The sequence below is a fragment of the Somniosus microcephalus genome, chromosome 4 (genome assembly GCF_052327205.1).
Source record: "Somniosus microcephalus isolate GS21.2 chromosome 4, FLI_Smic_1.0, whole genome shotgun sequence".
In the NCBI taxonomy this organism is placed as follows: Eukaryota; Metazoa; Chordata; class Chondrichthyes; order Squaliformes; family Somniosidae; genus Somniosus; species Somniosus microcephalus.
In genome coordinates, this window is record NC_140990.1 from 97697370 (window position 1) to 97768618 (window position 71249).

The following is a 71249-nucleotide window of genomic DNA, read 5'->3' on the forward strand; positions in this document are numbered from 1 at the left end:
GTCAATGGTAGGTTCATAGGAGACCTCCTAGGAAGATCGACCTACTGCTCACCTCTTGGCTGCAGCACAGTAGACTATATGATTACAGACTTGGACCCATCCTCTTTCAGAGCATTCACAGTCAAACCACAAACAACACTGTCAGATCACAGCCAAATTACTATGTTTCTCAAAAAGACAGAAACAAACAACATAGAAACACAACCCAGTAAACTGTACAACACCAAAAAATCGTACAGATGGGCCAAAAACGACACGGAAAAATACCAGAAAACAATTAGCAATGCATCAACTCAAGCTCTCTTAGACACCTTTCTGGATAACATATACACTCACAATAAAGAAGGCGTAAACCGGGCAGTTAGTAAACTAAACAATATTTTTGATAATTTGGCAACAAATGCAAACTTGAAAGCTCGCAAGAACAAACCCAAAACAAAAAACTATGAAAAATGGTTTGACCATGATTGCCATAACATGAGGAAAAAACTTAGAAAACTATCAAACCAAAAACACAGACATCCAGAAAACGAGGAATTACGCCTTACTTATTGTCAGACGCTAACACAATACAGAAACACACTCAGGACCAAAAAAGAGCAATTTATTAAGAATACACTCAGCTCCATGGAGGAATCCATTGAGTCGAATTGTTTCTGGGACAACTTGAAAACACTACACAAAAAACAACACGACGATTTGTCCATTCAAAATGGGGACACATGGGTAAACCACTTTGAAAAATTATACCAGAAAAACACACTAAGACCAGAGCAACACCAAATACGCAAAAAACTGGAAAAGCTTGAAATGGCCATAAAAGATAACCAAAACCCGCTAGACGCCATAATAACAGAAAAAGAACTTCTTGAAAAACTCAAGGACCTGCGACCAGGAAAAGCTTGCGGGACAGACGGCATACTAAACGAGATGATTAAACACGCAGACGACAAACTGAAACTGGCTATCCTAAAACTCTTCAACTTGGTTCTGAGTGTCGGTTATTTCCCTGACATCTGGAACAAAGGACTCATAACACCCATATACAAAAGTGGGGACAAAATCGACCCAAACAACTATCGAGGCATCTGTGTAAACAGTAACCTGGGGAAGGTATTCTGTAGCATCATAAACAAAAGACTTATAAACTTCCTTGAAGAGCACAATGTCTTGAGTAAAAGCCAAATTGGATTCCTGCCAAACTATAGAACATCCGATCATATCTTCACCCTACAGACCCTAATTGACAAACACGTTCACCATAACAAAAGCAAAATCTACGCATGCTTTGTAGATTTCCAGAAGGCTTTCGACTCCATCTGGCATGACGGTTTATTCCTGAAACTTATCGAAAGCGGGGTAGGAGGTAAAACATATGATGTAATTAAATCAATGTATACAAACAATAAATGTGCAGTTAAAATTGGAGACAAACAAACAAAATACTTCCCACAGGGGCGGGGTGTGACGCAGGGCTCGCCAATCTCACCGACACTCTTTAATATTTACATTAATGGATTGGCAAAACTACTTGAACAATCTACAGCACCCGGCCTCACCCTATATGAATCCAAGGTTAAATTCCTCCTCTATGCCGACGACCTGGTTCTGCTGTCACCAACTAAGGAGGGTCTACAGCAGAACCTGGACCTGCTGGAGTCGTACTGCCAGACTTGGGCCCTGACAATAAATCCCCAAAAAACCAAAGTCCTTGTGTTCCAGCAAAGATCCAAACAACATGGACCCACAATAAATTTCACAGTAGGAACAACCAAAATTGAACAAACCACTCACTACACATACTTGGGCTTAAAAATCAGTTCTACGGGAAACTTCAAACTGGCTGTGAATGAACTGAAAGAGAAAGCAAGAAGGGCTTTCTATGCCATCAAAAAATCAATCCAAATAGAAATCCCAATTAGCATTTGGCTCAAAATTTTCAAATCAGCAATTGAACCAATTGCACTCTATGGCAGTGAGGTCTGGGGACCACTAACACAACAAGATTTTGCAAAATGGGACAAACACCCAATTGAGATCCTACATGCGGAATTCTGTAAAAGTATCCTCCGGACTCAAAGGAAAACAGTAAACAACGCATGCAGGGCGGAACTAGGCCAATACCCATTAATAATCACTATCCAAAAAAGAGCCACCAAATTTTGGAATCACCTACAAATGAGCAACCCCCAATGCTATCACTACGACGCCCTGAAATGCCAAGAGCTGACCATAAAGAAGAATACCCTCAGTCAACTAGTCCTGGGACTCAATAAAGTAACTAATAACAATACTAACAATAACCAGTCCCAGGACAGTGACAGGGTAACACAAAGAATTCGACCCAACACAATCGTCGCTAAGCAAAAGGAAAAATATCTGTCATATTGGGCAGAAACAACAAAAACCCAAAGCAAACTCAATTGCTACTTGGCCCTAAACAGACAATACAACATAGCTGATTACCTGACCATGGTAAAGGATAACAAACTGAGAAGAACCTTGACAAGGTACAGACTTAGCGAACATAGCCTAGCGATCGAAAAAGGCAGACACAGGCAGACCAGGCTGCCAAGAGAAGACAGGATATGCTCTCACTGCAGTCAGGGAGTAGTTGAGACAGAGATGCACTTCCTCACAGCCTGTGGAAAATATCAGGGCATCAGAGAGAATTTCTATCAAAAATTCTCACAAATATGCCCTGAATTCAAAAATCTGACTGACAACCAAAAACTCCCATTCCTACTGGGGGAGGAGAGAAGCTGTGTAACACTGGCGGCACACTATGTTACAGCTTGCCATGAACAGAGGGACAACCAGTAAACTAAGACAAGAGTATATATAAACAAGGCGAAAATATATTTATAAACTCAGGGATATACCTGTTTATACACTGTATGAATGGAACCGCGTTTATGTGTTCAACCATAAATGTATTTTGATGCTTTGGCAACATAAGATGTACCTTATCATGCCAATAAAGCGATTTGTATTGTATTATTGATAGCGGCTGCTCTAAGACAGCAACCGGCACGATTTCCGGCGCCGCCTCCATACAATCCAGCAGGTCTAGCGGCACCACAGCCAGTTGTACCCCTACCAGGGGCATAGTCTGAACCTCCACCCCCACCCGCAGATGAACCCGTAATTGAACCTCCTCCTCCAGCAGAGGCACTCGGAGCAGGAGCTGCTGCACTGCCTGGTAGTAATGTACAGGACCTACCCTCACGTAACGGACCTACAACTAGGTCACAAACACAACCTGACACTACTACCCATCAACTTCCTCGAGTCATGATAGGAGAGGTGGCAGTGTTAAAACCATGGTCCCCAGCGGAAGCTAGAGCTATGATAGCCGAGGCACCAGACCCCTTAAAGAAGCCCACTGCCTTTCATAATTGACTAGAACAAATATGTACCATTTACAGCCCTCTTCCTGGGGATGTGCTAATGCTGCTAAAATGTGCGTATGGGTCCTCATGGTCGACCCTAAGGGACGGATTTGCTGTTCCCCCGGGAGAAAATGGAGATTGGCAACAAGATGATGTACAACTGGACCAGGGAAATGAGTCTTTTGCTCACTGGTTAGAACATAGAGGTAAAGAGGCTATAATGAGAGGAGACAAGAAGCATAGTGACATAGGAGAAGTTACTCGATGTCTGCAAAGAAAGGAGGAGACAATTCCTGATTTTGTAGCTCGATTTAAAAGCAAGTGGGAGGAACATGCGGGAGCTCCGTTAGCAGACAATGGACCTTTGGCAGTACAAACACTGCTAAACTGCATGTTACCCTTTCAAGCTCAAGCCTTTAAAAATGATTAATCTAAATTGGCAGACTCAGCCCTGGGTGGACGTAGTTACTGCTCTGGTAAATATGGATAGGGAAGGACTCTTTACTCAGTCGAAAGAGCAAAAGCCAAAAACAGCGGGACAATATTTCCAACAGAATAGAAGAGGATTTGCAGGAAGAGGAGGTTATGGTAGAGGCAGAGGAAGGGGAAGAGGACAATGGCCAGTGAGAGATAGATCACAGGATGAATGTAGGAACTGTGGGAAAAGAGGACATTGGGCTAGAGATTGCCGATGCCCCCCAAGGCCACAGCAGGGATACGCCCAACAAGGAGGGTATCCAGCTCCAGGGGCAGAAGGAACTTCCTTTTCTTTCAGTAACCCTAATCCATCCGCATAGGGGTGCCACGGAGAAGCGGTGGTACAGGCGGTTGTGATCAGATTGTCCAAATCCATGAGAGAACAGCCTATGGCTACAGTTAAAATAGGAAATAGCCATTTGGACCTTCTGGTCGATACCGGTGCAACAATGTCCTCTGTACCCCCCTCCGTGGGTATACCCGCCAGTCAATTTAACGTTGTAAGCATGGGAGTAGCCGGTATCCCTATGTTAGAACCCCTCTCCAAACCTACCGAAATTCAAGTGCACGGGCAATCCGTCACAGACACCCTCATAATTTCTCAGACCGCCCCTCTCCCTATGTTGGGAAGACAGGCTTTATGTAAATTGGGAGCAGTTATATACTGCACTCGAGACGGCATGTTCATGGAACTGCCTCAAATACAAACTCATCAGCTAATGAATTTAATGATTGAGGAAAAGCAAGTAGAAGGAGCCCCCATTTTGTACTGCGGGCAGCTGAATAGCAATCCTTATGGCCAATTGGTAAAAAATGTATACCAAGCCTTGCAGGAATTGAAAGATCCTCAGGGGCAGTATTTACAATATCTAATTGAAACCAGTAGAGAAAAGAAACGGACCCATTGTACGGCATGGTACACGCATAAAGAAACACCCAATTATCAAGAATTGGTTTGCTCATACCTAAACCAGCCAGAATTGCTGCAGATTTCACCTTATTTATTCTTTGGAGATAAAGGCCTGGGAATGTTGGTTCACCTTACACACGAACAAAAAGAAAGATTTAGGATGCATCACACATCCGAACCCCACCTGACTATAGCAGTCAGAGCCCCGGCTAAGGCGAAGGAAGTGGGGGAGATGATAAAAAGAATACAACACCACAAGCCAGTCTATTCCATCACGTTGCCAATTCAAGCTGGAAAGGTGGAGATAGAATTCTTTAATGAAACAGAGGGAAAAATTCGCTGGTTAAGAAAAGAATGGGATACTATTTTTGAAAGACAGCAGCCCCCTAAGGAAAATCCGCAATTGTTACCATGGGCATTGACTAAAGTACCTTCTGAATTATGGGCAAAGCACAAGAATCATGTGGGAAAGGTGCATTCGGCACCTGAACATAGGGCCCAGCTACAGAAGAATGCTGTTTTGCCCTGTCTAAAGCAGTACCGCCTGGCCCCAGAGGCCGAGGAAGGAATAGCAGCGGTAATACATTCTTTACTGCAGCAAGGGGTTTTAGTCAAAACACAGAGCCCCTGCAATACTCCTATTTTGCCCATCCCGAAAGTAGGAAGACCAAATGACTGGCGTTTTGTGCAAGATCTCCGGGCGATCAATAAAATAGTCATTCCCATTGCTCCCTTGGTGCCAGATACCAACATCATCCTCTCCTCTATACCAGCTGATGCAACTACCTTTTCGGTTATCGATTTGTGTTCTGCTTTCTTCTCCATACCACTGCATAAGGACAGTCAATATCTGTTTGCCTTTACTTATAAAAATCAGCAATATACCTGGACCAGGTTGCCCCAGGGGTATACTGAAAGTCCTGCGGTGTATGCGGCAGCGGTTAAAAATGACTTGGAGGAATGTCAGTTATCGGATCAGTCCACCTTAATCCAGTACGCAGATGACCTTTTAGTTGCCTCCCGAACGGGGCCAGACTGCCAAGAAGATACTATAAAATTGCTCCAGCATCTGGCTAGCAGGGGACACAGGGTGTCCTCCGAGAAGTTGCAGTTTTGCCAAACATCCGTCCAGTATTTGGGTTTTCAGTTGGAGTATGGACAGCGAAGATTGGGACTGGAAAGAATAAGAGCAGTGGATAAAGTGCTGATCCCGCGAACAAAGAAGGACATTTTGTCATTTCTGGGAATGGTGGGTTATTGTAGACAATGGATATATGACTACAGAGAAATGGATGCGGTCTTATGATCAGCTACGCTGCAGACAGAGCCCCCCATAGTCGAATGGACGCCAGAACGAGATAAGGTATTCAGTGATCTTAAAAAAGCTATGGTCAGTGCTCCCGCGTTAGGACTACCTAAGTATAATAAGCCTTTTCAGTTATACGTCAATGAAAGAGAAGGCTTTGCAACAGGAGTACTGGCACAAGAACATGGGGGAGGAAAAAGGCCTGTAGCATATTACTCTGTAGCCTTACCAGCCGTAGTGAGAGGCATGCCAGCCTGCTTACGAGCCGTTGCTGCAACCGCCACAATAGTGGAAAAATCCATCCCTATTGTGCTTGATCACCCTTGTGTGGTAATTGTTCCCCACGCAGTGCTGCTATTATTAAATTCGGCAGCTACTCAGCACTTTACGGCGGCAAGAAGGACTGGGTATGAGGTAATCCTCTTGTCACACTCTAATTATACCTACCAGCGATCACCAGCTGTCAACCCGGCGACCTTCGTGCCAATACCAACAGAACATCCAGGTGAACCAGAACACGACTGCTTGTTAACTGTTGAAGCCACCACTACACCCAGGCCAGATTTGCTAAGTGATCCTATTGATAATCCTGACTTGATCCTCTTCACGGATGGTTCTTCGCATCGACCCAGTGATGATCAACTATTAGCAGGTTATGCGGTGGTGACTCCTCATGAATTATTGGAAGCTTATGCGTTGCCACCTGGCACATCTGCACAAGCAGCTGAACTATATGCATTAACCAGAGCCTGTATTTTGGCTAAAGATCAAAGCGTCAATATCTATACTGACTCCCATTATGCATTTGGGGTAGTGCATGATTTTGGACAATTATGGAAAAACAGAGGTTTTATTACATCCTCAGGAAAATCTATTAAGCATGCGCAAATGGTGTTAAATTTGTTGGAGGCTATTCAGTTGCCAAGTAAAATTGCAGTACTAAAATGTGAGGCCCACACCATGGCAGGTGATGAAGTCTCGTGTGGAAATAGGTTTGCTGATAGTGCGGCTGAAGAGGTCGCACTGAGGCAGGCCCCACAGCTTCGAGCCGCCAAAAATACCGTTAGTAACTTTCCTCCAGAACTTCCTAGTAGCATTGATGCTGATCTACTACGACAGGCCCAAAGTCAGGCAACAGTCCAAGAAAAACGTACTTGGAGTAAGGCAGGTTGCTATCAAGATCATGATATATGGATGCACCCTGATGGCCGAGTGGTTTGCCCACGAAGCTTGTTTTTGCCCCTGTCTCGCCTGGCACATGGACAGGCTCACATGGGCAAAGGAGGGATGGCACATGCATTGTCCCAACAATGGTATGCACCAGGAATAACGGTAACAATTGAAAAAGTTGCCAGAACGTGTTTAGTATGTCAGCAGAACAATAGAGGGAAATCACCCGCAAATTTTGATCACCTACCCCAACCAGAGCTGCCCTTTGAGAATCTACAGATAGATTTTGTACATATGCCCGCAGTAAAAGGATTTAAGTACATACTGGTAATAGTAGATATGTTCTCCAGATGGGTAGAGGCATATCCCACTAGGAGGGATGATGCCAGAACAGTAGTAAGCATTCTGCTAAAAGAAATAATACCTAGATTTGGAATACCTATGGGAATAAACAGTGACAGAGGAACTCATTTCACCAGCAAACTGATAAAAAACTTAACTGAAGCCCTTGGATTTCAATGGAAATTGCACATACCTTACCAGCCACAATCCTCAGGAATAGTGGAAAGAGTGAATGGGGAAATCAAGGCCGCCCTAACCAAAGTATGCCAGCAAAATGGGTTGCAATGGTCAGATGCCGTGCCAGTAGTAATGTATGCCCTGAGAAATCAGAAAAATAGAAACACAGGTCTGACACCACATGAGATCTTGATGGGCCGGCCTATGACAACAGGCACACGCCCACCCATGACTCCAGAGAAGGTGGCATTAATTTGGAATGATGAAAAATCATTAAAATATGCTCAGGCCATGTGTGAAACAGCAGGAAGAATACATGAGAAAGTGAGACAGGCCCAGGCGCGCCCCACAGAAGGAAACATGCACCCCTTTAAACCCGGAGATCAAGTTTATGTGAAAGCGCTAAATAAAGAATCTTTTTCTCCTAGGTGGAAAGGACCATATTTGGTGCTGCTTACAACTCGAACAGCTCTCAAATTGAAAGAAAAACCTGATTGGGTACACGCTACAAGGTGCAAGTTGCATCATCCGGAGGAAACACCGGAGGTGGAGTATAAACATACTGCACCAGACACCGCTTCAGAAACGGGAAAAGATCCGTGCCCACCATAATTTGGCACTCCATTGAAGGACTGATTACTTTCGGATTGCTATATATGTTTATATTTAATGCTGTATAACAATAATTAGGATAATTTAAAGATTTCTAGGATAAATCAGGAAATATGTTAAACCAGGTAATAATAATCGGCCTATGTGTAATAAGGACAGTCGCCTGGACCATCCTGCCTACTGAAAAAACAGAATGGGCAGGCCAGTTAGGATGGAAGGCGAAAGACAGTAACCAATCGCAGGGAACTTACACTTGTAACAATGGCACCATTTGTGTAATTGCTAATTGGACGATTAACTGCGAAGCCTGTGGGATGTTCGAAATGAAATCTGGGATGGATAAAATAGTATTTAGCTAAGGATCTAATATAACTCTAAGTATAAAATGGGAAAAAGGAGTGAACATAAGTTGTAGGATAGAGAATGACACTGACATACTAAACAATTACACTAAATTATGGAAATGGTATAAAAATGACACAAGAACCGGAGACATGGAACAACCGATATATTTGAAAGACGGTCAGGCGCACGGATGCGTGAATGCAACTCTTATAGAAGGAAGACCTCACTGGTATGGGGAAACATTCTTTGCAAAGAAAACGAAACAGATAGAAAGTCCTATGGACCATTTGCAAAGATTGCATTCTACCTGTACCCCAGTCTTGATCTCCCCATATACTCTAAATTTGACAGTACAGGTACAATATGAGGATAAAAAAGATACTGGATGTAATATTACTAATATACAAGCCAAATTGAATAAGAGAGTTAGGATCGGGAAAAGGAGAAGGGACTTAGCAACGGTCTTGGGAGGAGTAGGAACTGGTATGGGAGCCCTTAATGCAATAGATATTGAAACATTGCAGAATAAAATACAGCAAGTAGGAGGGCTGACAGGAGATGCTATAAAATTAAGAAATGCTTGGGACAATGGACTGACAGCAGCGATGGTAACACAGTGGATATCAGATACAATGAGTTGGAAGCAAGTAAATAAGGTAGAAAAGGAACAAGAGAATGTTGCAAAGGGACAAGAGAAAGTCAATAATCATACTCAATGTATGTTTAAAGAAATTACCAAGCAGTCACTGAGGGCTGAGCTAGAGCGAATCGCTATGTCAGGACATGCTCCTAGTTGGATGAGAATTTTCGGATTTGAAGGAAATAATCTAGAAGTAAAACTTGATCGAAGATATACTAAATGTGACCTTAAGGGATGTAATTTTACAATGAAAGTGGTAAATGTGACAAAAGCCAAAACCTGGTGTCAGTTCTTGGTATTGCCCCAACTGTTTGGAGAAAACTTTTGGTATCCCGAATTTCATGGTAAATGGATAGATCAGGGGAATAAGACCCACGATGCCTCGGATTGCCAAGATTGGCCGTTTGGAAAAGTATGCCCATTGCATACCCCTATATATGAACCTTGCTCATTGCAACATAGTAGAGGTACATGCATTTGGAATTTGAAACCTTGTAATGATACTACCTTGCATGAGATAGGCCAGAACTATCTGTGTATTAGCAGTGCCTGGCCTATATATGTAGACGGGATTTTGAAAAGGCCCCCTTTAAACACTTGCATAAAAGATGTTTATACTGTGTTTGACCCACATACCAACAAGACATATCAGTTGGGAAAATGGGCTACGGTAATGCAAAGAAGAACTGTATTGGGGATAGAAAATGCCCCCCTACAGTTAATTTGGCTAATCTGACGAAATTTTTGAAAAACAATGAAAAGACAGCAGAAGCCTTAGCGAAAAGAGGAAGAGATCTGCACCATTTAAAAGCAGTGATGGATTATGATGAGCAAGGTTTGATTCAAATAGCTACGCAAATAACAGATTTGACGGTACACCACTGGTGGGATGTGTTTAAAGGATGGTCACCTAAAGCATCCGCAGTGCTGGAATTGTTTGTTCACCCGATGGTTATATTTTGTGTAGTGACAGGACTTTTATTTATATTAATTTGTATAATGTGGATAAGAGTGAGATATCTGCTAGCGCAAACAGTAGAATCAGTAGCATCTGTAAAAAGAGCTACGAAAGTACTAGAGAGAAAGGAAAGAAAAAGAACAAACCAGGATGACTATGATGAAGAAGATTGTCTAAAAATGCATCCTTTCCCAAAGGGATATTATCCTCCCTATGAAAACGAACTGAATACAATGCCGTAAAGCAGTGTTGATCAGTAAAGATCAACAAGGAGGGAATTGTGGGAGAAAACATATTAAACATTAAGGCATGCTGGGATACTTGACCACTTTACTAATTGAACAAAGGACACTAAACTAGTTAAAACTAAAAGAACTGCTGACTGCCATAATGAAGTCAAGCTGACCTTTTGGCTTAGGACATCTGGTGATAAAATGTGAACATGTTAATCTGTTTCTTGAGAACAATGGAACCTATGAAACCTTATGTTGAAATGTAATGTAAGCTAATCACCTGAAGTTGTTTACCTTGCTGTATAACTATGAGCGCTGTACATTAGTAATTTAGAGTGCTGGTGGGCAGTAGGGACTGCTGCAGACTCTCCGTGATATCACGTAATAAATTCCTAAAGCGAACCTCGAAGTCTCCGTCTGATAATTAATTTCCTCCACACAAAGTGTTCATTGTCATTTTCGCCCGTAACCAGGATGTCGTCCAAATAACACTGGGTCCCTGGGATCCCTTGCAGGATTTGTTCCATTGCCCTCTGCCACATAGCCGGGGCCGATGCTACCCCAAATACCAGTCGATTGTACTGTAAAGGCCTTTGTGAGTGTTTATCGTGAGGTATTTCCTAGATGCTTCTTCCACCTCCATTTGTAGATACGCTTGAGCCAGGTCAATCTTTGTAAAATGTTTCCTTCCAGACAGTGAGGCGAAAATATCTTCTATCCGCGGAAGCGGATACTGTACTGTGTGCAGGACTGGGTTCACAGTCACCTTGAAGTCCCCACAGATGCGAACCTTCCTTGGCTCCCCAGGCGTGCTGCTCAATGCTTTCTTCATTACAGGAACGATGGGTGTGGCCCACTCGCTCCAGTCCACCTTAGACAGCACCCCCGAACGCTCCAGACTCTCCAGTTCAGCTTCCACAGCTGGGCATATTGCGTATGGCACCGGTCTGGCCTTGAAAAATTTTGGGGTTGCGTTATCCTCAATCTTTATGTTTGCCTTTACTCCTTTTAGAGTCCCAAGTCCTTGTTGGAACACCTCTTCCGCGGCAGATAGAATTTGTGACAGACGTCCAGGTGCGACGTCATCATCTTTTTTGTCAGTCACAGTTAGTGCCAGAATGGAATGCCAATCCAATTGTAGTCTTCGGATCCATTCACGTCCCAATAATGGTGGTCCTCCATCTTGTAGTATATACATGTATAGTTTCTGTGTTTCATTTCTGTTATATTCAACTGGCACCCTTATTTTTCCTCTGGGGTAGACCTTTTGCCCCGTGTATATCTTCAATACAATGGATGTGTCCTTTAAGGGTATGTGTGAGAATAGCTGCTCATAGTCTCGTCGATTCATGACAGTTAGGGCTGATCCTGTGTCCAATTCCATCTTCACTGGGGACCCTGCTATCATGAGGGTGACCCAAATGGTTCGGTGATCTTCTTTCGTGATCACGTTGTGTAACTTTTAACAACTTAGTCGCCTGCTCCCGGAGTCCTTATCACTCTCCTGATCTTCTGAACTACTATCTGTCAGTTTCTTTACTTTCCTGTACTGTTCCTTAGTAGTTCTTGTCGTGTTGGTCTTCTTTCCCGACCTGCAGACTCTTGCTATATGTCCCATTTTCCCGCATTGCCTGCATATTTTGTCTTTAAACCAGCAGTCCTTCTGCTCATGGGTTGTTCTGCCGCAGCGATAGCACTTTTCGGCTCCATACGCCATTTCGTTAGCGCTGTATTCTTGTGGTTTCTGTTGTATTTCCGCAGCTCCCCGTGCTGCTGCTTCGTAGGATACTGCCACGCTGAAAGCCTGTTCTAGCGTCAGGTCCTTTTTTGAAAGTAGTCGTTTCTGGGTTCCTTCACTCTGGAGTCCGCAGACAAACTTATCCCGTAAGGTGTCTGCCAGTCCTGCTCCGAACTGGCAGTGCTTCGATAACTTGCGTAGTTCCGTAAGATAGTCAGCATTGCTCTCATCTTTGTGCTGGTTTCTTTTATGAAACTTGAATCTTTCTGCTATCAGCATTGGTGTAGGGCTTAGGTGTTCCTGTAAGATATGAACAATCTCCTCAAAACTTTTCTCCATTGGTTTAGCTGGGGTAATTAAATTCCGCAATAGGCCGTACGTACTCGCACCCATCAGATTTAATAATACCGACGCCCTCTTTCCATCAGCCACCTCATTTGCCTTGCAGTACACTTCAATTCTTTCCACATACGTGGTCCAGTCTTCTACCTCGTTGTCGAAAGCAGTGATACTGCCACTTTTCGGCATCTTGGGCGATTTAAAATGGCGCCTCCCGCGCTTTTGCTTCTTCCCCAATGGAATAAAATGGCGCCTCCCGTGCTTTTGCTTCTTCCCCAACGGGATAAAATGGCGCCTCCCGTGCTTTTGCTTCTTCCCCTTACTGCCACGCTGCTCCTAGCGTTCTACGGGGTAATGGCGGCGACCCGCAGCTTCGGCGCGTCTCGCTTTCCTTCCCCCCCGTTTAGTTTCTCTCCGCTGTCGTGTTCTCGAGCACCGACCGCGCCCTGTGCGCTCCACCCTCTCTCTCTTGTTTTCTTTTCCCGGCGACGCTGCGCGGCCCGATTTGTAGAGCCGCTCGATCGAGCTTGAGCCCGCCGCAGTCCGGAAGGGTCAGCGCGCTACCTGCTACCAGCACGATTCGCTGGAACCACAGTCTCTCCCGCAATTCTCCAAACACCGATGGATTCTTTGGGCGGTTGCCCTCGGTCGACGCCCGTTGCTCAGACTACGACCTTCCAGGACCTTCCTTTCAGGCGAGATCCCCGTGAGATGATGCCACACTACAGGTGAGTTCGAACTTACTCGTCGCCACTGTAAAGTCCGCGCCTCAATAATACACGGACTTCGGGAGAACAGTTTAACAGGTACTTTACTGAACAAGAGGCAGCTTGAAACTGAAACTACAGAAGCCTGCTAGGGCCTTTTATACAGGGGTGGTCACTGCCGGTACTGCAGTCTAAGACCAGTTATTCCCTTAAAGGTACATACACAACAACAGGCACCTTCTCCATCTCGGCCTGTGTCAATGCCTACTGCTGTGGAAGCCAGCGATGACCGCCGGTATCCTGTCAGAGAGCGGCGGACTCCAAGACGCTTGGATCTGTAGGCTTAGTGACTTACCCACAAGAATGGGGCAGAATAAACCCCAGGGTAAAGTCAGGGTTTGAGGCAGTCTACCTCTACCCTAGGTTCATTGAGTGCATTGAAAGTAACTTACCTGTTGAGGAATAATGTGGACCTTCCATTTAAGAGGGCAGGAAATGTTATGTATTGTGTGTTCTCCTCCCACCTGTGGTGGCGCTGTCACAGCAGATAAAGGGTTGGGTGTTCTCGGTTAAGTTTAGCTTTCTTTGTTCGGATATTTCCAGAACTTCCTTTCCTTCCAATAAAGCACTTCATCTTCGAATCTCTGAGTTCTGAGTCCTAAATTGTGTCTAGGTAGAAAGGTACCGACACAACAGTGTATATCAGAGCGTTACAGTGAGGGGTGTGGGGTATATCAGAGAGTGTTACAGTGAGGAGTGTGGGGTATATCAGAGTGTCTTACAGACAGGGGTGTGGGGTATATCAGAGAGTGTTACAGTGAGGAGTATGGGGTATATCAGAGTGTTACAGTGAGGGGTGTGGGGTATATCCGAGTGTTACAGTGAGGGGTGTGGGATATATCAGAGTGTTACAGTGAGGGGTGTGAAGTATATCAGAGTGTTACAGTGAGGGGTCTGGGGTATATCAGAGTGTTACAGTGAGGGGTGTGGGGTATATCAGTGTTACAGTGAGGGGTGTGGGGTATATCAGAGTGTTACAGTGAGGTGTGTGGGGTATATCAGAGTGTTACAGTGAGGGGTGTGGGGTATATCAGAGTGTTACTGTGAGGGGTGTGGGATATATCAGTGTGTTACAGTGAGGGGTGTGGGGTATATCAGAGTGTTACAGTGAGGGGTGTGGGGTATATCAATGTTACAGTGAGGGGTGTGGGGGATTTCACTGTGTTACAGTGAGGGGTGTGGGGTATATCAGAGTGTTACAGTGAGGGATGTGGGGTATATCAGAGTGTTACAGTAAGGAATGTTGATTATATCAGAGAATGTTACAGTGAGGGGTGTGGGGTATATTAGAGTGATACAGTGAGGGGTGTGGGGTATATCAGAGTGTGTTACAATGAGGGTTGTGGGGTATATCAGAGAGTTACAGTGAGATGTGCGGGGTATATCAGTGTTACAGTGAGGGGTGTGGGGTATATCAGAGTGTTACAGTGAGGGGCAAGAGGTATATCAGAGTGTTACAGTGAGATGTGTGGGGTAAATCAGTGTAACAGTGACGGGTGTGTGGTATATCAGTGTGTTACAGTGAGGGGTGTGGGGTATATCAGTGTTACAGTGAGGGGTGTGGGGTATATCAGAGTGTTACAGTGAGGGGTGTGGGATATATCAGTGTGTTACAGTGAGGGGTGTGGGGTATATCAGAGAGTGTTACAGTGGGGTGTGTGGATATATCAGAGTGTTGCAGTGAGATGTGTGGGGAATATCAGTGTTACAGTGAGGGGTGTGGGGCATAGCAGAGTGTTACAGTGAGGGGTTTGGGGTATATCAGTGTGTTACAGTGAGGAGTGTGGGGTATATCAGAGAGTGTTACAGTGGGGTGTGTGGGGTATATCAGAGTGTTACTGTGAGGGGTGTGGGGTATATCAGAGTGTGTTACAGTGAGGGGTGTGGGGTATATCAGAGAGTGTTACAATGAGGGTTGTGGGGTATATCAGAGTGTTACAGTGAGGGGTGTGGGGTATATCAGAGTGTTACAGTGAGGGGTGTGGGGTATATCAGACAGTGTTACAGTGAGGGGTGTGGGGTATATCAGTGTGTTACAGTGAGGGGTGTGGGGTATATCAGAGGGTTACAGTGAGATGTGTGGGGAATATCAGTGTTACAGTGAGGGGTATGTGGTATATCTGTTACAGCGAGGGGTGTGGGGTATATCAGACTGTTACAGTGAGGGGTGTGGGGTATATCAATGTGTTACAGTGAGGGGTGTGGGGTAAATCAGAGTGTGTTACAGTGAGGGGTGTGGGGTATATCAGTGTGTTACAGTGAGGGGTGTGGGGTATACCAGGGGGTTACAGTGAGGGGTGTGGGGTATATCAGAGTGTTACAGTGAAGGGTGTGGAGTATACCAGGGTGTTACAGTGAGGGGTGTGGGGTATATAAATGTGTTACAGTGAGGGGTGTGGGGTATATCAGAGTGTTACAGTGAGGGGTGTGCGGTATATCAGAGAGTGTTACAGTGAGGGGTGTGGGGTATATCAGAGAGTGTTACAGTGGGGGGTGTGGATATATCAGAGTGTTACAGTGAGATGTGTGGGGTATATCAGTGTTACAGTGAGGGGTGTGGGGCATACCAGAGTGTTACAGTGAGGAGTGTGGGGTATATCAGTGTGTTACAGTGAGGAGTGTGGGGTATATCAGAGTGTTACAGTGAGGGGTGTGGGGTATATCAGTGAGTGTTACAGTGAGGGGTGTGGGGTATATCAGAGAGTGTTACAGTGAGGGGTGTGGGGTATATCAGGGTGTTACAGTGAGGGGTGTGGAGTATATCAGAGTGTTACAGTGAGGGGTGTGGGGTGTGGGGTATATCAGTGTGTTGAAGTGAGTGGTGTGGGGTATATTAGTGTTACAGTGAGGGGTGTGGCGTATATCAGAGTGTTACAGTGAGGTGTGTGGTGTATATTAGTGTTACAGTGAGGGGTGTGGGCTATGTCAGAGAGTGTTACAGTGAGGGGTGTGGGGTATATCAGAGAGTGTTACGGTGAGGGGTGTGGAGTATATCAGATTGTTACAGTGAGGTGTGTGCTGTATATTAGTGTTACAGTGAGATGTGTGGGGTATATCAGTGTTACAGTGAGGGGTGTGGGGCATACCAGAGTGTTACAGTGAGGAGTGTGGGGTATATCAGTGTGTTACAGTGAGGAGTGTGGGGTATATCAGAGTGTTACAGTGAGGGGTGTGGGGTATATCAGTGAGTGTTACAGTGAGGGGTGTGGGGTATATCAGAGAGTGTTACAGTGGGGGGTGTGGATATATCAGAGTGTTACAGTGAGATGTGTGGGGTATATCAGTGTTACAGTGAGGGGTGTGGGGCATACCAGAGTGTTACAGTGAGGAGTGTGGGGTATATCAGTGTGTTACAGTGAGGAGTGTGGGGTGTATCAGTGTGTTACAGTGAGGGGTGTGGGGTATATCAGAGAGTGATACAGTGAGGGGTGTGGAGTATATCAGAGTGTTACAGTGAGGGGTGTGGGGTGACAACCAAAAACTCCCATTCCTACTGGGGGAGGAGAGAAGCTGTGTAACACTGACGGCACACTATGTTACAGCTTGCCATGAACAGAGGGACAACCAGTAAACTAAGACAAGAGTATATATAAACAAGGTGAAAATATATTTATAAACTCAGGGATATACCTGTTTATACACTGTATGAATGGAACCGCGTTTATGTGTTCAACCATAAATGTATTTTGATGCTTTGGCAACATAAGATGTACCTTATCATGCCAATAAAGCGATTTGTATTGTATTGTATTGTATTGGGTGTGGGGTATATCAGAGAGTGTTACAGTGAGGAGTGTAGGGTATATCAGAGAGTGTTACAGTGAGGGGTGTGGTGTATATTAGTGTTGCAGTGAGTGATGTGGGGTATATCAGAGAGTGTTACAGTGAGGGTTGTGGGGTATATAAGAGAGTGTTACAGTGAGGGGTGTGGGGTATATCAGAGTGTGTTACAGTGAGGGGTGTGGTGTATATCAGAGTGTTACAGTGAGGGGTGTGGGGTATATCAGAGGGTGTTACAGTGAGGGGTGTGGGGTATATCAGAGTGTGTTACAGACAGGGGTGTGGGGTATAACAGAGATTGTTACAGTAAGGAGTGTGGAGTATATCAGAGTGTTACAGTGAGGGGTGTGGGGTATATAAGAGTGTTACAATGAGGGATGTGGGGTATATCAGAGTGTTACAGTGAGTGGTGTGGGGTATATCATAGTGTTACAGTGAGGGGTGTGGGGTATGTCAGAGAGTGTTACAGTGAGGGGTGTGGTGTATATCAGAGTGTTACAGTGAGGGGTGTGGGGTATATCAGGGTGTTACAGTGAGGGGTGTGGGGTATATCAGGGTGTTGCAGTGAGGGGTGTGGGGTATATCAGAGTGTTACAGTGAGGGGTGTGGGGTATATCAGGGTGTTACAGTGAGGGGTGTGGGGTATATCAGGGTGTTGCAGTGAGGGGTGTGGGGTATATCAGGGTGTTGCAGTGAGGGGTGTGGGGTATATCAGAGTGTTACAGTGAGGGGTGTGGGGTATCTCAGAGTGTTATATTGAGGGGTGTGGGGTAGATCAGAGAGCGTTACAGTGAGGGGTGTGGGGTATATCAGAGTGTTATAGTGAGGTGTGTGGTGTATATTAGTGTTGCAGTGAGGGATGTGGGGTATATCAGAGAGTGTTACAGTGAGGGGTGTGGTATATAAGAGAGTGTTACAGTGAGGGGTGTGGAGTATATCAGATTGTTACAGTGAGGTGTGTGGTGTATATTAGTGTTACAGTGAGGGGTGTGGGGTATGTCAGAGAGTGTTACAGTGAGGGGTGTGGGGTATATCAGAGTGTTACATTGAGGGGTGTGGGGTATATCAGAGAGTGTTACAGTGAGGGGTGTGGAGTATATCAGAGAGTGTTACAGTGAGGGGTGTGGGGTATATCATAGTGTAACAGTGAGGGGTGTGGGGTATATCAGAGAGTGTTACAGTGAGGGGTGTGGGGTATATCAGAGTGTTACAGTGAGGGGTGTGGGGTATATCAGAGTGTTACAGTGAGGGGTGTGGGGTATATCAGAGAGTGTTACAGTGAGGGGTGTGGAGTATATCAGAGAGTGTTACAGTGAGGGGTATGGGGTATATCATAGTGTAACAGTGAGGGGTGTGGGGTATATCAGAGTGTTACCCTGAGGGGTTTGGGGTATATCAGAGAGTGTTACAGTGAGGGGTGTGGGCTATATCAGAGTGTTACAGTGAGGGGTGTGGGGTATATCAGAGAGTGTTACAGTGAGGGGTGTGGGCTATATCAGAGTGTTACAGTGAGGTGTGTGGGGTATATCAGAGTGTGTTACAGTGAGGGGTGTGGTGTATATCAGAGTGTTACAGTGAGTGATGTGGGGTATATCAGAGAGTGTTACAGTGAGGGTTGTGGGGTATATAAGAGAGTGTTACAGTGAGGGGTGTGGGGTATATCAGAGTGTGTTACAGTGAGGGGTGTGGTGTATATCAGAGTGTTACAGTGAGGGGTGTGGGGTATATCAGAGGGTGTTACAGTGAGGGGTGTGGGGTATATCAGAGTGTGTTACAGACAGGGGTGTGGGGTATAACAGAGATTGTTACAGTAAGGAGTGTGGAGTATATCAGAGTGTTACAGTGAGGGGTGTGGGGTATATCAGATTGTTACAGTGAGGTGGGTGGTGTATATTAGTGTTACAGTGAGGGGTGTGGGGTATATAAGAGAGTGTTACAGTGAGGGGTGTGGGGTATATAAGAGAGTGTTACAGTGAGGGGTGTGGGGTATATCCGAGTGTTACAGTAAGGGGTGTGGGGTATATCAGAGTGTGTTACAGTGAGGGGTGTGGGGTATATCAGAGAGTGTTACAGTGAGGGGTGTGGGGTATATCCGAGTGTTACAGTGAGGGGTGTGGGGTATGTCAGAGAGTGTTACAGTGAGGGGTGTGGGGTATATCAGGGTGTTACAGTGAGGGGTGTGGGATATATCAGTGTTACAGTGAGGAGTGTGGTTATATCAGAGTGTTACAGTGAGGGGTGTGGGGTATATATGGGTGTTACAGTGAGGGGTGTGGGATATATCGGTGTTACAGTGAGGAGTGTGGTTATATCAGAGTGTTACAGTGAGGGGTGTGGGCTATATCAGAGAGTGTTACAGTGAGGGGTGTGGGATATATCAGTGTTACAGTGAGGGGTGTGGGGTATATCAGAGAGTGTTACAGTGAGGGGTGTGGGGTATGTCAGAGTGTTACAGTGGGGGGTGTGGGGTATATCAGAGAGTGTTACAGTGAGGCCTGTGGGGTATATCAGAGAGTGTTACAGTGGGGGGTGTGGGGTGTATCAGAGTGTTACAGTGAGGGGTGTGGGGTATATCAGTGTGTTACAGTGAAGGGTGTGGGGTAAATCAGAGAGTGTTACAGTGAGGGGTGTGGGGTATATCAGTGTGTTACAGTGAAGGGTGTGGGGTAAATCAGAGAGTGTTACAGTGAGGGGTGTGGGGTATATCAGTGTTACAATGAGGGGTGTGGTGTAAATCAGAGTGTTACAGTGAGCAATGTTCTCTCAGTCTTCCGTGTCTAACCCTTATTAATTGACGGCATATCCCAAAAACATATTTGTTGACTGTAGGTAGTTTGAGGTCTCTGGATAGTTACTCAACCAGATGGTTCACTCAGTAACCCCTCCTCCCAGCGTCCTGTGTTACTGACTGTAGGTGAGTTCGAGTTGAGAGAGTGACGAACTCTCGAAACGCGACATTATCTGTGGAATGCCCTCAGGTTGTGCGTGAGAGAGTGTGGAATGTGGCGGGACCTATTTATAGATGTTGGTCACAGCTAACTCTCAGTGTGCTGGTGAGATTCAGCTGTGCCTGGCCTGTCTGCTTCGTACCTGGGACCTGGGGCGAGGTGGTGTCCAGGTTTCCCTCCTTTCTCCCAGTGGGGTCTCACCTTTCGCTGCGAGGTGGGTGGGGAGGGAAGGGGAAGGGAAGGAGTCATTCTCGGCCCCTCCTCCCTTCGCCCCACCATTGGCAGCTCGCCAGATGCCCCAAACGGCGCAGCCCAATCCTCCCCAAACCGTTCTTACTCACCAAAGCAGGAAAGGGGCAGCTTAGCCACATTACCTCACAGATGAACAGTGCCCACACCGGTCACCCCTTTCATGGCACCAAGAGGTCAAATCCAGTACCACACACTGACCTTTCACCCTCTGGGACCTGGGGTCAAAGCAGGTCCCAGAAAGAGGGGGATGAAGGTGTCCTCTCTCTGATGGGAGACCAGGTGGGGCAGGGGCGGGGCAGTGGGTCAGACAAGCTAAATGGGACTGTTTAGAGACAGCTTTACTCTGTACAACCAGCACCAAGACCGCCTACTTCCACCTTCCTAACATCGCCCGTCTCCGCCCTTGCCTCAGCTCATCTGCTGCTGAATCCCTCATCCATGCCTTTGTTACCCCCAGACTCGACTATTCCAATGCTCTCCTGGCCGGCCTCCCACCTTCCACCCTCCATAAACTCGAGCTCATCCAAAACTCTGCTGCCCGTGTCCTAACTCGCACCAAGTCCTGTTCACCCATCACCCCCGTGCTCGCTGACCGACATTGGCTCCCGATCTGGCAACACCTCGATGTTAAAATTCTCATCCTCGTGTTCAAATCCCTCCATGGCCTCGCTCCTCCCTATCGCTGTAACCTCCTCCAGCCCGACAACCCTCAAAGTATCTGCGCTGCTCCAAACCTGACCTCTTGAGCATCCCCAATTTTAATCGCTCCACCATTGGAGGCCGTGCTTTCAGTTGCCTGGGCCCTAAGCTCTGGAATTCCCTCCCTAAACCTCTCCGCCTCTCTCCCATCCTTTAAGACATAAGAACATGAGAACATAAGAGGTAGGAGCAGGAGTCGGCCATTTGGCCCCTCGAGCCTGCTCCGCCATTCAATAAGATCATGGCTGATCTGAGCTTGGCCTCAACTCCACTTCCCTGCCCCGCTCCCCGTAACCCTTGACTCCCTTATCGTTCAAAACTCTGTCAATCTCCACCTTAACTATATTCAATGACCCGGCCTCCACAGCTCTCTGGGGAAGAGAATTCCAAAGATTCACAACTGTAAGCGAGGAAAATCTGGATGGTAAAACAGAACTAACAGACTTAGGTGTTACCCAGATCAATAGTTTATTACGAGTGCACATGGGAGAACCACCTCAGCCAACCCCAGCTGGAGGCTCCGTTCTCAGAGGAAAAGTGACAATACAGCTTAGTTTATACAGTTTATTAGACAACACCCACTTATTACTAATGGGGTGTATACATGGGAATATTGATACTTCAATGGTTTACATGGTTAATCAATCAACTACTAAGCCTGTCCTTCCAACTCGAGTACCCCCTGAATACATCAGTAAAAAGCTTATGGGCTGCAAAGGCATCATTCTAACTTCGCATTCATGAGCATATCTCTTATTCTTGTTATCAAAATAGGGAGGCAGGCATCTTCAGCACGACATGGCCTTGCTGAACAAAGCCCTCGTCAAAAAGGGCCAGCTGACTATTCTCCAAGACCTGTCTGCAAAGGTCTCATCAATGTGCCTTTGTGCCTTATCTCTTTCAAGAGGCCTCCTCCAAACCTGTCCTCGGAGTAATTTACGAGCGGAGCTTCGGAATGTCCTTGGTCATCTACTTGTTAGTTTAAAAAGAGTTAATATAGCCAAGTATCCCATGGTGCTTTGCGTTTCGTCTTCCAGCTAACAAGACTAAATGGTACCTTTCAGACAGTTTTATACCGGTCGAATATTGAGGACCCCTTTATATCCCTTAAACCAAATTTTATCCTAACAACGACCCCCTGACAGAAGAAATTCCTCCTCATTTCCCATTTAAATGGGTGCCCCATTATTCTGAAATTATGCCCCCTAGTTCTAGATTCCCATTAAAACCTACCTCTTTGACCAGGCTGTTGCTCACCTGTCCTAATATCTCCTTATGTGGCTCGGTGCAAATTTTGTTTGATAATCGCTCCTCTGAAGCGCCTTGAGCCGTTTTACTACGTTAAAGGCGCCATATAAATACAAGTTGTTGTTGTTAGGTGTGAAACCACAGGCACGCTTTACGATGAGTGATTTCCCTCTCGCCCAGACGCTGAGGAGGGGGAGAATCTCCGGGAAGGTCTGGGTACGCTAACTGGTGTCGGGGGATGGGTGACAAAGCGGGCAATGATTGGCTATTCTGTCCATCTCCAAATCCTTTCCCCCGGGGAGTTCAGCCGCAGAGCTTTGGTCAATAGGTTCCAACCGAATACTCCTAGCGACATCGAATCGTCATTCCGTGAACTTTGAACACGACACACGTGAAGCCGGTCTATTTATAGTCAGTGTATTTACGTGACAGCAGAGCAGCAGTGAATGGAAACTTCGGTAAACAAACCAGACGACAAACAATCCAGGGCAGGTACAGCACGGGTTAGATACACAGTAAAGCTCCCTCTTCACTGTCCCATCAAACACTCCCAGGGCAGGTACAGCACGGGTTAGATACAGAGTAATGCTCCCTCTACACTGTCCCATCAAACACTCCCAGGGCAGGTACAGCACGGGTTAGATACAGAGTAAAGCTCCCTCTACACTGTCCCATCAAACACTCCCAGGGCAGGTACAGCATGGGTTAGATACAGAGTAAAGCTCCCTCTACACTGTCCCCTCACACACTCCCAGGGCAGGTACAGCATGGGTTAGATACAGAGTAAAGCTCCCTCTACACTGTCCCAACAAACACTCCCAGGGCAGGTACAGCACTGGTTAGATACAGAGTAAAGCTCCCTCTACACTGTCCCATCAAACACTCCCAGGACAGGTACAGCACGGGTTAGATACACAGTAAAGCTCCCTCTACACTGTCCCATCAAACACTCCCAGGGCAGGTACAGCACGGGTTAGATACAGAGTAAAGCTCCCTCTACACTGTCCCATCAATCACTCCCAGGGCAGGTACAGCACGGGTTAGATACACAGTAAAGCTCCCTCTACACTGTCCCATCAAACACTCCCAGGGCAGGTACAGCACGGGTTAGATACAGAGTAAAGCTCCCTCTACACTGTCCCATCAAACACTCCCAGGGCAGGTACAGCACGGGTTAGATACAGAGTAAGGCTCCCTCTACACTGTCCCATCAAACACTCCCAGGGCAGGTACGGCACGGGTTAGATACAGAGTAAAGCTCCCTCTACACTGTCCCATCAAACACTCCCAGGGCAGGTACAGCACGGGTTAGATACAGAGTAAGGCTCCCTCTACACTGTCCCATCAAACACTCCCAGGGCAGGTACAGCACGGGTTAGATACAGAGTAAAGCTCCCTCTACACTGTCCCATCAAACACTCCCAGGGCAGGTACAGCACGGGTTAGATACAGAGTAAAGCTTCCTCTACACTGTCCCATCAAACACTCCCAGGGCAGGTACAGCATGGGTTAGATACAGAGTAAAGCTCTCTCTACACTGTCCCATCAAACACTCCCAGGGCAGGTACAGCACGGGTTAGATACAGAGTAAAGCTCTCTCTACACTGTCCCATCAAACACTCCCAGGGCAGGTACAGCACGGGTTAGATACAGAGTAAGGCTCCCTCTACACTGTCCCATCAAACACTCCCAGGGCAGGTACAGCACGGGTTAGATACAGAGTAAAGCTCCCTCTACACTGTCCCATCAAACACTCCCAGGGCAGGTACAGCACGGGTTAGATACAGAGTAAAGCTTCCTCTACACTGTCCCATCAAACACTCCCAGGGCAGGTACAGCATGGGTTAGATACAGAGTAAAGCTCTCTCTACACTGTCCCATCAAACACTCCCAGGGCAGGTACAGCACGGGTTAGATACAGAGTAAAGCTCTCTCTACACTGTCCCATCAAACACTCCCAGGGCAGGTACAGCACGGGTTAGATACAGAGTAAAGCTCTCTCTACACTGTCCCATCAAACACTCCCAGGGCAGGTACAGCACGGGTTAGATACAGAGTAAAGCTCTCTCTACACTGTCCCATCAAACATTCCCAGAGCAGGTACAGCACGGGTTAGATACAGAGTAAAGCTCCCTCTACACTGTCCCATCAATCACTCCCAGGGCAGGTACAGCACGGGTTAGATACACAGTAAAGCTCCCTCTACACTGTCCCATCAAACACTCCCAGGGCAGGTACAGCACGGGTTAGATACAGGGTAAAGCTCCCTCTACACTGCCCCATCAAACACTCCCAGGGCAGGTACAGCACGGGTTGGATATAGAGTAAAGCGCCCTCTACACTGCCCCATCAAACACTCCCAGGGCAGGTACAGCATGGGTTAGATACAGAGTAAAGCTCCCTCTACACTGTCCCATCAAACACTCCCAGGGCAGGTACAGCATGGGTTAGATACAGAGTAAAGCTCCCTCTACACTGTCCCATCAAACATTCCCAGGGCAGGTTCAGCACGGGTTAGATACAGAGTAAGAACATAAGAACATAAGAAATAAGAGCAGGAGTAGGCCAATCGGCCCCTCGAGCCTGCTCCAGCATTCAATAAGATTATGGCTGATCTGATCCTAACCTCAAATCTACTATCACTCTCCATCCCACCTGAACCCATGTGATCTCCTGGGAGAGGCGAAAAACCAGATAAAAAACCCAATGGCCAATTTGGGAGAAAAAAAATCTGGGAAATTCCTCTCCGACCCATCTAGGCGATCGAAACTCGTCCAGGAGATCACTCTGTCCCTATATTTTCTACAGTACTTACCTTCTGTAAAAGGTGATCTCCACCCCAGCCAGGAACAGGAATAAAACCATCTCCTGAAATCTAACACAGAATTAGAACACAAGAAGTAGGAGCAGAACCAGGCTACACGGCCCCTGGGCCCACTCCACTACCCACAGGGCCATGACCGTTCCGAACCTAGACTCATGTCCAATTTCCTGCCCGCTCCCCGTAACCCTTAATTCCCTTTACTTCTAGGAAACTATCTATTTCTGTTTTAAATTTATTTAATGATGCAGCTTCCACAGCTTTCTGGGGCAGCAAATTCCACAGACCTACCACCCTCTGAGTGAAGACGTTTCTCCTCATCTCAGTTTTGAAAGAGCAGCCCCTTATTCTAAGATTATGCCCCCTAGTTCTAGTCTCACCTGTAGTGTATGTAACCTGTACCACCTTAAGAGGATACCTTAAGGTGATGGACTACTTTTTGATGGCTCCTGTACATTGTAGTACCGGTGGTGACCACACCGGTATATAAACCCTGCAGAGCAAAGGGTATCCCAGTTCAGCCCTGACCCTCAATCACTAAAGACCTGTTTAATTATTTCTGTAGTCTGTGTCCTGTTATTCAGCATAACTACATTTGAAAACACAGACTCAACATCACCCATCAGTGGAAACATCCTCACCACATCCACCCGATCAAGCCCCTTCACAATCTTATATGTTTCAATAAGATCGCCTCTTATTCTTCTGAACTCCAATGAGTAGAGTCCCAATCTACTCAACCTCTCCTCATATGTCCACCCCCTCATCCCCGGGATTAACCGAGTGAACCTTCTTTGTACTGACTCGAGAGCAAGTATGTCTTTTCTTAAGTATGGACACCAAAACTGTATGCAGTATTCCAGGTGCAGTCTCACCAATACCTTGTACAACTCTCTCTACACTGTCCCATCAAACACTCCCAGGGCAGATACAACATGGGTTAGATACAGAGTAAAGCTCCCTCTACACTGTCCCATCAAACACTCCCAGGGCAGATACAACATGGGTTAGATACTGAGTAAATCTCCCTCTACACTGTCCCATCAAACACTCCCAGGGCAGATACAACATGGGTTAGATACTGAGTAAAGCTCCCTCTACACTGTCCCATCAAACACTCCCAGGGCAGGTACAGCATGGGTTAGATACAGAGTAAAGCTCCCTCTACACTGTCCCATCAAACACTCCCAGGGCAGATACAACATGGGTTAGATACTGAGTAAAGCTCCCTCTACACTGTCCCATCAAACACTCCCAGGGCAGATACAGCACGGGTTACATACAGAGTAAAGCTCCCTCTACACTGTCCCATCAAACACTTCCAGGGCAGGTACAGCACGGGTTAGATACAGAGTAAAGCTCCCCCTACACTGTCCCATCAAACACTCCCAGGGCAGGTACAGCACAGGTTAGATACAGAGTAAAGCTCCCCCTACACTGTCCCATCAAACACTCCCAGGGCAGGTACAGCACGGGTTAGATACAGAGTAAAGCTCCCTCTACACTGTCCCATCAAACACTCCCAGGGCAGGTACAGCACGGGTTAGATACAGAGTAAAGCTCCCTCTACACCGTCCCATCAAACACTCCCAGGGCAGGTACAGCACGGGTTAGATACAGAGTAAAGCTCCCCCTACACTGTCCCATCAAACACTCCCTGGGCAGGTTCAGCACGGGTTAGATACAGAGTAAAGCTACCTCTACACTGTCCCATCAAACACTCCCAGGGCAGGTACAGCACGGGTTAGATACAGAGTAAAGCTACCTCTACACTGTCCCATCAAACACTCCCAGGGCAGGTACAGCATGGGTTAGATACAGAGTAAATCTCCCTCTACACTGTCCCATCAAACACTGCCAGGGCAGGTACAGCACGGGTTAGATACAGAGTAAAGCTCCCTCTACACTGTCCCATCAAACACTCCCAGGGCAGGTACAGCACGGGTTAGATACAGGGTAAAGCTCCCTCTACACTGTCCCATCAAACACACCCAGGGCAGGTACAGCACGGGTTAGATACAGAGTAAAGCTACCTCTACACTGTCCCATCAAACACTCCCAGGGCAGGTACAGCATGGGTTAGATACAGAGTAAAGCTCCCTCTACACTGTCCCATCAAACACTCCCAGGGCAGGTACAGCACGGGTTAGATACAGAGTAAAGCTCCCTCTACACTGTCCCATCAAACACTCCCAGGGCAGGTTCAGCACGGGTTAGATACAGAGTAAGAACATAAGAACATAAGAAATAGGAGCAGGAGTAGGCCAATCGGCCCCTCGAGCCTGCTCCACCATTCAATAAGATTATGGCTGATCTGATCCTAACCTCAAATCTACTATCACTCTCCATCCCACCCGAACCCATGTGATCTCCTGGGAGAGGCGAAAAACCAGATAAAAAACCCAATGGCCAATTTGGGAGAAAAAAAATCTGGGAAATTCCTCTCCGACCCATCTAGGTGATCGAAACTCGTCCAGGAGATCACTGTCCCTATATTTTCTACAGTACTTACCTTCTGTAAAAGGTGATCTCCACCCCAGCCAGGAACAGGAATAAAACCATCTCCTGAAATGTAACACAGAATTAGAACACAGCAGGAGCATAACCAGGCTACACGGCCCCTGGGCCCACTCCACTACCCACAGGGCCATGACCGTTCCAAACCGAGACTCATGTCCAATTTCCTGCCCGCTCCCCGTAACCCTTAATTCCCTTTACTTCTAGGAAACAATCTATTTCTGTTTTAAATTTATTTAATGATGTAGCTTCCGCAGCTTTCTGGGGCAGCAAATTCCACAGACCTACTACCCTCTGAGTGAAGAAGTTTCTCCTCATCTCAGTTTTGAAAGAGCAGCCCCTTATTCTAAGATTATGCCCCCTAGTTCTAGTCTCACCCATCAGTGGAAACATCCTCACCACATCCACCCGATCAAGCCCCTTCACAATCTTATATGTTTCAATAAGATCGCCTCTCATTCTTCTGAACTCCAATGAGTAGAGTCCCAATCTACTCAACCTCTCCTCATAAGTCAGCCCCCTCATCTCCGGAATCAACCGAGTGAACCTTCTTTGTACTGACTCGAGAGCAAGTATGTCTTTTCTTAAGTATGGACACCAAAACTGTATGCAGTATTCCAGGTGTGGTCTCACCAATACCTTGTACAACTCTCTCTACACTGTCCCATCAAACACTCCCAGGGCAGATACAGCATGGGTAAGATACAGAGTAAAGCTCCCTCTACACTGTCCCATCAAACACTCCCAGGGCAGATACAGCACGGGTTAGATACAGAGTAAAGCTCCCTCTACACTGTTCCATCCAACACTCCCTGGGCAGGTTAGATACAGAGTAAAGCTCCCTCTACATTGTCCCATCAAACACTCCCAGGGCAGGTACAGCACGGCTTAGATACAGAGTAAAGCTCCCTCTACACTGTCCCACCAAACACTCCCAGGGCAGGTGCAGCACAGGTTAGATACAGAGTAAAGCTCTCTCCATACTGTCCCATCAAACACTCCCAGGGCAGGTACGGCACGGGTTAGATACAGAGTAAAGCTCCCTCTACACTGTCCCACCAAACACTCCCAGGGCAGGTACAGCACAGGTTAGATACAGAGTAAAGCTCCCTCTACACTGTCCCATCAAACACTCCCAGGGCAGGTACAGCACGGGTTAGATACAGAGTAAAGCTCCCTCTACACTGCCCCACCAAACACTCCCAGGGCAGGTTCAGCACGGGTTAGATACAGAGTAAAGCTCCCTCTACAGTGTCCCATCAAACACTCCCAGGGCAGGTACAGCACGGGTTAGATACAGAGTAAAGCTCCCTCTACACTGTCCCATCAAACACTCCCAGGGCAGGTACAGCACGGGTTAGATACAGAGTAAAGCTCCCTCTACACTGTCCCATCAAACACTCCCAGGGCAGGTACAGCACGGGTTAGATACAGAGTAAAGCTCCCTCTACACTGTCCCATTAAACACTCCCAGGGCAGGTACAGCACGGGTTAGATACAGAGTAAAGCTCCCTCCACACTGTCCCGTCAAACGCTCGCAGGGCAGGTACAGCATGGGTTAGATACAGAGTAAAGCTCCCTCTACACTGTCCCATCAAACACTCCCAGGGCAGGTACAGCACGGGTTAGATACAGAGTAAAGCTCCCTCCACACTGTCCCGTCAAACGCTCGCAGGGCAGGTACAGCATGGGTTAGATACAGAGTAAAGCTCCCTCTACACTGTCCCATCAAACACTCCCAGGGCAGGTACAGCACGGGTTAGATACAGAGTAAAGCTTCCTCTACACTGTCCCATCAAACACTCCCAGGGCAGGTACAGCACGGGTTAGATACAGAGTAAAGCTCCCTCTACACTGTCCCATCAAACACTCCCAGGGCAGGAACAGCACGGGTTAGATACAGAGTAAAGCTCCCTCTACACTGTCCCATCAAACACTCCCAGGGCAGGTACAGCACGGGTTAGATACAGAGTAAAGCTCCCACTACACTGTCCCATCAAACACTCCCAGGGCAGGTGCAGCATGGGTTAGATACAGAGTAAAGCTCCCTCTACACTGTCCCATCAAACACTCCCAGGGCAGGTACAGCACGGGTTAGTTGCAGAGTAAAGCTCCCTCTACACTGTCCCATCAAACACTCCCAGGGCAGGTACAGCACGGGTTAGATACAGAGTAAAGCTCCCTCTACACTGTCCCATCAAACACTCCCAGGGCAGGTACAGCACGGGTTAGATACAGAGTAAAGCTCCCTCTACACTGTCCCATCAAACACTCCCAGGGCAGGTACAGCACGGGTTAGATAAAATGACCACAATTTGCATTTCCAGAGTGCCTGAGGACAGGTTCACACGGTGACAGAGTGAGCGCAGGGTAAGTGTCCATCCGCAGGGGCGGGAGAGAAACTCCCAGGGGGAGAGTGTCAGCTGGTACCGGGGGCAAGCAGACATTCAGATGGTGAGGAGAGGAATCTGGAGGAGGGAATGAGGGAGCCTTGTGGCGGAAGCGGGGGATTGGGGCAGGGGGGGCAGGGAGGGAATGGTGTTGGGACGATATGGTGAGGCGGGGGTGGGGATATGGTGAGGTGGGGGTGGGGATATGGTGAGGTGTGGGTGGGGATATGGTGAGGGGGGGTGGGGACATGGTGAGGTGGGGGTGGGGTAAGGTGAGGTGTGGGTGGGGATATGGTGAGGGGGGTGGGGATATGGTGAGGGGGTGGGGATATGGTGAGGTGGGGGTGGGGATATGGTGAGGTGGGGGTGGGGATATGGTGAGGTGGGGGGTGGGGATATGATGAGGAGTTGGGGATATGGTGAGGTGGGGTGGGGATATGGTGAGGTGGGGGGTGGGGGATATGGTGAGGGGGGGTGGGGATATGGTGAGGGGGGTGGGGATATGGTGAGGGGGTGGGGATATGGTGAGGTGGGGGGTGGGGGATATGGTGAGGGGGGGTGGGGATATGGTGAGGGGGGTGGGGATATGATGAGGAGTTGGGGATATGGTGAAGTGGGGGTGGGGATATGGTGAGGTGGGGGTGAGGATATGGTGAGGGGGGTGGGGATATGGTGAGGTGGGGGTGGGGGATATGGTGAGGTGGGGGGTGGGGGATATGGTGAGGGGGGGTGGGGATATGGTGAGGTGGGGGTGGGGGATATGGTGAGGTGGGGGTGGGGATATGGTGAGGTGGGGGATATGGTGAGGGGGTGGGGATATGGTGAGGGGGGGTGGGGATATGGTGAGGTGGGGGTGGGGATATGGTGAGGTGGGGGTGGGGGATATGGTGAGGTGGGGGTGGGGGTATGGTGAGGGGGGGTGGGGGTATGGTGAGGTGGGGGTGGGGATATGGTGAGGGGGGGTGGGGATATGGTGAGGTGGGGGTGGGGGTATGGTGAGGTGGGGGTGGGGATATGGTGAGGTGGGGATATGGTGAGGGGGGGCTGGGGATATGGTGAGGGGGGGTGGGGTTATGGTGAGGTGGGGGTGGGGATATGGTGAGGGGGTGGGGGTATGGTGAGGTGGGGGTGGGGGTATGGTGAGGTGGGGATATGGTGAGGTGGGGGTGGGGGTATGGTGAGGGGGTGTGGGGATATGGTGAGGGGGGTGGGGGTATGGTGAGGGGGGGGTGGGGGTATGGTGAGGTGGGGGTGGGGATATGGTGAGGTGGGGGTGGGGATATGGTGAGGTGGGGGTGGGGATATGGTGAGGTGGGGGTGGGGGTATGGTGAGGGGGGGGTGGGGGTATGGTGAGGGGGGTGGGGGTATGGTGAGGTGGGGGTGGGGATATGGTGAGGTGGGGGTGGGGATATGGTGAGGTGGGGGTGGGGGTATGGTGAGGGGGGGTGGGGGTATGGTGAGGGGGGGTGGGGGTATGGTGAGGTGGGGGTGGGGATATGGTGAGGGGGGGTGGGGATATGGTGAGGGGGGGTGGGCGTGGGGGTGGGGATATGGTGAGGGGGGGGTGGGGGTATGGTGAGGTGGGGGTGGGGATATGGTGAGGTGGGGGTGGGGGTATGGTGAGGGGGGTGGGGGTATGGTGAGGTGGGGGTGGGGATATGGTGAGGGGGGGGTGTGTTTTGCATTGAAACGGGATGACATTATTGGGTCTAATGACCACTTGCTTGTCCTGACAGCACTCGGTGGACAATATTAGGGTGAAAACCTGTGGGAAACCAGAGAGAGAGAGAGGGAAAGGGTAAGAGGGAGAGGGCAGGTAAGAGGGACAGCAAGAGCGAGCGGGGGGAATGAGACATAGAGGGCAATAGAGGGAGAGGGAGAGACTGGAGGACAAAGAGAGAGAGAGAAAGGGAGAGAGCTAGATTGGGAAAGCACTTGCACCTCAAGATGTTTCAAAGTGCCTTATAGACATTGAAGTACATTTGAAGTGTAGCCACTGTAGTAATGTAGGAAACACGGCAGCCAATCTGCGCACAGCAAGATCCCAGAAACAGCAGTGTGATAATGACCAGATCATCTGGTTTTTCGTGGGGTAAATATTAGCCCAGAACACTGGGGACAACTCCCCCACCCGCCCCCTGCTCTTCTTCGAAATAGTGGCCATGGGATCTTTTACGTCCACCCGAGAGAGAGAGCAGACGGGGACCTCGGTTTAATGTCTCATCTGAAAGACGGCTCCTCCGACAGGGCGGCACTCCCTCAGCACTGGTGCCTGGAGTGTCGGCCCTGGATTATGGGGGCTCGAGTCTACCGAGTAGGGACTGGAACCCACAACCTTCTGACTCAAAGGCAAGAATGTGAGACTCACTGAGCCACAGCTGAGTCACCATGAAACAGCGTGACAAACACCCACACCCACACCCAGAACCACAAGCAGAGCAGTGTGGTGGGGGCAGACCATAACCCCGGCTGAAAAGAGAGATTTTAAGAAGTGTTTGAGAGAGGCAGAGGGGGTTTGGATGGGAGCTGGAGGTAGTAGGATCGAGAGGGGGGCTGCTAGCTCTACTTCCTGCCACCTCCGTCACTCAGCCCAGTGTGGTACTGAGCCCCACACAGCTGAAAGAGCCCAGGTTCCATCCCCTCGCCCCCGTGTGAGCATGAGCTGATTGTGTACCTGGGTGTGTTTGTGAGCTGATTGTGTGTGTGTACCTGGGTGTGAGCGTGAGCTGATTGTGCGTGTGTACCTGGGTGTGTTTGTGAGCAGATTGTGTGTGTGTACCTGGGTGTGAGCGTGAGCTGATTGTGCATTTGTACCTGGGTGTGTTTGTGAGCTGATTGTATGTGTGTACCTGGGTGTGAGCGTGAGCTGATTGTGCGTGTGTACCTGGGTGTGAGCGTGAGCTGATTGTGCGTGTGTACCTGGGTGTGAGCGTGAGCTGATTGTGCGTGTGTACCTGGGTGTGAGCGTGAGCTGATTGTACGTGTGTACCTGGGTATGAGCGTGAGCTGATTGTGCGTGTGTACCTGGGTGTGAGCGTGAGCTGATTGTGCGTGTGTACCTGTGTGTGAGCGTGAGTTGATTGTGTGTGTGTACCTGGGTGTGAGCGTGAGCTGATTGTGCGTGTGTGCCTGGGTGTGTTTGTGAGCTGATTGTATGTGTGTACCTGGGTGTGAGCGTGAGCTGATTGTGTGTGTGTACCTGGGTGTGAGCGTAAGCTGAGTGTGTGTGTGTGTACCTGGGTGTGAGCGTGAGCTGATTGTACGTGTGTACCTGGGTGTGAGCGTGAGCTGATTGTGTGTGTGTAGTTGTGTGTGAGCGTGAGCTGATTGTGTGTGTGTACCTGTGTGTGAGCGTGAGCTGATTGTGCGTGTGTACCTGGGTGTGAGCGTGAGCTGATTGTGTGTGTGTACCTGGGTGTGTTTGTGAGCTGATTGTGCGTGTGTACCTGTGTGTGAGTTTGAGCTGATTGTACGTGTATACCTGGGTGTGAGCGTGAGCTGATTGTACGTGTGTGTGTGCCTGGGTGTGTTTGTGAGCTGATTGTGTGTGTGTACCTGGGTGTGCGCGTGAGCTGATTGTGCATGTGTACCTGGGTGTGAGCATGAGCTGATTGTGTGTGTGTACCTGGGTGTGAACGTGAGCTGATTGTGTGTGTGTACCTGGGTGTGTTTGTGAGCTGATTGTGCGTGTGTACCTGGGTGTGAGCGTGAGCTGATTGTGTGTGTGTACCTGGGTGTGAGCGTAAGCTGAGTGTGTCTGTGTGTACCTGGGTGTGAGCGTGAGCTGATTGTACGTGTGTACCTGGGTGTGTTTGTGAGCTGATTGTGCGTGTGTACCTGTGTGTGAGCGTGAGCTGATTGTGTGTGTGTACCTGTGTGTGAGCGTGAGCTGATTGTGTGGGTGTACCTGGGTGTGAGCATGAGCTGATTGTGTGTGTGTACCTGTGTGTGAGCGTGAGCTGATTGTGCGTGTGTACCTGTGTGTGAGCGTGAGCTGATTGTGTGTGTGTACCTGTGTGTGAGCGTGAGCTGATTGTGCGTGTGTACCTGTGTGTGAGCGTGAGCTGATTGTGCGTGTGTACCTGGGTGTGAGCGTGAGCTGATTGTGTGTGTGTACCTGGGTGTGAGCGTGAGCTGATTGTACGTGTGTACCTGGGTGTGAGCGTGAGCTGATTGTGTGTGTGTACCTGTGTGTGAGCGTGAGCTGATTGTGTGTGTGTACCTGTGTGTGAGCGTGAGCTGATTGTGCGTGTGTACCTGGGTGTGAGCGTGAGCTGATTGTACTTGTGTACCTGGGTGTGAGCGTGAGCTGATTGTGTGTGTGTACCTGTGTGTGAGCGTGAGCTGATTGTACGTGTGTACCTGGGTGTGAGCGTGAGCTGATTGTGTGTGTGTACCTGTGTGTGAGCGTGAGCTGATTGTGCGTGTGTACCTGGGTGTGAGCATGAGCTGATTGTGTGTGTGTACCTGGGTGTGAGCGTGAGCTGATTGTGCGTGTGTACCTGTGTGTGAGCGTGAGCTGATTGTGCATGTGTACCTGGGTGTGAGCGTGAGCTGATTGTGCGTGTGTACCTGGGTGTGAGCGTGAGCTGATTGTATGTGTGTATCTGGGTGTGAGCGTGAGCTGATTGTGCGTGTGTACCTGGGTGTGAGCATGAGCTGATTGTGTGTGTGTACCTGGGTGTGAGCGTGAGCTGATTGTGTGTGTGTACCTGTGTGTGAGCGTGAGCTGATTGTACGTGTGTACCTGGGTGTGAGCGTGAGCTGATTGTACGTGTGTACCTGTGTGTGAGCGTGAGCTGATTGTGTGTGTGTACCTGTGTGTGAGCGTGAGCTGATTGTACGTGTGTACCTGGGTGTGAGCGTGAGCTGATTGTACGTGTGTACCTGTGTGTGAGCGTGAGCTGATTGTGTGTGTGTACCTGGGTGTGAGCGTGAGCTGATTGTACGTGTGTACCTGGGTGTGAGCGTGAGCTGATTGTGTGTGTGTACCTGTGTGTGAGCGTGAGCTGATTGTACATGTGTACCTGTGTGTGAGCGTGAGCTGATTGTGTGTGTGTGCCTGTGTGTAAGCGTGAGCTGATTGTGTGTGTGTACCTGTGTGTGAGCGTGAGCTGATTGTACTTGTGTACCTGGGTGTGAGCGTGAGCTGATTGTGTGTGTGTACCTGTGTGTGAGCGTGAGCTGGTTGTACGTGTGTACCTGGGTGTGAGCGTGAGCTGATTGTGCGTGTGTACCTGTGTGTGAGCGTGAGCTGATTGTGTGTGTGTACCTGTGTGTGAGCGTGAGCTGATTGTACGTGTGTACCTGTGTGAGAGCGTGAGCTGATTGTGTGTGTGTACCTGTGTGTGAGCGTGAGCTGATTGTACTTGTGTACCTGGGTGTGAGCGTGAGCTGATTGTGCGTGTGTACCTGGGTGTGAGCGTGAGCTGATTGTACGTGTGTACCTGGGTGTGAGCGTGAGCTGATTGTGCGTGAGTACCTGGGTGTGAGCATGAGCTGATTGTACATGTGTACCTGTGTGTGAGCGTGAGCTGATTGCGTGTGTGTACCTGTGTGTGAGCGTGAGCTGATTGTACTTGTGTACCTGGGTGTGAGCGTGAGCTGATTGTGTGTGTGTACCTGTGTGTGAGCGTGAGCTGATTGTGTGTGTGTACCTGGGTGTGAGCATGAGCTGATTGTGTGTGTACCTGTGTGTGAGCGTGAGCTGATTGTGTGTGTGTACCTGTGTGTGAGCGTGAGCTGATTGTACTTGTGTACCTGTGTGAGAGCGTGAGCTGATTGTGTGTGTGTACCTGTGTGTGAGCGTGAGCTGATTGTACTTGTGTACCTGGGTGTGAGCGTGAGCTGATTGTGCGTGTGTACCTGTGTGTGAGCGTGAGCTGATTGTACTTGTGTACCTGGGTGTGAGCGGGAGCTGATTGTGCGTGTGTACCTGTGTGTGAGCGTGAGCTGATTGTGTGTGTGTACCTGTGTGTGAGCGTGAGCTGATTGTACTTGTGTACCTGGGTCTGAGCGTGAGCTGATTGTGCGTGTGTACCTGTGTGTGAGCGTGAGCTGATTGTGCGTGTGTACCTGGGTGTGAGCGTGAGCTGATTGTACGTGTGTACCTGGGTGTGAGCGTGAGCTGATTGTACGTGTGTGTGTGCCTGGGTGTGTTTGTGAGCTGATTGTGTGTGTGTACCTGGGTGTGAACGTGAGCTGATTGTGCATGTGTACCTGGGTGTGAGCATGAGCTGATTGTGTGTGTGTACCTGGGTGTGAACGTAAGCTGATTGTGTGTGTGTGTACCTGTGTGTGAGCGTGAGCTGATTGTACGTGTGTACCTGGGTGTGTTTGTGAGCTGATTGTGTGTGTGTACCTGGGTGTGAGCGTGAGCTGATTGTGTGTGTGTACCTGGGTGTGAGCGTGAGCTGATTGTGTGTGTGTACCTGTGTGTGAGCGTGAGCTGATTGTGTGTGTGTACCTGGAAGTGAGCGTGAGCTGATTGTACGTGTGTACCTGTGTGTGAGCGTGAGCTGATTGTGTGTGCGTACCTGTGTGTGAGCGTGAGTTGATTGTGCGTGTGTACCTAGGTGTGAGCGTGAGCTGATTGTACGTGTGTACCTGTGTGTGAGCGTGAGCTGATTGTGTGTGTGTACCTGGGTGTGTTTGTGCAATGCTCCAATGCTGCAATACTCCATCTCACCCTCAGTAAGCTCCCCACTGGTATGGAGCTAATTTACAGAACAAACAGGAAACTGTTCAACCTCCGTCGCCTCTAGTCCAGATCCAAGGTCGTCCCATCCTCTGTCGTCGAATTACAGTATGCAGACGATGCTTGCGTCTGCACTCACTCAGAGGTCGAACTTCAAACCATCATCAACACCTTCACCGAAGCATACGACAGCATAGGCCTTACACTAAACATCCGTAAGACAAAGGTCCTCTACCAACCTGCCCCCGCCACACAGTACTGCCCCCCAATTATCAAAATCCACGACAAGGCCTTGGTCAACGTGGACCACTTTCCATACCTCGGGAGCCTACTGTCAACAAGGGCAGTCGTCGATGGCGAAGTCCAACACTGCCTTCAGTGTGCCAGTGCAGCCTTCGGTCGCCTGAGGAAGAGAGTGTTTGAAGACCAGGACCTCAAACCCGGCACTAAGCTCATGGTCTACAGAGCAGCAGTGATACCCGCCCTGCTGTATGCCTCAGAGACATGGACCACGTACAGCAGGCACCTCAAAGCACTGGAGAGGTACCACCAACGCTGCCTCCACAAGATCCTGCAAATCCATTGGCAGGATAGGCGCACCAACGTCAGTGTTCTTGCTCAGGCCAACATCCCCAGCATCGAAGCTTTGATCACGCTCAATCAGCTCCAATGGACGGGTCACATTGTCCGCATGCCCGATACGAGACTCCCAAAACAAGCGCTCTACTCGGAGCTCCGACACGGCAAGAGAGCCCCAGGTGGGCAGAGGAAACGCTTCAAGGACACTTTCAAAGCCTCCTTGGAAAAGTGTAACATCCCCACCGACACCTGGGAATCCCTGGCCCAAGACCACACAAAGTGGAGAAGTATCCGGGAAGGCGCCGAACACCTCGAGTCTCTTCGCCGGGAGCAAGTGGAAGCCAAGCGCAGACAACACAAGGAGCGCACGTCAACCCAAGCACCCCACCCTCCCGCCCCTTCAACCACTGTCTGCCCCACCTGGGACAGAGACTGTAGGTCCCGCATTGGACTCATCAGTCACCTGAGAACTCATTTTTAGTGTGGAAGCAAGTCATCCTCGGTTCCTAAGAAGAAGAAAGAGCATGAGCTGATTGTGTGTGTGTGTACCTGGGTGTGTGCGTGTGTGTGTATGTTTTGGAGTGATTGAGTGTGAAGTGCTCCCTCTACAGGCCCACTTACAGCTTGTGTGACGACAGGGCCTTTGGTGAGATAGTCACGTGATTTCTTGGAAAGCTGGTGACTGAGTCGAGTCTATAAAAAAGGGGCGGGAAGCTGTAGCCTGCAGTTAACACTTGGAGCCAACGCTGGGTGCTGTGGAATACCGAGCACCTCAGAAACAAACCCGGAGCACCTCCGCCAAATAACGGGGCTTCGCCGCTGCTGCCGCATCGGGAGCGGGAGCAGGAAGACGAGTGAGTTGTGTAAACGAGAAATAGCGAGCTGTAATTTTTAAACCTGTGGCAGACTCGGTGCCAGAACTGGAATTCTGGTTTAACGTACTGTATATGAAACAGGCTGGAGGTGGAGTGGGAGCTGGGTGCTGTGGGGCAGAGGGCTTGTTCGGCTCAGCATTGAAGTTCTGCTGACCTGGTTAACCCTTTGTCCGCTCTGCTAACTCGGCAACCCTTTTCTGCCTCGTTTCCTGTCTGGTAAACAATGCGTGTCCTCTCCAAACTTCCTCCTCCCTTTCTCACCCTCCCCCCTCGCTCCCGCCCCCCCTCGCCCCCTCCTCCCTCCACCCTCCACCCTCCTCTCCAAACTTCCTCCTCCCTTTCTCACCCTCCCCCCTCGCTCCCGCCCCCCCTCGCCCCCTCCTCCCTCCAGCCTCCGCCCCTCCACCCTCCCCTCCTCTACACTCCTGCCTTCCTACCCCTCACCCCCACCCCCTCCACCCTCCTCCCTCCCCCTCGTCCCCTCCACCCTCCTCCCCTCCACCTTCCTCTCCTCCCTCCTTTCCACTCAGCCCCCTCCTTCCTCCCCCTCACCCCTCCACCCTCCTCTCCTCCCTCCCTCCAACCCCTTCCACCCTCCTCTCCTCCCTTGCTCCCGCCCCCTCACCCACTCCTCCCTCCCCCTCACCCCCTCCTCCCTCCCCTTCGCCCCCTCCACCCTCCCCCTCACCCCCTCCACCTTGCCACCTCCTCCCCTCCACCCTCCTCTCCTCCCTCCCGCCCCCTCACTCAGGCCCCCTCCACCCCCCTCCCCTCCACCCTCCCCTCCTCTACCCTCCTCTCCTCCCTCCCTCCCCCTCACCCACTCCTCCTTCCCCCTCACCCCCTCCTCCCTCCCTCACCTGCTCCCTTCCTCCCCTTCCACTTCCAACCTCCTTCCGCCCTGTTCCACCATCACCCCTCCACTACCCTCCACCATCTTCCACAATTCACAATTCACAATTCAAATCGCTTTATTGGCATGATAAGTTACATCTTATGTTGCCAAAGCATCAAAATACATTTATGGTTTAGCACATAAACGCAGTTCTATTCATACAGTGTATAAACAGGTATATCCCTGAGTGTATAAATATACATTCGCATTGTTTATATATATTCTTTTCTTAGTTTACTGGTTGTCCCTCTGTTCATGGCAAGCTGTAACATAGTGTGCCGCCAGTGTTATACAGCTTCTCTCCTCTCCCAGTAGGAATGGGAGTTTTTGGTTGTCATTCAGATTTCTGAAATCAGGGCATATTTGTGAGAATTTTTGGTAGAAATTCTCCCTGATGCCCTGATATTTTCCACAAGCTGTGAGGAAGTGCATCTCTGTCTCCACCACTCCCTGACTGCAGTGAGAGCATATCCTGTCCTCTCTTGGCAGCCTGGTCTGCCTGTGTCTGCCTTTTTCGATAGCCAGGCTATGTTCACTAAGTCTGTACCTTGTCAAGGTTCTTCTCAGTTTGTTATCCTTTACCATGGTCAGGTAATCAGCTATGTTGTATTGTCTGTTTAGGGCCAAGTAGCAATTGAGTTTGCTTTGGGTTTTTGTTGTTTCTGCCCAATATGTCAGATATTTTTCCTTTTGCTTAGCGACGATTGTGTTGGGTCGAATTCTTTGTGTTACCCTGTCACTGTCCTGGGGCTGGTTATTGTTAGTATTGTTAGTAGTTACTTCACTGAGTCCCAGGACTAGTTGACTGAGGGTATCTTCCACTACACCTCCCCTCCACCCTCTTCCCATCCCTGCCCTCCTTCCCATCTGCCCTTCTTCCTCGTCCCCCATTTCCTCCTCCCCTCCCCCAGTCCACCCTCCTTCCCCTCCCTCCCATCCTGCCCTCTCCCCATCTCTTCCCTATTTCCTCTTCACCCACCCTTCCTCCCTCTTCCCCCTCCCCCTCCCTGGCTCTATCCGGCCGTCCAATCCAGCCCTAGACAGAGGGAGATGAAGGTCTCTCTCTGATGGGGGACTGAGTGGGACAGTGGATCCGACACTGACCTTTCACCCCCTGGGACATGGGTCAAATTAGAGGAATATGATTGGTGGTGGTGTGGGGGGGGAGGGGGAGAACATCTTTCATCCCGCAGTTGGCTGCGGGAATGGGGGGGGGGCAGTGCGGGAGGATGTTAGGGAGGTCACACTGGGGTCGGGCAGGTCACGCGGGGGTCAGGGGGTGTGGGGGGGCAGGCCACGCTGGGGTCGGGCAGGTCGCGCGGGGGTCGGGCAGGTCTCCGCGATCCCGTCTCATCGCCGGTCTTCCCGTTCCTTTCCCGCTTTGTGCCCAGGATGGAGGGACGGGGGAGGTGCACCCGCAAGCTGAAGCAGTGGATGATCGAGCAAGTGGACAGCAAGCTGTACCCGGGCCTGGTCTGGGAGGATCGCAAGCTGGGAATGTTCCGGATCCCGTGGAAGCACGCAGGCAAGCAAGACTACAGGCACGACGAGGACGCCGCCATTTTCAAGGTACGCCGCTGCCTCCTCCCAGCTACTCCCGCCAGAATCAACTGGGCGGAACTCAGCCTGGGCTGAGCCTGTTTTGGCTGGGGGAAGGGGGTCAGAGGTCACCAAGGTCCACATCGAGACCGCGACACTCAGGCCCTGGGTTCAGTTAACTTTACATTGATAGGAAATAATTCTGCAGCAGTTTCAGACCCAATCACAGCAACTTTGATTTATATAGCGCCGTTAACATAGTAAAACGTCCTAAGGCGCTTCACAGGAGCGATTAACAAACAAAACCTGACACCGAGTAACATAAGGAGATACGAGGACAGGTGACCAAAAGTTTAGAAAAATAGGAGCAGGAGTCGGCCATTCGGCCCTTCGAGCCTGCTCCGCCATTCAATATGATCATGGCTGATCCTCTATCTCAATACCATATTCCCGCTCTCTCCCCATACCCCTTGATGCCTTTTGTGTCTATCTATCTCCTTCTTAAATATATTCAGTGACTTGGCCTCCACAGCTTTCTGTGGTAGAGAATTCCACAGGTTCACCACCCTCTGAGTGAAGAAATTTCTCCTCATCTCAGTCCCAAATGTCCTACCCCGTATCCTCAGACTGCGACCCCTCGTTCTAGACCCCCCAGCCAGGGGAAACATCCTCCCTGCATCCAGTCTGTCTAGCCCTGTCAGAATTTTATACGTTTCAATGAGATCCCCTCTCATTCTTCTAAACTCGAGTGAATACAGGCCTAGTCGACCCAATCTCTCCTCATACGACAGCCCTGCCATCCCAGGAATCAGTCTGGTGAACCTTCGCTGCACTCCCTCTATGGCAAGTATATCCTTTCTGAGGTAAAGAGACCAAAACTGCACACAGTACTCCAGGTGTGGTCTCACCAAGGCCCTGTACAACTGTAGTAAGACATCCTTGCTCCTGTACTCGAATCCTCTTGCAATGAAGGCCAACAGACCATTTGCCTTCCTAACTGTTTGCTGCACCTGCATGTTTGCTTTCAGTGACTGGTGTACAAGGACATCCAGTTCCCTTTGTACATCAATATTTCCTAATCTATCACCATTTAAATAATACTCTGCCTTTGGTCAAAGAGGTAGGTTTTAAGGAGCGTCTTAAAGTAGGACAGAGAGGCGGAGAGGTTTAGGGAGGGAATTCCAGAGCTTAGGGCCCAGGCAGTTGAAGGCACGGCCACCAATGGTGAGACACTGACCTTTCAACCTCTGGGACCTGGGGTCAAATCCAGCCCCGGACAGAGGGGATGAAGGTCTCCTCCCTCTGATAGGGGGGTTGGGTAATGGTCAGTGGGTCAGGCACTGGAAGTGATTGCTGGGACAGTGTAGAAGGAGCTTTACTCTGTATCTAACCCGTGCTGTACCTGCCCTGGGAGTGTTTGATGGGGCAGTGTAGAGGGAGCTTTACTCTGTATCTAACCCGTGCTGTACCTGCCCTGGGAGTGTTTGATGGGGCAGTGTAGAAGGAGCTTTACTCTGTATCTAACCCGTGCTGTACCTGCCCTGGGAGTGTTTGATGAGACAGTGTAGAGGAAGCTTTACTCTGTATCTAACCCGTGCTGTACCTGCCCTGGGAGTGTTTGATGGGACAGTGTAGAGGGATGGTTACTCTGTATCTAACCTGTGCTGTACCTGACCTGGGTGTGTCTGATTCTGGTGCTGGGTTTGGTGATTGCGATGGGGAGTGTGGGGTAGCTCCGTCTCCATTAACGGGCCGAGCTCTCTCCGAACAGGCGTGGGCCAAGTTCAAGGGGAAATTCAAGGACGGAGACAAAGTGGACCCGGCCACCTGGAAAACGCGACTGAGGTGCGCGCTCAACAAGAGCTGCGAGTTTGAAGAGGTTCCCCAGCGCTCCCAGCTGGACATCTCCGAACCGTACAAAGTCTACAAGATCGTGGAGGAGAACACCATTAAACGTGAGTGCTCGCCTACTGCTTGTGTGGGGCGAGTCGGCGAGGGGAGCGGTGTACCCTTCTTGTGGTGCACTCTTAAAACAAATAAACTGTAACTAATAAAACTTTAAAAGAACCATAACAAATTAAATTAAAATTTCATTGGCCGGGGGTGATGATGCACTCCAGTCCCCCACGGCGCCCACCGGTTGCGGAAGGCCTCGGGTGTGCCGGCGGACACCGCGTGCTCCAACTCCAGGGCCACCCGGGCACGAACGTGGCCACGGAAGAGAGGCAGGCAGCTGGGCCGAACGACCCCCTCGACCGCCCGCTGCCTGGATCAGTTAATGGCCACTTTGGCCAGGCCCAGGAGCTGTCCTACATAGAAACATAGAAGATAGGAGCAGGAGTAGGCCATTCGGCCCCTCGAGTCTGTTCCGCCATTTAATGAGATCATGGCTGATCATCCAAATTCAGTACCCTGTCCCTGCCTTCTCCCCATATCCCTTGATCTCTTTAGCCTTAAGAAATATATCCAACTCCTTCTTGAATATATTTAATGAATTGGCCTCAACTGCCTTCTGTGGTAGAGAATTCCACAGGTTCACCACTCTCTGGGTGAAGAAATTCCTCCTCATCGCTGTCCTAAATGGCTTACCCCTTATCCTTAGACTGTGACCCCCTGGTTCTGGACTCCCCTACCAGGAAGTTCCCCCGACCTGCCCGCTCTCCCTCCGCACCGGGTGACCAAAGATCAGGAGCGTGGGACTGAAGTGCAGCCAGAAATCGAGGAGCAGCCCCTTCAGATAAAGAAGGGAGCGGTGTCACGGCGAGAGGGGCTATGGTGTATCCGTTCTGACGTGTGTTTCAATGGACTCCATTCACAGGGAAGTCAGCAGCTGACCTCGACCTGGGCACCGTGAAGTTGAAGAGGGCCGAGACGGCGAAGCGAATGAAATCGGAGCCCGGCTCCCCCACACAAGAGGAGGTGAGGAGCGGGGTAGCGTGTGCTGGGTCGGGGGCCCGGGGGGCTCCTCCTCGGGGGAGGAGGGGGTGTCGGGAGGCGGGGGTGGGGAGCTAACTGCAGGGACGATTAGAGCTGAGGGGGCGAGTAGGGGGATCTGTGTGAAACGGGGCTAAGGGGCTCTGTGCGGAGCAGGACTGGGGGAGCTGAGTGAAGAGTGATGCCCTCCATTGCTGTTTCCCAGCAGGCAGAGAGTGGCGCCCCCAGCAGGTGGAGAGTGAAGCTACTGGTCTTTTTTCCCCCCAGCAGGTGGAGAGTGACGGACCTCTTCTTGATTCCCAGCAGGTGGGGAGTGACAGACCTCTTCTTGGTTCCCAGCAGGTGGAGAGTGAGGCCCCCTGTTACTCAATCCCAGCAGGTTAAGAGTGACGCCCTCTTGTTTCCCAGCAGGTGGGGAGTGACAGACCTCTTCTTGATTCCCAGCAGGTGGAGAGTGAGGCCCCCTGTTACTCAATCCCAGCAGGTTAAGAGTGACGCCCTCTTGTTTCCCAGCAGGTGGAGAGTGACAGCCCCGCTCTCGTTTCCCAGCAGGCGGAAGAGAGTGACAACAGCTCCGATCCTAGTTCTGGCTCCGAGATGTCCGTGCAGGAGGAAGGTTCCGTTGAAAGCACCTCGCTGGAGTGGAGCATAGCCCCCACCACCACCACCACTGAAGGTAGAGCCCGAGGGCACGGTGCCCACTCCCAACGCGGGCCTGCGGGCAGGGCTCGGGACCGCAACCACCCCATTTACCTCCGGTAACAGGGCCCAAGGTCACCGCCGGCGATGGTCACTGGGAGTGGGGCACCCAGTGGCCTAGCAATTGAATCATGTGTGAACGTGGGTCCCACCGGGGTCGCGTAGGCCCCAAACAGGGTCACCTCGGCCTCAACCAGGGTCGCCTAGGCCCCCAAGAGGGTTGCATAGGCCCCACCTGGGCCGTCTAGGCCCTGCCCGGGTCACGTAGGCCCCAGCCAGGGTTGTGTAGGCTCCACCAGTGTCATCTAGGCCCCGACCAGGGTTGCCTAGGCCCCGAGCAGGGTCGCGTAGGCCACACCAGGATCATGTAGACTCAATGGGACATATATGCCTCACTAATTTAAAAGGAACACAATTTGTTTTGGCTCTGAGGTCCCACTTTCAGGACAGGAGCGGGGAGCAGGTGGGGCCTTGTTGAGGGTTGACGGGCAGTATGTACCTCAGTCTAAATCTACCTCTTTCTCTCCCTGCTGACAGTTGTGAATAATTACACAAATAGCCTCACCAACCTGATGTCGCCAAGCCTACCAGAGACAGGTAACACATTTTTTAGGGTATAAGTTTTTTTCTCTCTCCTTGAAAGAGGCTGGGGAGGGGATGGGCACGTGGCCATTAGGTAGGTGCCATGCTGAGACCTGGTGCCGCCCTTCAATCAAGCAAGGCCTCACTGGCGTTCTGGGATACCACACCCCTGGCATGATTATGCAGGCCCCACTTGGTCCTGGGAGTAGTCCAGCTTTGGCTGGGCCACTGGCCTCACTGGGATCATGTAGGCCACACTAGAGTTAGGCTACCTTCACTAGAGTCTTGCAGGCCCCACTGGGGTCAGGCAGGCGCCACGAGGTTGTATTGGCCACACAATGACCAGGAAGACCTCATTAGGGTCACATAGGCCCCACCAAGTTCATGTACAAGAGGATTTGAGTACAGGAGTAAAGACGTCTTACTCCAATTATATAGTGCCTTGGTGAGACCACACCTGGAGCACTATGTACAATTTGGGTCTCCTTACCTAAGGAAGGATATACTTGCCATAGAGGGATTGCAATGAAGGTTCACGAGATTGATTCCTGGGATGGCGGGAGTGTCGTATGAGAAGAGATTGAGTAAACTAGGCCTGTATTCTCTTGAATTCAGAAGAATGAGAGGGGATCTCATTGAAGCATACAAAATTATTACAGGGCTTGATAGGTTGGATGCTGAGAGAATGTTACCCTTGGCTGGGGAGTCTAGAACCAGGGGCCACAGCCTCAGGATAAAGGGTAGGCCATTCAGGACTGAGATGAGAAGAAATTTCTTCACAGAGGGTGGTGAATCTTTGGAATTCTCTACCCCAGAGGGTTGTGGAGGCTCAGTCATTGGGTATATTCAAAACAAGTCGATAGATTTCTGACTAGTAAGGGCATCAAGTGATATGGCGATAGGGCCGGTGAATGGAGTTGAGGCAGAAGATCAGCCATGGAGCAGGCTCGAAGGACTGAATGGCCTACTCCTGCTCCTATTTCTTATGTTCCTATGTGTAGGCCCCACCAGGTTCGTGTAGGCCCCACCAGGTTCGTGTCGGCCCCCCCAGGGTTGTGCAGGATTTATTAGGATCATGTAGGCCTGACCAGGCCTCATCTGGGTCATGCAGGCCTCATCTGGGACGTGTAGACCCCGCCAGGGCTTTGTAGACCCTACTAAGGCCGAATAGGTCTTATCTGGGTCATGTAGGCCCCACCAGGGCTTTGTAGGCCCTACTAGGGCCAAGCAGGCCTCATCTGGGTCGTGTAGGCCCCACCAGGGCTTTGTAGGCCCTACTAGGGCCGAGTAGGCCTTATCTGGGTTGTGTAGGCCCCACCAGGGCTTTGTAGGGCCGAGTAGGCCTTATCTGGGTCGTGTAGGCCCCACCAGGGCTTTGTAGACCCGACTAGGGCCAAGTAGGCCTTATCTGGGTCGTGTAGGCCCCACCAGGGCTTTGCAGGCCCTACTAGGGCCGAGTAGGCCTTATCTGGGTCACGTAGGCCCCAGCAGGGTGGAGTCGCCAGCTCTGATTGAACGTATTTCTGGAGGTTTGACCATGTGACACCTGATTGTGTGACATCCAGTCATGTGACATCCGGTCACATGACATCTGCCCGCAGTTTCCACATGTTCTTGCGTTCTTGCCCCACAGCTTGTGATGCAACCTCCACAAGTAGATGATGTATGCAACACGTGGAGCTTGGATTGCAGTTTAACCTTTGTTTCTGATTTGAGAACTCAGCCATTGATTACACAATGAGAGTCAATATGTTGGCACCTCAGATAGTGAAAGAGTCTTTCAAAATCGGACAAACAGTGTTCTCAGTTTATGCTGCTGTGCCATTTCAATGTTATGCTTAAATGGATCCTGCTATTCAGACTGGGAATAACAGTCTTCGCCATTACTTTACAGTTAAGTTAAGGATATACTTGCCTTAGAGGGAGTGCAACGAAGGTTCACCAGACTGATTCCTGGGATGGGGAGATTGTCCTATGAGGAGAGATTGTGTAGAATGGGCCTATAATCTCTGGAGTTTGGAATAATGAGAGGTGATCTCATTGAAACATACAAAATTCTGACAGGGTAGATACAGGGAGGATGTTTCACCTGTCTGGGGAGTCCAGAACCAGGGGTCACAGTCTCAGAATAAGGGGTCGGCCATTTAAGACTGAGATGAGGAGAAATGTCTTCACTCAGAGGGAATTTGGATGCTGAGTCGTTGAGTATCTTTAAATGTAAGAAGTCACACAACACCAGGTTATAGTCCAACAGCTTTATTTGAAATCACAAGCTTTCGGAGCGCTGCTCCTTCTTCAGGTGAAGTGGAGAAATGCATAAAGACACAGCTTATATAGTCAGAGAATCATGTCAGATGAAGGAGCAGTGCTCCGAAAGCTTGTGATTTCAAATAAAGCTGTTGGACTATAACCTGGTGTTGTGTGACTTCTTACATTTGTCCACCCCAGTCCAACTCCGGCATCTCCACACCATGGCGAGTATCTTTAAGACAGAGGTGGAGAGACTGGAGAAGCTGGGATTGTCCTCCTTAGAGCAGAGAAGGTTAAGGGGGGATCTGATAGAAGTGTTCAAAATTATGAAGGGTTTTGATAGAGTAAGGAGAAACTGTTTCCAATGGCTGAAGGGTCAGTAACCAGAGGACACAGATTTATGGTGCTTGGCAAAAGAACCAGAGGCGACATGAGGAGAATTTTCTTTACACAGCGAGTTGTGATCAGGAATGCCCTGCCTGAAAGGGCGATGGAAGCAGATTCAATAGTAACACTCAAAAGGGAGTTGATAAATACTTGAAGGGAAAATATTTGCAGGGATAGGAGGAATAGCAGAGGAGTGGGACTAATTGAATAACTCTTTCAAAGAGGCCTCACTGGGTCAGGCAGGCCTCGCCGGGTCACACAGGCCTCGCCGGGTCAGGCAGGCCTCGCCGGGTCAGGCAGGCCTTGCCGGGTCACGCAGGCCTCGCCGGGTCAGGCAGGTCTCGCCGGGTCAGGCAGGCCTCGCCGGGTAAGGCAGGCCTCGCCGGGTCAGGCAGGTCTCGCTGGGTCAGGCAGGCCTCGCTGGGTCAGGCAGGCCTCGCCGGGTCAGGCAGGCCTTGCCGGGTCACGGAGGCCTCGCCGGGTCACGGATCCTCGCCGGGTCAGGCAGGCCTCGCCGGGTCAGGCAGGCCTCGCCGGGTCAGGCAGGCCTCGCCGGGTCACGGAGGCCTCGCCGGGTCACGGAGGCCTCGCCGGGTCAGGCAGGCCTCGCCGGGTAAGGCAGGCCTCGCCGGGTCAGGCAGGTCTCGCCGGGTCAGGCAGGCCTCGCCGGGTCAGGCAGGCCTCGCCGGGTCAGGCAGGCCTTGCCGGGTCACGGAGGCGTCGCCGGGTCACGGATCCTCGCCGGGTCACGGAGGCCTCGCCGGGTCACGGAGTCTTCGCCGGGTCACGGAGTCTTCGCCGGGTCAGGCAGGCCTCGCCAGGTCACGGAGGCCTCGCCGGGTCACGGAGGCCTCGCCGGGTGAGGCAGGCCTCGCCGGGTCACGGAGGCCTCGCCGAGTCACGGAGGCGTCGCTGGGTCAGGCAGGCCTCGCTGGGTCAGGCAGGCCTCGCCGGATCACATAGGCCTAACTAAATTAAAAAGAACAATTCTTTTTGGAGCCATTCTGTCTGGCTAACACCCCACTGTTGTATTTGTTCCTCCCTAGAACCCAACTCGATGTCCATCTCCTTCCACTACGGTGGCGTCGAGGTCGGCCACACCGTGACGCGGCATGGCTGCAAGATCTCGTCGGCGCCGCCCCCGTCCCGCAGCGACGCCTCATTCGGCTCCCAGGCCATGGAGAAGCTGCGCTTCCCCCCGGCGGACGGCATCAGCTGCCCGGAGAAGCGGCGGGCGACGGAGGTGCTGCTGACCTTCCTGGAGCGCGGTGTGATGCTGGACAGCAACAGCCACGGGATCTTCGTCCAGCGCCTGTGCCAGGGCCGGGTCTTCTGGAGCGGGCCCTGCGCCCTCTGCCCCGACCGGCCCAACAAGCTGGAGCGCGAGAAGGTGGAGAAGCTGTTCGACCGCAAGAAGTTCGAGCAGGGTAATTATCGGCCGGGGAGAGTGGGGAGGGGGCGGAAACTCCACCACAAACCCCACCCCCGGCACTTGTATCGTGTCTGGAGCTTGGGAAACGTTCTGAGCGGCTTCACCGCAAGGGGAGGGGCAGGAAATGGATTGACCAGTCTCCTGTGAAATGGGAAAATGTAAAGATAAAAGTGTGAGGGAGAAAATGACAACAGGAAATAAGCTGTGTGTTTGTTTGTTTCTGTTTGTGTGTGTGTGTGTTTTTGAGTGAGTGTTTGCGCATGAGTTTTAAAGGCTATGGGGGCTAAATTCGGTTGATTTGTGCCTCCCAATAGCGCCCTCTTAGACACAAAGCAACTCGCACCCGGGTGCGGCGCCGTTAACGCCCCCCGTCAAATTCAGCGGGAGGTTAGCAGCGGCGCTAACCGTTAGCGCTGCGCAGCACTGCGCCGCCGCCGATGACATCATCGCCGTGCGCAGCGCCCCGCTCGCAAGACTGGGTGGAGCCCCCCGCCTTACCGCCGAACGCTATGTCCGACGAGGTCAGGGGGGCCTAACAGCGGCCGGTGTGGCGCTAGTTGAAGGGGAGGTGGCGGGCGGCCATTTTTGTTGCTGGCCGCCTACCAGCACCTGCCCCCGGCTGCTCGCCGTGAGCCTGGAATGCCTCTTGAGTGCCGGGCTCGTTTGCCGGCCCTCCCGATCCCTGGTGGCCCAGCTGGGCGCCGGGACACGCTGCGCCAGGCCCCTCCCCTTTAATAAGGAGAGGAAAGCCTGCAGTACCCGTTGCGGCACATAGCGCCGCGATATTGGCTCGCAGCGCCCCTCATCCCTCTCGGGGCACTACCTGGGCAAATCGGCCGCGGGTCGCTAACTTTTTCGGGGCGCTTAAATTAGCGCCCCGGTGGAGGTAGCGCCCCATTTTTTACCCCTATGAACTTGTGTGAACGGGTGAGGGTTTGTGTGTGTGTGTGAGGGTTTGTGTGTGTGTGTGTGTGTGAGGGTTTGTGTGTGTATGTGTGTGAGGGTTTGTGTGTGAGGGTTTGTGTGTGTGTGTGTGAGGGTTTGTGTGTGTGTGTGTGTGAGGGTTTGTGTGTGTGTGTGAGGGTTTGTGTGTGTGTGAGGGTTTGTGTGTGTGTGTGTGAGGGTTTGTGTGTGTGTGAGGGTTTGTGTGTGTGTGAGGGTTTGTGTGTGTGTGAGGGTTTGTGTGTGTGAGGGTTTGTGTGTGTGAGGGTTTGTGTGTGTGTGTGTGTGAGGGTTTGTGTGTGAGGGTTTGTGTGTGTGTGTGTGAGGGTTTGTGTGTGTGTGTGTGTGAGGGTTTGTGTGTGTGTGTGTGAGGGTTTGTGTGTGTGTGAGGGTTTGTGTGTGTGTGTGTGAGGGTTTGTGTGTGTGTGAGGGTTTGTGTGTGTGAGGGTTTGTGTGTGTGTGAGGGTTTGTGTGTGTGTGTGAGGGTTTGTGTGTGTGTGAGGGTTTGTGTGTGTGTGAGGGTTTGTGTGTGTGAGGGTTTGTGTGTGTGTGTGTGAGGGTTTGTGTGTGTGTGAGGGTTTGTGTGTGTGTGAGGGTTTGTGTGTGTGTGTGTGTGAGGGTTTGTGTGTGTGTGAGGGTTTGTGTGTGTGTGAGGGTTTGTGTGTGTGAGGGTTTGTGTGTGTGAGGGTTTGTGTGTGTGTGAGGGTTTGTGTGTGTGTGAGGGTTTGTGTGTGTGTGAGGGTTTGTGTGTGTGTGAGGGTTTGTGTGTGTGAGGGTTTGTGTGTGTGTGTGTGTGAGGGTTTGTGTGTGAGGGTTTGTGTGTGTGTGTGTGAGGGTTTGTGTGTGTGTGAGGGTTTGTGTGTGTGTGTGTGTGAGGGTTTGTGTGTGAGGGTTTGTGTGTGTGTGTGTGAGGGTTTGTGTGTGTGTGAGGGTTTGTGTGTGTGTGAGGGTTTGTGTGTGTGATGAGGGTTTGTGTGTGTGTGTGTGAGGGTTTGTGTGTGTGTGTGTGAGGGTTTCTGTGTGTGAGGGTTTGTGTGTGTGTGAGGGTTTGTGTGTGTGTGTGTGAGGGTTTGTGTGTGTGTGTGTGAGGGTTTGTGTGTGTGTGAGGGTTTGTGTGTGTGAGGGTTTGTGTGTGTGTGAGGGTTTGTGTGTGTGTGAGGGTTTGTGTGTGTGAGGGTTTGTGTGTGTGAGGGTTTGTGTGTGTGAGGGTTTGTGTGTGTGTGTGTGTGAGGGTTTGTGTGTGAGGGTTTGTGTGTGTGTGTGTGAGGGTTTGTGTGTGTGTGTGAGGGTTTGTGTGTGTGTGAGGGTTTGTGTGTGTGTGTGTGAGGGTTTGTGTGTGTGTGTGTGAGGGTTTGTGTGTGTGTGAGGGTTTGTGTGTGTGATGAGGGTTTGTGTGTGTGTGTGTGAGGGTTTGTGTGTGTGTGTGTGAGGGTTTCTGTGTGTGAGGGTTTGTGTGTGTGTGAGGGTTTGTGTGTGTGTGTGTGAGGGTTTGTGTGTGTGTGTGTGAGGGTTTGTGTGTGTGTGAGGGTTTGTGTGTGCGTGTGTGAGGGTTTCTGTGTGAGGGTTTGTGTGTGTGTGAGGGTTTGTGTGTGTGTGTGTGTGTGTGAGGGTTTGTGTGTGTGTGTGTGTGAGGTTTTGTGTGTGAGGGTTTGTGTGTGTGAGGGTTTGTGTGTGTGTGAGGGTTTCTGTGTGTGAGGGTTTCTGTGTGTGAGGGTGTGTGTGTGTGAGGGTTTGTGTGTGTGTGTGTGAGGGTTTGTGTGTGTGTGTGTGAGGGTTTGTGTGTGTGTGTGAGGGTTTGTGTGTGTGTGTGTGAGGGTTTGTGTGTGTGTGTGAGGGTTTGTGTGTGTGTGTGAGGGTTTGTGTGTGTGTGTGAGGGTTTGTGTGTGTGTGTGTGAGGGTTTGTGTGTGTGTGTGTGAGGGTTTGTGTGTGTGAGGGTGTGTGTGTGTGAGGGTTTGTGTGTGTGTGAGGGGTTGTGTGTGTGTGAGGGGTTGTGTGTGTGTGAGGGTTTGTGTGTGTGTGTGTGTGAGGGTTTGTGTGTGTGTGTGTGTGTGAGGGTTTGTGTGTGTGTGTGTGTGGGTTTGTGTGTGTGCGAGGGTTTGTGTTTGTGTGTGTGAGGGTTTGTGTGTGTGTGAGGGTTTGTGTGTGTGAGGGTTTGTGTGTGTGAGGGTTTGTGTGTGTGTGTGAGGGTTTGTGTGTGTGTGTGAGGGTTTGTGTGTGAGGGTTTGTGTGTGTGTGTGTGTGAGGGTTTGTGTGTGTGTGAGGGTTTGTGTGTGTGTGTGTGTGAGGGTTTGTGTGTGTGTGAGGGTTTGTGTGTGTGAGGGTTTGTGTGTGTGAGGGTTTGTGTGTGCGAGGGTTTGTGTGTGTGTGTGAGGGTTTGTGTGTGTGTGAGGGTTTGTGTGTGTGAGGGTTTGTGTGTGTGTGTGTGAGGGTTTGTGTGTGTGCGAGGGTTTGTGTGTGTGTGTGTGTGAGGGTTTGTGTTTGTGTGTGTGAGGGTTTGTGTGTGTGTGCGAGGGTTTGTGTGAGTGAGGATTTGTGCGTGTGCGCACACGCCAGGGTTTGTGCGTGTGCGCGCGCCAGGGTTTGTGCGTGTGCGCGCGCGCGCCAGGGTTTGCGCGTGTGCGCGCACGTGCCAGGGCTTGTGCGGCTGCGCACGCGCCAGTGTTTGTGGGGGCGCACGGCAGGATTTGTGTGCGCCAGGGTTTGTGCGTGCGTGCACGCGCCAGGGTTTGTGCGTGTGTGCACGCCAGGTTTTGTGCGGGTGTGCGCACGCGCGCCTGGGTTTGTGCGTGTGCGCGCGCGTGCCAGGGTTTGTGCGGGTGCGCGCGCGCGCCAGGGTTTGTGCGAGTGCTCGTGCGCCAGGGCTTGTGCGGCTGCGCGCGCGCGGGCCAGGGTTGCTGTGCGCCTGTCAGGGTTTGTGTGCGCGCGTGCGCCAGGGTTCGTGCGTGTGTGCGTGCGCCAGGGTTCATGCGTGTGTGCGCGCGCCAGGGTTGGTGTGGGTGCGCGCGCGCCAGGGTTTGTGCGTGTGCACGCGCGCCAGGGATTGTGCGTGTGAGCGCGCGCGCCAGGGTTTGTGCGGGTGCGCGCGCGCCAGGGTTTGTGCGGGCGCGTGCGCCAGGGTTTGTGCGGGCGCGCGCCAGGGTTTGTGTGTGCGCGCGTGCCAAGGTTGGTGTGCGCGCCAGGGTTTGTGTGTGTGTGCGCGCGTGCGCGCCAGGATTTGTGCACGCGCGCCAGGATTTGTGCGCGCGCGTGCACCAGAGTTTGTGTGCGCGCGCGCATGAGTGTTTGTGTGTGCGTGCGCGAGGGTTTGTGTGTGCGAGGGGTTTGTGTGTGTGCGAGGGTTGTGTGCATGTGAGGGTTTGTGTGTGTGTGTGAGGGTTTGTTTGTGTGCGCGAGGGTTTGTGTGCGCACGAGGGTTGTGTGTGCGCGCGAGGGTTTGTGTGTGCGCGAGGGTTTGTTTGTGTGCGCGCGAGGGTTTGTGCGCGCGCGAGGGCTTGTGTGTGCGCGCGAGGGTTTGTGTGTGCGCGCGGGGGTTTCTGTGTGCGCGCGAGGGTTTGTGTGTGCGAGGGTTTGTGTGTGGGGGGTTTTGTGTTTATGTGTGTGTGGGGTTGGGAGGGCGGTGCGGGGAGGTGGGATATATGGTGTGGAAGCAGGAAGCGGGCGATACTAATGCAGCTTGTGAATTTGCCATAGAGCTGGAGCAGTACCACGTGGAGGGCGGGGTTGCCCCGGAGTACCGGGTGACATTGTGCTTCGGCGAAGAACTCACGGCGACAGATTCTATGGCCGACAAGCTGATCACCGTGCAGGTGAGGAACCTTCACCCCCCGCCTCGCCACACCCCCACACATCCTAATGCCAGTTCGTGGCTCAATGTTGACTGAATCCAACTCTGACCCCTCCCCAAGCTTATTAATGCTCCCTTCCACCCAATCTCAGGCTATTCTCCTCGCACCATTGGTTCTCCAGGCTGTTGCGTCATGGACTTGGGGTGGGCGAACCATGTGAACAAGAGATGGGGACCGCATCAATCTGACAGTGTTTAAAGAGCGGAAACAAAATGGTTAAGTCCACCTCTCCTGTCACCCCTCCTGCCCCACCCCATCCCCATCCCCAGTGTCTCGGTGTGCACATCAGCATGGTACTGAGCCCCACAGAGAGCGGGAAGAACCCAGGCTCCATCATCACTCCCCCGCCGGTCTGTGTTGCCCCACCCCACGACAGAACGCCCTGCCGGCCACCTGGTCTGACAGGCAAGGGTGGCCACTCGAGGAGAGAGGGCGTCATTTCAGGTCCCGGCTTCCGGTTAAAGCGGCTGAGGTCAGGCAACTCCTCCCCCTTCTCCCCTCCCTCACCAGGCCGTGGTATCGTCCCTTTGGCCATGCCGTGGGAACCAATGAGATTCGCCAAAAAAACAGCTGCATCGGACCGCAGTGAGAAAACAGCTGTATCGGACCCCAGTGAGAAAACAGCTGCATTGGACCCCAGTGAGAAAACAGCTGTATCGGACCCCAGTGAGAAAACAGCTGCATCGGACCGCAGTGAGAAAACAGCTGTATCGGACCCCAGTGAGAAAACAGCTGCATTGGACCCCAGTGAGAAAACAGCTGTATCGGACCCCAGTGAGAAAACAGCTGTATCGGACCGCAGTGAGAAAACAGCTGTATCGGACCCCAGTGAGATAACAGCTGTATCGGACCCCGTGAGAAAACAGCTGTATTGGACCCCAGTGAGAAAACAGCTGTATCGGACCCCAGTGAGAAAACAGCTGTAACAGACCCCAGTGAGAAAACAGCTGTATCGGCCCAGTGAGAAAACAGCTGTATCGGACCCCAGTGAGAAAACAGCTGTATCGGACCCCAGTGAGAAAACAGCTGTATCGATCCCCATTGAGTACAGCTGTATCGGACCCCAGTGAGAAAACAGCTGTATCGGACCCCAGTGAGAAAACAGCTGTATCGATCCCCAGTGAGAAAAAAGCTGTATCGGACTCCAGCGAGAAAACAGCTGTATTGGACCCCAGTGAGAAAACAGCTGTATCGGACCCCAGTGAGAAAACAGCTGTATCGGACCCCAGTGAGAAAACAGCTGTAATGGACCCCAGATAAGAAAACAGCTGTATCGGACCCCAGCGAGAAAACAGTTATATCGGACCCCAGTGAGAAAACAGCTGTATAGCACCGCAGCGAGAAAACAGCTGTATCGGACCCAGTGAGAAAACAGCTGTATCAGACCCAGTGAGAAAACAGCTGTAACGGACCCCAGTGAGAAAACAGCTGTAACGGACCCCAGTGAGAAAACAGCTGTATCGGCCCCAGTGACAAAACAGCTGTATTGGACCCCAGTGAGAAAACAGCTGTATCGGACTGCAGTGAGAAAACAGCTGTATCGGCCCAGTGAGAAAACAGCTGTATCGGACCCAGTGAGAAAACAGCTGTATCGGACCCCAGTGAGAAAACAGCTGTAACGGATCCCAGTGAGAAAACAGCTGTATCGGACCCCAGTGAGAAAACAGCTGTATTGGACCCCAGTGAGAAAACAGCTGTATCGGACCCCAGTGAGAAAACAGCTGTATTGGACCTCAGTGAGAAAACAGCTGTATCGGACCCCAGTGAGAAAACAGCTGTATCGGACCTCAGTGAGAAAACAGCTGTATCGGACCGCAGTGAGAAAACAGCTGTATCGGACCCAGTGAGAAAACAGCTGTATCGGACCCCAGTGAGAAAACAGCTGTAACGGACCGCAGTGAGAAAACAGCTGTATTGGACCCCAATGAGAAAACAGCTGTATCGGACCCCAGTGAGAAAACAGCTGTAACGGACCGTAGTGAGAAAACAGCTGTATTGGACCCCAGTGAGCAAACAGCTGTATCGGACCGCAGTGAGAAAACAGCTGTATCGGACCCCAGTGAGAAAACAGCTGTATCGGACCCCAGTGAGAAAACAGCTGGAACGGACCCAGTGAGAAAACAGCTGTATCGGACCCAGTGAGAAAACAGCTGTATCGGACCCCAGTGGGAAAATATCACCTGGTCACTGTCCCATCCAACACTCCCAGAGCGCTGAGAGTCTCAGTGGATGGGGAAAGCGCTGACCCCACCCCTGCCACCTGGGCCCCGTTTCCCCTCGTGCATAGGCAGTACAGACAGGACTCTGGGGGGGGGGGCAGACCCCACACGATTGTGATTCCCACCAGCCCCTCCCCCACCCCCGCCTTCCCTCTTGGCCTGGACCCTCGGTGATGTTTGTCCTTCTCCTTTTCCCCCCTCCCCCTTTGCAGATCCACCAGGTTGCCGCCCAACATCTGCTCGACCGTGAAGTGGAGATCCAGGATGCCTCCTTCATCCTCCTCAGCGAGAACTTCAGCGACCGATTCTCCCACGCCTTTCGCGAGATCTCCACCAGCCTGTACGGGATCTCGTAACCGGGAAGGCCAGCAACCACGGTCCTGCCCCTCCCCTCGCCAAGGCCGCCGCACCCCACGGTCGAATGCCGGACTTATCGGAGATCGGTGGTGAGGTGGAGGGGAGGGGGAGGAAAAAGAATCGAGTTTGAAATCTTCAAGATGGCCGACGGCCTCTTTTTTTTCACCCCCCCCCCCCCCACCGCCTTTGTAAATAGGCCCATCGCCGTGACGACGGAGGAGTTTCTGCATTACCGACCAGCCCGCATGGGGAGACCACGGGCCCGGGGGGGTGGGGGGGAGGATGGCAGGGGTTGAGGGAGGGAGGGGGAAGCGATTTTTAAAAATTGTTTAACACCGCCCTCAGCCCGACCGTCTGTAATCATGACCTTTCACCCCGAGGACGGGCGGGGGCCTAGTGGGGTGAGCTGGTCGCCCCCCCCCTCACCCGTTCAGTGCCCAGAACCGAACGCGGTTCTCCAGATGGGGTCTGACCAGAGCTCTGTACAGCTGAAGCATCACTTCCACCCCTTCATACTCCAGCCCTCGAGTTAAAGGGCTACATTCCATTAGCCTATTTAAGTATTTTTTTGTACCTGTCCAGTAGCTTTTAGTGATTTGATCTCCACGTCCACGTCGTATGTTTAACATTAACTTACTTACAAGAACGGTCAGTTGCGTATCTACAGCTGTGTTACTGCTCCCAACTTCCATCACATGCCTTATGCTTTATTTTTTTACTCTCTCGCCATTGCTCCTGGTTCTCGTAGAACCAGACTCCACCCACTCTCCCTCTCCCTCCCTCCCTCCCTCCCTCTCTTTCTCCCTTCCTCCCTCTCTCTCTCCCCACTCCCAGGCCCCTGGCTCTCGCAGAACCTGACTCCACCCACTCGCCCACCCTCCCTCTCTCTCTCTCTCTCCCTCCCTCCTTCCCTTGGTCCCTCCATCTCCCTCCCTCCCTCCATCTTACTCCCTCTCCCTCCCTCCCTCTCTCTCTCCCTCACTCCCATGCCCCTGACGCGCGCAAAACCGGGATCCACCCACCCTCCCTCTCTCTCATACTCTCCTTCCCACCCCTTCCATCTCTCTCCCTCTGTCCCTCCATCTCTCTCCCTCTCCCTCTGTCCCTCCATCTCTCTCCCTCTCCCTCCCTCCCTCTCTGCCTCCTCCTCCCTCCCTCCCTCTCTGCCTCCTCCTCCCTCTCTGCCTCCTCCTCCCTCCCTCCCTCTCTGCCTCCTCCTCCCTCCCTCCCTCTCTGCCTCCTCCTCCCTCTCTGCCTCCTCCTCCCTCCCTCCCTCTCTGCCTCCTCCTCCCTCCCTCCCTCTCTGCCTCCTCCTCCCTCCCTCCCTCTCTGCCTCCTCCTCCCTCCCTCCCTCTCTGCCTCCTCCTCCCTCCCTCCCTCTCTGCCTCCTCCTCTCTCCCACTCCCAGCCCTCGATCTGTCCTCACAGAACCTGACTCAGCACCCCCCTCCCTCTCTCTCCCATTCCCTCTCCCTCCTCCTCTCCCCCACTCCCAGGCTCGGTCTCGCTGGGATTGACCCCTGACCCCCCCACCCCGAGACCCCTTGTCCTGAAGCCCTCGGCCCTCACCCGGAGTTCCTGCCCTCTCCCGGCTGATTGAGACCCCCCTCTCCCCCCTTGTGAAGTGGGTCTCTGGATGTATGAGGAGCGAGTGTCCTGGGGGATGAATATAATGTGAAGGGAAAGGTCTGTGTTTTTAATCCTGTCAAGAATTTCATAATAAATATTAAAGGACTTTTCAATCTTTATCTTGTGCGATTTTGGTTGCTCTCTCTCGCCCGCCTCTCCTGAAGGCCCTGACTCCTCGTGGGGAGAGGTATGGGATCCACAGGCACTGGCTGCCCTCCGGTACCGCACACCCACTGGCCTGAGCTCAGACACTGAGTGCAGGCAGGCATTCGACCATGTGGGCATCACAGCCCAGAGCTCACCTGTCCTCACTCACGTCTCCCCAGCGCCCTATTCACCCACATGTCTGCATACTCACACATATGTTCGAAAGCTAGCGAATTTCTCAAGTGAGCCCGGGATAGTTTTCTGCAACAATATGTCCTAGAACCAACAAGGGTGCAGGCCATGTTAGATTTAGTAATGAGCCAGATTTAGTTAACAGCCTAACAGCGCGTGAACATTTATCTAATAACGATCATAACATGATAGAGTTCAACGTTGTGTTTGAAAGGGAGCGACGCGAAACAGATACTAAGATTCTAGTATATGGGATCTTGGGCTTCATAAATAGGGGTATTGAGTACAAAGGTAGAGAAGTTATGCTGAACCTTTATAAAGCGCTGGTTAGGCCACAACTGGAGTATTGCGTCCAGTTCCGGTCACCACACTTTAGGAAGGATGTGAAGGCCCTCGAGAGGGTGCAGAGGAGATTTACCAGAATGGTTCTGGGGATGGGGGATCTTCGCTACAAGGACAGGTTGGAGAAGCTGGATTTGTTTTCATTAGAGCAAAGGAGGTTGAGGGGTGATTTGATAGAGGTGTACAAGATTATGACAGGTTTGGAGAGGCTAGACGGGGAAAGGCTGTTCCCACTAGTTGATGGTACAAGGACTAGGGGACACAGATTTAAGGTTTTGGGCAAGAGATACAGGGGGACGTGAGGAAAAACTTTTTTACGCAGCGAGTTGTGAGGACCTGGAACTCGCTGCCGACGGAAGCGGAGACACTCAGTGTTTTCGAGGGGAGACTGGATAGGCACTTGAGGGAAATACTTGCAGGGCTACGGGGATAGAGCGGGGGAATGGGACTGACTAGATTGTTCTACAGAGAGCCGGCACGGACTCGATGGGCCGCATGGCCTCCTTCTGTGCCGTTATGACTCTATGACTCCATTTGGGAAAGGCCAACTTCAACGGGATGAGGCAGAGACTGTCCACGGTAAACTGGGCAAATCTGTTAATGGGTAAAATGACAGAAGATCAGTGGGGAAAGAATGTAAGGTGATAGAGAACCAGTTTATACCCCCTGAGGGGCAAGAGCACTACTTCCCAAAAAACAGCCATGGACGACTAAAGAGGTGAGGGACAGCGTAAAACTAAAGGAGCATAAGGTGTAGGAGCAAGAGTGGGTCATTCGGCCCCTCGAGCCTGCTCCGCCATTCAATAAGATCATGGCTGATCTGATCTTGGCCTCAACTCCACTTCCCTGCCCGCTCCCCATAACCCTTGACTCCCTTATCGTTCAAAAATCTGTCTATCTCCACCTTAAATATATTCAGTGACTCCGCCTCCACAGCTCTCTGGGGAAGGGAATTCCAAAGATTCACGACCCTCTGAGAGAAGAAATTCCTCCTCATTTCCGATTTAAAAGGGTGCCGACTTATTCTGAAACTATGTCCCCTAGTTCTAGATTCCCCCACAAGGGGAAACATCCTCTCAGCATCTACCTTGTCAAACCCCCTCAGAATCTTATATGTTTCAATAAGATCCCCTCTCATTCTTCTAAACTCCAATGAGTATAGGCCCAACCTGCTCAACCTTTCTTCATACGTCAAACCCCTCATCTCAGGAATCAACCTAGTGAATCGTCTCTGAACTGCCTCCAATGCAAGTATATCCTTCCTTAAATAAGACCAAAACTGTACGCAGTACTCCAGGTGTGGTCTCACCAATACCCTGTACAGTTGTAACAGGACTTCCCTACTTTTATACTCATTCCCTTTGCAATAAAGGCCAACATTCCATTTCCCTTCCTAATTACTTGCTGTACCTGCATGCTCACTTTTTGTGATTCATGTACAAGGACCCCCAGATCCCTCTGTACCTCAGCATTTTGTAATCTCTCCCCATTTAAATAATAATTTGCTTTTTTATTTTTCCTACCAAAGTAGATAACCTTGCATTTTCCCACTTTAAACTCCATCTGCCAGATTTTTGCCCACTCACTTAGCCTATCTCTATCCCTTTGGAGATTCTTTGCGTCCTCCACACAACTTGCTTTCCCACCTACCTTTGTATCATCTGCAAACTTGGCTACATTACACTCAGTCCCTTCATCCAAGTCATTAATATAGATTGTAAATAGCCGAGGCCCCAGCACTGATCCCTGCGGCACCTCACTTGTTACAGTTTGTAAACCTGAAAATTATCCATTTACCCTGACTCTCTGTTTTCTGTTAGTTAGCCAATCCTCTATCCATGTCAAAATATTACCCCCAACCCCGTGAGCTCTTGTTGTGCGGTAACGTTTTGTGTGGCACCTTATCGAATGCCTTCTGGAAATCCAAATACACCACATCTACTGGTTCCCCTTTATCCACCCTGCTCATTGCATCCTCAAAGAACTCCAGCAAATTTGTCAAACATGATTTCCCTTTCATAAAACCATGCTCGACTAAAGCATACAAAAATGCAAAAACTAGCACAGATCCTAGAGAACGCGAGAGATACAAAGAACAGCAAAGGGTGACAAAGCAGACAGAGCTACAAAAAGGGAGTATGAAAAGACATTGCAAGGGATATCAAAATCAACACTTTTTTTTACAATTAGGAAAAGAGGGTGGTCAGGAGCATTGTTGGCCCCTTAAAAACTGAAAGCAGTGATATTGTCAATGGTAATAAGGAAATGGCGGACAGGTTGAATAATGACTTTGCATCAGTATTTACAGTCGAAGAAAATAGCAGGCCAGACATCCCAAGGAAACTAATATTGAATCAGGAATTCTGGAGACTGGACAGGCTGGGGTTGTTTTCCTTGGAGCAGAGAAGGCTGAGGGGGGACCTGATTGAGGTGTACAAAATGATGAGGGGCATAGATAGGATAGATAGAAAGGAACTTTTCCCCTTAGTAGAGGGGTCAATAACCAGGGGGCATAGTTTCAAGGTAAGGGGCAGGAGGTTTAGAGGGGATTTGAGGAAAAACTTTTTCACCCAGAGGGTGGTTGGAATCTGGAACTCACTGCCTGAAAGGGTGGTAGAGGCAGGAACCCTCACAACATTCAAGAAGCATTTAGATGAGCACTTGAAACGCCACAGCATACAAGGCTACGGACCAAGTGCTGGAAAATGGGATTAGAATAGACAGGGCTTGATGGCCGGCGCGGACACGATGGGCCGAGTGCTGTATAACTCTATGGCCTAGAAATTCACTTTGGGGCGGCCAGCTCGCTCGCGCCCAAAAGTTAGCGCTGGGCGGGGAGCCATTAGCGATCGTCAGATATTCAGTGTTTGCGCCCCAATTCGGAACCGGGCGCTATACCAGGGTGTGCCCGCCTCCGCTTGGGGCGCTGACACTGAATTTCAGCGCTCTTGATGCTGCTGCGCCAGCCGCTGCGGAGCGGCAGGCTGCGGTACTGCAGGCCTCCTCCTTCTCTTAAGGGGGAGCTGCCTGCAACGGGGAGATCGCCGCTGGAGAGTGCCGGCAAATGAGCCCGGCACCACGGAGAAGTGCCGGGTTCGCGGAAAGCAGCCGGCAATGCCGCGGGGGGGGGGGGGGTGGAGGAGGCCGGGGAAGGAGGTGCGGGCAGGCGGCCGCCAAAAAAGCGGCCGGCCGCACCTTCTCCTTTAAAGCGCCCCACTAAGGCAGCAGGACGGCCCCGTTTTCTGGTCGCTGTTTGCGGCCGCTTCGGAGGAGGCGGCCGCTACTAAATATGGGGATCGGGCCGGTTTCGGGGCGGAACCGGGGCACTGCGCACACCGATGACGTCATCGGTGCCGGCGCAGCGCTAACGGCTACCGCCGCCAATACCGCTGCGCTGAATATCAGCGCAAACTCATTTTTGGCGCAGAAGCCCTCTTTAGGCGGTAACTGGCCGCAAAGCTGGCAGCGCCTTAATGAATTTCTAGGCCTATGACTCTATGAATGGGGACTCAGCAAAATTATCAGCAAAACAACAGTAATGAAGAAAATAAAGAAAAAGACTTGCATCTATATAGCGCCTTTCACGACCACCAGACGTCCCAATGAAGTACTTTTTGAAGTGTAGTCACTGTTGTAATGTAGGAAACGTGGCAGCCCAACTTGCACACAGTAAGCTCCCACAAACAGCAATAATGGCACGAAAGAGTGACAAATCCTCAGAGCTAGATGGTTTCCACCCTAAGGTTGTAAAGGAAGTAGGTGAGAAAATTGCAGATGCCCTAATTATAATCTTCCAAAGTTTTCTCGATTCAGGAACTGTTCCTTTAGATTGGAAAATTGTGCATGCTATTTAAGCAAAGTGAGAGAGAGGTAAGCCAGGTAATTATAGACTGGTTACATCTGTTATCAGGAAATTGCTCGAGTCTATAATTAAGGATTGGGTGACTGAGCAGCTCGAAAATTTTCAGTTGATCAGAGAGAGCCAGCATGGATTTGTGAAAGGGAGGTCACGCCTGACAAACCTGATTGAATTTTTTGAGGAGATAACTAAATTAGTGGACAGGGGAATGTCTATGGATGTTATTTATATGGACTTCCAGAAGAGATTCGATTAAAGACCCTTAGAGACTGTTAACTAAAGTTGAAGCTCATGAAATTGAAGGCAAATTATTGACCTGGTGAGGAGATTGCCTCCTGCTGCTCAGCCAGATGGTAGGGATAATGGGCAGGTACAGGATGTGACTCGTGGTGTCCCACAGGGATCTGTGTTGGGGCCTCAACCATTCACCGTATTTATTAACGACATAGATATGTTGCTCTCTATTCCATCACCTAAGTTTGCCGATGATACAAAGATAGACGGCATTGTAAGCAGTGAAGATGGAAACACAACCGATTAAGTGAATAGGCAAAACTGTGGCAAATGGATTTCAATGTAGCAAATGGAGGTCATCCACTTTGGACCTAAAAAGGATAGAACAGGGTACTTTCTAAATGGTGAAAAGCTATAAACAGTGGAGGTCCAAAGAGACTTGGGGGTCCAGGTACATAGATCATTAAAATGTCATGGACAGGTATACAAAATAATCAAAAAGGCTAATGGGATGCTGGCCTTTATATCTCGAGGACTAGAATACAAGGGGGCAGAAGTTATCCTGCAGCTGTACAAAGCCCTGGTCAGACCACACCTGGAGTACTGTGAGCAGTTCTGGGCACCACACCTTAGGAAGGATATATTGGCCTTGGAGGGAGTGGAGCGGACGAGGAAGTAGATTTGAGGCCAAGATCAGATCAGCCATGATCTTATTGAATGGTGGAGCAGGCTCGAGGGGCCAAATGACCTACTCCTGCTCCTACACCTTATATGATCTTATATATATATAGGACATAGATTGGTGATTGGGGGTAAGGTACTGTCTTGGATAGAGAACTGGTTGGCAGGCAGGAAGGAAAGAGTTGGAATAAACGGGTCTTTTTCCGAGTGGAAGACAGTGACTAGTGGGGTACCGCAGGGATCGGTGCTAGGACCCCAGCTATTCACCATATATATAAATGATCTAGACAAGGGAGCTAGATGTAATATCTCCAAGTTTGCAGATGACACAAAGCTGGGTGGGCGTGTGTGCTGTGAGGAGGATGCAGAGAAACTCCAGTATGATTTGGACAGGTTGGGTGATTGGGCAGATGCATGGCAAATGCAGTATAATGTGGATAAATGCGAGGTTATCCACTTCGGTGGCAAAAACAGGAAGACAGATTATTATCTGAACAGCAATAGATTGGGAAAAGGGAAGTGCAACGAGACCTGGGTGTCCTTGTGCACCAGTCGCTGAAGGTAAGCATGCAGGTGCAGCAGGCGGTTAAGAAGGCAAATGGTATGTTGGCCTTCATAGCGAGAGGATTCGAGTACAGGAGCAAGGATGTCTTGCTGCAGTTGTACAGGGCCTTGGTGAGACCACACCTTGAGTATTGTGTGCAGTTTTGGTAGCCTTATCTGAGGAAGGATGTTCTTGCCATGGAGGGAGTGCAGTGAAGATTCACCAGACTGATACCTGGGATGGCAGGAATGACGTATGAGGAGAGATTGGGTCGATTGGGCTTATACTCGCTGGAGTTTAGAAGAATGAGAGGGGATCTCATTGAAACTTATAAAATTCTAACAGGACTAGACAGACGAGATGCAGGAAGGATGTTCCCGATGGTCGTGGAGTCCAGAACCAGGTGTCACAGTTTAAGGATAAGGGGTAGGCCATTTAGGACAGAGATGAGGAGGAATTTCTTCACCCAGAGAGTGGTGAACCTGTGGAATTCTCTGCCACAGAAGGCAGTAGAAGGCCAAATCATTAAATATATTCAAGAAGGAGTTAGATATATTTCTTGAGGCTAAAGGGATCAAGGGATATGGGGAGAAGGCAGGGACAGGGTACTGAATTTGGATGATCAGCCATGATCTCATTAAATGGCGGAGCAGGCTTGAGGGGCCGAATGGCCTACTCCTGCTCCTATCTTCTATGTTTCTGTGGGGGAAAAATTCGGTATCACCCCATTTGGGGCGCCATTGTCGGCCGTGCACAAAGTTTAACGCCTGGCGCTAATTATCGCCTCCGACAGCAAACTTGGCTTTTATCGCCCCTGGAGGTGATTGGAGCGCTAAATCAGGCGCTACACATCTCTCTTAAGGCGCAAAGGCCAAGGAGCAAAGCGCTACATCACAGCACTGGTGAAGCTCATGTGATGTCAGTCAGCAATGGAACACAGACACACTGGCACCGGCCAATTCTTAAAGGGGAGTTCTGACGAATGGTCATCGACCTGAAACGTTAACTCTGTTTCTCTCTTCACAGATGCTGCTTGACCTGCTGAGTTTCTCCAGCATTTTCTGTTTTTATCTTAAAGGGGAGGGTTGATCTTGCTCTCCATCCACATCCTGCTCATTGCAGCCTTGAATCTCGGCCTGGAGAGACCTGTACATCAAATCTGCTGGAAAGAACAATGGAGAGGTCCAGGGAAAGAGCTCAGAGTGCAGCCCCCACAGTCTCTTCTAAATCGATACAAGGAAGGGCAAATCAAAATGAACCTGCAAAGTGCTGCTCAGTACCCAAAACTCCTTCACACAGCGTTGAATCTCTCCAGAAGTCTTTCTCTCTCTCTCTCTCAGAATGCGTGGTGCACAAATGTCACCAACAAAAAAAGGCAGGAAGCGGTTGCCTTTAAATAGCGCTCCCCTAGTCCCTTCCCGACTGCAAAACGCTCCCCTCAACCTGTCATTGCTAGCGGCAGGTGGTAAGACAGGGGGCGCCACTCAATATCTGGTCCGGGGCGCTACCGGGGCGTTGCGCACTCGACTGACGTCACGATCTGCCGGCGCAGGAGATCGTGGCGGCAGTGTTTAGCGCCGCCGCAAAATGTCTAATTACTTTCGCGAGCGGCGCAAACATCGCCGCGCCCAGGCGCTAGTTGCTTTGTGCCCCATTAGTGCCCTCTTAAGGCGCTAACAGGAGGCGCAAACATAGGGGGAGAATTTTTCCCCCTATGTTTCTGTGAAACGGGCAGACGCTTGACAGATACAATTCAATGCGGATAAGTATGAAGTGATGCACTTTGGGAAGAACAACATGGAGAAGCAGTATAATCTTTTTTTTTATTCGTTCATGGGATGTGGGCATCTCTGGCAAGGCCAGCATTTATTGCCCATCCCTCGTTGCCCCTTGAGAAGGTGGTGGTGAACCACCTTCTTGAACTGCTGCAGTCCGTGTGGTGAAGGTGCTCCCACAGTGCTGTTAGGTAGGGAGTTCCAGGATTTTGACCCAGCGACGATGAAGGATCAGCCGATATATTTCCAAGTCAGGATGGTGTGTGACTTGGAGGGGAACTTGGAGGTGGTGGTGTTCCCATGCGCTTGCTGCCCTTGTCCTTCTAGTTGGAAGAGGTTGCGGGTTTGGGAGGTGCTGCCGAAGAAGCCTTGGTGAGTTGCTGCAGTGCATCTTGTAGATGGTGCACACTGCAGCCACGGTACGCCGGTGGTGGAGGGAGTGAATGTTTAAGGTGGTGGATGGGGTGCCAATCAAGCGGGCTGCTTTGTCCTGGATGGTGCTGAGCTTCTTGAGTGTTGTTGGAGCTGCACTCATCCAGGCAAGTGGAGAGTATTCCATCACACTCCTTACTTGTGCCTTGTAGATGGTGGACAGGCTTTGGGGAGTCAGGAGGTGAGACACTCGCCACAGAATACCTAGCCTCTGACCTGCTCTTGTTGCCACAGTATTTATGTGGCCGGTCCAGTTAAGTTTCTGGTCAATGCTGACCCCCAGGATGTTGATGGTGGGGAATTCGGCGATGGTAATGCTGTTGAATGTCAAGGGGCAGTGGTTAGATGCAAGGTTTTTGGAGATAGTCATTGCCTGGCACTTCTGTCGCACGAATGTTACCTGCCACTTATCAGCCCAAGCCTGAATGTCGTCCAGGTCGTGTTGCATGGGGCATGGACTGCTTCATTATCTGAGGAGTTGTGAATGGCACAGAACACTGTGCAATCATCAGCAAACATCCCCATTTCTGACCTAATTTTGGAGGGAAGGCCATTGATGAAGCAGCTGAAGATGGTTGGGCCTAGGACACTGCCGTGAGGAACTCCTGCAGCGACGTCCTGGGGCTGTAATGATTGACCTTCAACCACCACAACCATCTTCCTTTGATGTTAGGTATGACTCTAGCCAGTGGAGAGTTTCCCCCAGATTCCCACTGACTTCAGTTTTACTAGGGCTCCTTGATGCCACAATTGGTCAAATGCTGCCTTGATGTCAAGGGCAGTCACTCTCACCTCACCTCTGGAATTCAGCTCCTTTGTCCATGTTTGGACCAAGGCTGTAATGAGGTCTGGAGCTGAATGGTCTTGGCAGAACCCAAACTGGGCATCAGTGAGCAGGTTATTGGTGAGTAAGTGCTGCTTAATAACACTGTTGATGACACCTTCCATCAGTTTGCTGATGATTGAGAGTAGACTGATGGGACGGTAACTGGCCGGATTGGATTTGTCCTGCTAATCTAAATGGTAATATTTTGAAGGGGGTGCAAGAGCAGCGGGACCTGGGGGTGCATATTCACAAATCTTCAGCAGGGCAAGTTGATAAGGTGGTTAAGAAAGCGTATGGGATACTTGGCTTTGTAAATAGGGGCATTGAATACAAAAACACAGAAATCAGGCTAAACCTTTACAACTCTCTGATTAGGCCTCAGCTAGAGTATTGTGTACAATTCTGGGCACCGCACTTTAGGAAGGATGTCAAGGCCTTGGAGAGGGTACAGAGGAGGTTTATCAGGATGATACCAGGGATGAGAAACTTCAGTTACGTGGAGAGATTGGAGAAGCTGGGATTGTTCTCCTTAGAGCAGAGAAGGTTAAGGGGAGACCTCATCGAAGTATTGAAAATTATGAGGGGTTTTCATAAAGCAAGTAGGGAGAAACTCTAGTGGGTCAGTAACCGGAGCTCATAGATTTAAAATAATTGGCAAAAGTGGGGACATGAATGAAATTATTTCGCGCAGGTTGAAGGTTGTTAGGATCTGGAACGCACTACCTGAAAGGGTGGAGGTAGCAGATTCCATGGGAACTTGCAAAAGGCAATTGGACCTGTACTTGGAGAGGGCTAATTTGCAGGGTTAGGGAGAAAAAGCTGGGGCGTGGGACTAAATTGGAAAGCTCCTTCAAAGAGCTGGCACAGGCAGGACGGGCTGAATGGCCTCCTTCTGTTCTGTAAGATGTATTGATTCCCTCATCACTCCCAGGGTAGAGACAGCACAGGTTAGATACAGAGTAAAGCTCCCTCTACATTGTCCCATCAAACACTCCCAGGGCAGGTACAGCATGGGTCAGATACAGAGTAAAGCTCCCTCTACACTGTCCCATCAAACACTCCCAGGGCAGGTACAACACGGGTTAGATACAGAGTAAAGCACCCTCTACACTGTCCCATCAAACACTCCCAGGGCAGGTGCAGCACGGGTTAGATACAGAGTAAAGCTCCCTCTACACTGTCCCATCAAACACTCCCAGGGCAGGTACAGCATGGGTTAGATACAGAGTAAAGCTCCCTCTACACTGTCCCATCAAACACTCCCAGGGCAGGTACAGCATGGGTTAGATACAGAGTAAAGCTCCCTCCACACTGTCCCATCAAACACTCCCAGGGCAGGTACAGCATGGGTTAGATACAGAGTAAAGCTCCCTCTACACTGTCCCATCAAACACTCCCAGGGCAGGTACAGCATGGGTTAGATACAGAGTAAAGCTCCCTCTACACTGTCCCATCAAACACTCCCAGGGCAGGTACAGCATGGGTCAGATACAGAGTAAAGCTCCCTCTACACTGTCCCATCAAACACTCCCAGGGCAGGTACAACACGGGTTAGATACAGAGTAAAGCACCCTCTACACTGTCCCATCAAACACTCCCAGGGCAGGTGCAGCACGGGTTAGATACAGAGTAAAGCTCCCTCTACACTGTCCCATCAAACACTCCCAGGGCAGGTACAGCATGGGTTAGATACAGAGTAAAGCTCCCTCTACACTGTCCCATCAAACACTCCCAGGGCAGGTACAGCATGGGTTAGATACAGAGTAAAGCTCCCTCCACACTGTCCCATCAAACACTCCCAGGGCAGGTACAGCATGGGTTAGATACAGAGTAAAGCTCCCTCTACACTGTCCCATCAAACACTCCCAGGGCAGGTACAGCATGGGTTAGATACAGAGTAAAGCTCCCTCTACACTGTCCCATCAAACACTCCCAGGGCAGGTACAGCATGGGTTAGATACAGAGTAAAGCTCCCTCTACACTGTCCCATCAAACACTCCCAGGGCAGGTACAGCACGGGTTAAATACAGAGTAAAGCTCGCTCTACACTGTCCCATCAAACACTCCCAGGGCAGGTACAGCACAGGTTAGATACAGAGTAAAGCTTCCTCTACACTGTCCCATCAAACACTCCCAGGGCAGGTGCAGCACGGGTTAGATACAGAGTAAAGCTCCCTCTACACTGTCCCATCAAACACTCCCAGGGCAGGTATAGCACGGGTTAGATACAGAGTAAAGCTCCCTCCACACTGTCCCATCAAACACTCCCAGGACAGGTACAGCATGGGTTAGACACAGAGTAAAGCTCCCTCTACACTGTGCCATCAAACACTCCCAGGGCAGGTACAGCACGTGCTGTTCCTTCCTTGGGAGTGTTCAATAGGTTGTGGGTTCAAAGTCCTAATCCAGAGACTTGAGCACAAAAATCTAGGCTGACACTCCCAGTGCAGTACTGAGGGAGTGCTGCACTGTCGGAGGGGCAGTACTGAGAGAGCATTGCACTGTCACAGGGGCAGTACTGAGGGAGCACCGCACTGTTGGAGGGGCAGTACTGATGAGCGCTGCACTGTCAGAGGGGCAGTGCTGAGGGAGCGCTGCATTGTTGGAGGGGCAGTACTGAGGGAGCGCCGCACTGTCGGAGGGGCAGTACTGAGGGAGTGCTGTACTGTCGGAGGGGCAGTACTGAGGGAGCGCTGCACTGTCGGAGGGGCAGTACTGAGGGAGCGCTGTACTGTCATAGGGGCAGTACTGAGGGGGCGCGGTACTGTCATAGGGGCAGTACTGAGGGAGCACCGCACTGTCGGAGAGGCAGTACTGAGGGAGCGCTGAACTGTCAGAGGGGGAGTACCGAGAGAGCACCGTACTGTCGGAGGGGCAGTACTGAGGGAGCGCTGCATTGTTGGAGGGGTAGTACTGAGGGAGCACTGCACTGTTGGAGGTGTTGGATCCGTGATTCTTAGAGTATGATGGTTTCCAATAACTACACGGAGGCTGTAACTTAACAATCAACAGGTGTTTACTGGAGTAGGGTAGTCTCAAGACTGTGGTACAGAGGCATGCTCAAGGCTTATATACAGGTGTGGTCACTGCCGGTACTACAGTATACAGGAGCTGTAAAAGTAGTTCTCTCTTAAAGGTACATACACTACAATTCCTCCCCTTTTAGATTAGCAGTACCCATAATATTCAAATAACAATTAACTCTTTAACATGCACATTAAACAGAAATAGTCCATTTATAGATTCAGTCTTTGGGGCGGCTTCCTGATCCTTTCTGGATAGCGCCTTTCCTGAGGTTCTTGTTCTTGGTGCGGAGGCGATTCTGGCCCCCTTTCGTCGGTTAGTTCATCAGTTTCCGCTGCTACTGTTTCTGAGGTAGATGCTACCGGTATGTCGGGTTCATCCCCAGGTACACGAGACATGGGGTTGACTCGTTTCTGTGACGCTAAGATCTCATCGACGTGGCGTCTCACAATGTTCTCCCCAACATCCACGGTGTACATTAATGGCCCCTGCCATGTGCATATCGTTCCGGGTTGCCATTTCTCTGTTCGATAGTCACGGGCCAAGGCTGGTTGTCCTACATTGAAGCTCCTTGTCGGCTTCTCATTGATGTGCTGGAATTGTTTATCCTCAACATTTCTTCGCACATTTGGTCTGAGCAAATCCAGACGAGATCTCAACCTTCGGTTAAAGAACATCATGGCCGGGGTCTGGTTGGTAACTGCATGTGTCGCATTTCTGTAGGCTAACAGGAAATTGTCCACCTTATGCTGTAGTGGAATTTCATCATCGCACATGGCCTTTATCGCCTTTTTAAAGGTTTGTACGAACCTCTCAGCCAACCCATTTGTGGCTGGATGATACGGGGCGGATGTGTAATGCCTTACCCCATTCCTTCTCATAAATTTCCGAAACTCTTCGGACACAAACTGTGGTCCATTATCAGAGCAAATCTGCTCTGGCAAGCCATTCCTGGCAAATATGGTCCGTAGGACTGCAATCGTTTTCTCTGTAGTGGTTGAGGACATTTTTATCACCTCAGGCCATTTCGAGTGAGCATCCACTGCTATTAAGAACATTGAGTCCATGAATGGACCAGCAAAATCAATATGCACCCGTTGCCATAGAGAGGAGGGCCACTCCCATGGGTGTAGAGGGGCATGTGGTGGTGCATTTTGGACCTTCTGGCATCCTGAGCAGCTCTTGGTTAGGTCCTCGATTTGTTGATCGATCCCCGGCCACCACACATAAGCCCTAGCAAGGCTTTTCATTTTCACCCCTCCCAGATGA

The 71249-nt window shown here is 50.8% G+C and overlaps 1 protein-coding gene across 2 annotated transcripts; it reads left to right on the forward strand.

Annotated features, from left to right (window-relative positions):
• Positions 1 to 38052: 38052 nt before the first annotated feature.
• On the forward strand, positions 38053 to 58041 carry LOC147119551 (interferon regulatory factor 8-like). 2 transcript variants are annotated; one of them, XM_085985125.1, is made up of 9 exons: positions 38053 to 38192; positions 40500 to 40677; positions 42419 to 42602; positions 43466 to 43566; positions 44095 to 44257; positions 44818 to 44877; positions 48546 to 48926; positions 53565 to 53680; positions 56151 to 58041. In XM_085985125.1, exons 2-9 carry the CDS (start codon positions 40501 to 40503, stop codon positions 56292 to 56294), a joined length of 1326 nt encoding a protein of 441 aa, XP_085841251.1. In that variant the 5' UTR covers positions 38053 to 38192; position 40500; the 3' UTR covers positions 56295 to 58041. The 2 variants fall into 2 exon arrangements, with proteins under 2 accessions (XP_085841251.1, XP_085841252.1); XM_085985126.1 differs by having other exon boundaries at positions 44098 to 44257.
• Positions 58042 to 71249: the final 13208 nt, after the last annotated feature.

Excerpts from the sequence above, each read along its gene's own strand:
- LOC147119551 (XM_085985125.1), top strand. The coding sequence starts at position 40,501 with ATGGAGGGACGGGGGAGGTGCACCCGCAAGCTGAAGCAGTGGATGATC. Across the intron at positions 44,878-48,545 it reads GCCAAGCCTACCAGAGACAG|AACCCAACTCGATGTCCATC; the intron begins GTAACACATTTT and ends GTTCCTCCCTAG. Across the intron at positions 48,927-53,564 it reads CCGCAAGAAGTTCGAGCAGG|AGCTGGAGCAGTACCACGTG; the intron begins GTAATTATCGGC and ends AATTTGCCATAG.